At 39.0% G+C, this 72,089-nt stretch overlaps 2 long non-coding RNA genes across 2 annotated transcripts; both read left to right on the forward strand.

Annotated features, from left to right (window-relative positions):
- Window positions 1-14,569: 14,569 nt before the first annotated feature.
- On the forward strand, window positions 14,570-33,941 carry LOC110211250 (uncharacterized). Its single transcript, XR_013487281.1, has 3 exons — window positions 14,570-15,038; window positions 30,431-30,615; window positions 33,821-33,941. It is a non-coding gene; the product is annotated as an uncharacterized LOC110211250 (long non-coding RNA).
- Window positions 33,942-41,460: 7,519 nt separating this feature from the next.
- Window positions 41,461-60,573, forward strand: LOC110211249 (uncharacterized). Its single transcript, XR_002325322.2, has 4 exons — window positions 41,461-41,824; window positions 44,999-45,139; window positions 50,758-50,834; window positions 60,427-60,573. It is a non-coding gene; the product is annotated as an uncharacterized LOC110211249 (long non-coding RNA).
- Window positions 60,574-72,089: the final 11,516 nt, after the last annotated feature.

The following is a 72,089-nucleotide window of genomic DNA, read 5'->3' on the forward strand; positions in this document are numbered from 1 at the left end:
ACATTGTAGTGTGGTGGGCAAAGGGCTGGTCCCAGAGTTAGGAAGACCTGTGTTTAAGTCCTATTTCTGATACATGCAAACTTTGTGATGGGTCATGTCACTTAAATTCTCAATGCCGCGGGCAACTATCTGACACTATAAATTACAAAGCAGAGACTTATTTACATTGGCAGAGGGAGTTTCCTAAATGGAAGCTTTCTGAGAGTTTTCCTGTTAGTGAAATCACAGGTCTGTCTCCCCTAACTTTCTCTCCAGCAACTTTTCTTCAATATGTTATACATTTTAGGAAATTACATGATTGTGAATAACTTCAGACTAAATGAGCTGGAGAAGGAAATGGCAAACCACTCCAGTATCTTTGACAAGAAAACCCCAAATGGTGTCACAAACAGTTAGATGTGACTGAAATGACTGAACAATAACAAAGTTTATAAACTAATAAAATTTGAGTGATTTTTTTAATGTTTCTATATTGACTACTGCCTACCACTTCTCTCTCTCATGTAAGCAAAAACAATTTTATGTATATGCAATGCAGTTATGAGTGTGGATAAATAGAAATTCATTGGCACCCATTAGGATAGCTTCTCCCAAGGTGGACAGAGAAAGGGAGGGCAGGTAGATATCATTAAACTATTTTCCCCCTTGTAGGAATCCCTGTGCTCAATGGCCTCATCTTGATAGTCTGTGATCTGGACCCCTGTCTCCTGGGGCACTGCTCTAGTCCACAATGACTCAACCCCTTCTTCTCCCTACCCCTAGGTCTTCCCTGGGTTTTATTCTGGAGTCTTCCCACAAGATTCTTTGATCTTAGTGGTAGAGGCAGGGGCAGAATTTGGGAATCTAGGGAGCCTCCTGTCTCACAGATCAGGTGCCCTCCTAAAGTCTCTTTGCCTCCTGTGGGCATGACAGGCTACAGGGTTTTATAATAAAGGTGACATTTATATATCACTTTACTTACATTATCTCATTTGATCCTCACGAAAACCCAGTGGAGTAATTCTTATAGTTATTGTTATTCTCATCTTATAGATCTGAAGATTGAGGCTCAAAGACATTATATCACCTGCCGGTGGGACAACTAGAAAATGTAGGAAGTGGTCTTAGAACCCCGATTCTTTCTTCATCTCAGTACCTGCTCTTATTTCACTACAATGCCACATTTCATCCTGTTTCCATTGCCTGTTGCGTTCAAGGTGGTAACGAGGCTGCTTGATTTAAAAAATCGATCAACAGAAAGACCATTCCCTTGTCCCCAGACCTGGGCTGCTGTCCCTAATATCCCAGTGCTGGTGCCCCACTCCTGGTACCTAACATCTTCCACCATCATACCCACAGTGAATTCTCAGACTGAGGATCCTAAGCACTTCTCTGGGGCACTTAGTGGGCCAGAGTATATGATGGTTTGCTCTTCTTGTTTGTGGAATGGCCAATTTTCTTCTGATAAGTATTCCAATTGGGTCCATTTTCCTCAACTGTTTCCCCAAGCTCTTCCTGGAAGTTAGTGTCCTTTTGCATACAACTGCATTCTTGACTTAGAGCACATGGGCAGTGGGTGCCAGCTCTTTCCTGCTTCCCTGATTCAAGTTGGAAGACAAAATATCACCTCCCCCTATTAGTGAGGTGGAAATTTCAATAGCCAACCACAGCTGTCAGGTCCCAGGTTTATCTAGTGCTCAAGTTATCCACAGATACTCGAAATATCAAAACTGGAAGCAGAAATGAAAAAGACCAGCAGAAAAGTTCACTAATGCGAAAACCAAGAGCTGTTGAGGACTTCCCCAAGTCTAGGTAATAGGAGAGAGCTGGGGATGCCCCAGGGAAGCGAGAAAGTCTGCTGCTCCCACTATATGCTTCAGTGGGGCTTTGCTTTAAGGGCCAGCCAGATTGCAACGGCCACAGCCCCTCCTGCTTTCCAAGGAGATTTACTTACTGGTCAGAAGATGCAAGTTGAACAGACTGGAAGAGAGTGGCTGAAGTTAATGTGGATAAATTCAATTTTGCTGTTTCCAAGAATGGTCTTGATAAAATAAAGGCAGGAAATTTGATTGCCTGAAGGTTTAAGTAAGTGCTTATTAATTTTTTTAGTACCTAGTTTAAAAGGTCAATAGCAATACAGAGTAAAGGAAATTGCTTGGTGTCTGGAAAAGGCGATTTAACTTTTTAATTGGGTCCTTTGGTATCGTGACCTTGCCTTTACCAAAAGGTACGTTACTGACTGTACATTCAAGATATTTTTCTATTATAAACCTTCATTAGATGGGAATTCTAAAGCCATTCTCATGGGAAGGAAGCATGAGCAATAAGACAGTGGCTCTTTCATGTTTGTCTTTATATCTCCAGTGCCTGGAAAACAGTAGGTGCTTAATAAATGCTTGTTGATTGTTATACCTAAGCATATGTGGAACAGGTGGAATAAGCTATCTTGAAACAGGTGTCAATTGTCATCGATCTGAAGATATATCTGTTATCTGAGTTCTGCTAAGTGAGCTGGGGACCTAAAGACCCCCAAAGAAGAACTTTTTGAAAAGTCTCTTGGGGATCAAGTTTGAATAATAATAACACTAATAGCTAACACTCATATCGAACTTTAAAATTTGCAAAGCACTTTACATAAATGGTCTCATTTGATCCCCACAACAACCCTCTGAGGTAAATGCTATTATTATGTGACCATTTTACAGATGAGGAAATGGGCTGAGAGATGGAATGAGTTGCCCAGATTCACATAGTGAGTGTCTGAAGTAAGATATGAAGCTGAATCTCTGCTAATTCCAAATCCGCTCTACCACCTAGCTGCCCAGGGTTGGAGAAGAACCAAAAAATGAATTGGTCTGGGAAAGTTGTCCTGGTAACATGTAAGTAGTAGAGTCATGATCTGAACCTAAGGCCTCTTGTTCCAAATCTAGGGCACTGTACCATGCTGGGTACAATGGAGAAGCCAGCTCCACCACAAAGGGCAGAACCAGATGTAATATTCACTAGTGACTTTGTTTAGAAAAAAACATCCAGGAGGGATGAGGGAAGGGCAAGAGAGAAAGAATGATTCTAGGTCAGGATCCATTGAATCCTCTAGGATGATGGAGCAAGATGGTGCTAGGTCAGTGTCAGAGTCATGAATACTGGGAAAGAATCTCTGGATGTGAGATAGGAAAGGGTTTGGTGTTTGGGTTTTTTTTTTCTTTTTTTGACATCCAATGGGTAAGGATGGAAACTTACTAGGACCATAATCATTGGGATCAAAATTGATCTTAAGCCCTGGAGCTGACTTTGGGAGAGGGGAACAGAGAAGGAAGTGTTTGATATAAACCTGAAGCTCTTGCATCTGGAGTTGAGGCTTAGGAACCAGAATCAAGAAGGCAGCATACAGTTTTTGTCAAATCATAATTTTTTGTCAGATAATTTTTTGTACATATTTTTTGTACAGATTTTGTCAAATCAAACCTAAGCCAGAAGCCAAAGGTTTGATCTATCATCCAGCCTAGCAGATCCATAACTAGGGTAAGGCAACTAAGAATTTGTCCCAAAGCATGACACCAATGGGTACATTCCCTCCCTGAACTATATGAGTTTTTCCTGACACCATGCCACCACTACCTTCACATCCTCATCTAGCCCCTGGCTGCCATCTTGTATCTCATTGCTTGTGTCTCTTTCTTTGGTACCTTCTTTTTCTCATCCTTTCTTCCTTTCAGTTTTTCTTCTTTCATTTTTTTCCCTCTCTCATTGGCCCTCCATTTCCTCTTGGAATTGGGGGATGTTGAAAACCATTATCTATGCAACTAAGATGTGGATCAGATTGTCTGGGGAATGATTTCCTGCTCTGATGGCCCAATTAAATTTGGGCAAAACATCACCCTGCATCCAATTGAATTTTCCCTGGGAACAAGAATTCCTTTTTTTCCCCCCTTCCCTTTTTAGGCAGTTGGGGTTGAGTGACTTGCCCAGGGTCACACAGCTAGTAAGTATCAAGTGTTTGGTCTGAGGCTAGATTTGAACTCATGTCCTCCTGACTTCAGGGCTGGTGCTCTATCCACTGTGCCACCTAACTGCCCCTTGGAACAAGAATTCCTAGTTAAGGTTCTACAATTCAGATGGGCTTGGGCCCACTGACTTTTGAAGACTAAATATAAAAGAAGGGGTTCACTTAGGAAATCAAGAAACTATGACCAGATATTAAGGCCTAGATTAAGACTTCTCTAAACATGCACATTTTTCCTTTTCTTATTTTAAGCCAATAACAAAAACACTCACCAGGAAGGATTTTGTACTCTCCCTAGGGAGCTAGAGTAAGGGAGAAAGGAAAAGTTTGTTTTCTTTCTGGCAAGTGAAGCCAATTTGCAAAGACCCAAGCCAGGAGGTGAGGTGGTGACATTTGGATGTCAGGAAGCCAAACCTTGGGTTTGGCTGGGTGGGGGTTAGGGAGCAGTGGGAACACAGACCATAGGTCTCTCCTTTCACATGAAAGAATATTTAAATGTGATTTTTTTTTGTCTTATTCTGATTCACTAAAAAATTAAAGCATTATGAATCTGCAAATATACAATGACTTTTCTTTAGTAATAGGGGATTCCACAGCTACTTTAATTTAGAACAAGTAGATTTATTTTGTGTTTTAGATATTTTACTATTATAATGTAAAATTCTTAGGTTTTAGGAAATGGGAATTTTAAAATGATACATCCTTCAAGATGAAGACTAGTTTGGCTATATTCATTAATAATAATATTAGTGTTTCATTTATCTTTTTTTCTTGTATTTTATGTTTTGATGCATTTTGTTACATTTTTCCTGCAGAAGTTCTTTTTCAGGAAGCAGAAACTTCTCTCTGACTTTCCCCCAGGCCATAGTCACTCTTTCTATGTTCTTTCTGATGCTGATATTGAAATTGTCTGCTTCTTGGCCCAACTAGCTAAAAAATATAGATATACAACATAGAATACATCATCATAAAATCATAGACTTAAAACTAAAACTTCCGCGGCCACCTAATTCAACACTTTCATTTTATAAGTGAGGGTGTTTTTGAGTGTACAAAGGATTGATTTTTTGACTTTTTTTCCCCATGGAGTTGGCTGTGTGGACATGGCCTCAGGCTCCCAAAATATGTAACATACTACTTTTCTACACCATTTGATAGCTTCCTGCAGAAGTCTGGAGTTAGTGCCTTTAATTGATTCCATTTTCTAGGTTAATTTTCTTTCTTCCACATCATGGCTAGAAAAATAAAAAATGCATTGAAATATTAATTACTCTGTAATTTTTATGAATATACTTTTAATACTTGTATTGATTTTTGCATTATAATGTGAAGATGAAATTTGATATCTAGATTCTAAGAATTTATTTTTGCTAATCTGATTGTTCAGACCTGCCTGGGGTGCTGTTTTAATTAGGTTGCCATTATTTATATCTTTCCTCCCATCCCCTCCCTGCTTCTCCCTACTCATCTTTTCTGAGCATCTTCTTCAAAGACTTCAGAAAACTCTCAGATACTGCATTTGCCATGTTTGTCATTTCCCCTTGCTATGGCTTTTTTTTTCTCTTCATTTTCATCTTATGGCAGATGGTATCAGAGGGAGAACCCCACCCTGTTCAGACACCTAGACTGACGTGCTTGTTCATCTCGGAACTCTTGCTAAGACCATCTTCAATGTTATCTTCAAGTTCCTGGCAGTGTCCACTGGGATTCATCCTCACAGGTGCATGTCCCACAATGAGTAGGCTGCTAAGTGTGAGATTCTTGATAAATACCTTGATAAACACTGCACCTCATGTGCATTTAGCCAGTGGACACCCCTATCAGCTCCCCAGAACCAGTAGCCTCCCCACTTATATTGCTCTCAGGTGTCAACTGAATGATACCTGCAAGGGAGTACCATCACAGCTATGAAAGTTATTTTAACCAGTGTTCTCCTGGGGGAGGGGAAGGGAGGGGATTCTCTGTTCTGACCTTGGCTCACTCTTTTAGACAGACTTACCTCTTTTGGTATTTTTTATTCTTAGTAATGTACTGTTTATGTTTTGAGTGAGGACATTCAGTAGAATGGCAGACAGGGAGATAGGAATACTCAGTCATGACTCACCGTGAATCCCAATTTAGTGACTCAACCTGTTAAATTGTCCTCTGTACAGCTAGAATCAAGTATCAAATTGTGTCGGGGGGGGTTCTTCATAATTAAAATTTAAGCTGAAGAATAAGGGGGTAAAAATTAGCTCAAGAGAGAATTAGGCATGCAGATAAAGGGCTGTGTACTTTAGCCCAGGAGAATCACTGCCAGCTACAGATTCAGCCTCATGTCATACCACTCTTTCCTCTACTCCTGGATCTCTTTTCCTGGTTTTCGTCCATGACAGAGCTGTTAGAATATAAACTAAAGAAAAACTAAGAGGAATATATTTTTTCACTGGCTATATTGCTCCTTTATATTGTGGATTTATGTTGTAAGGCTATATAGCCTATTTGTGTACTTGTATCAATAGGCAATGTGACACAGTGGATAGGGAGCTGGTCTTGAAGATAGGAAGTTCTGGGTTCAAATCTTGCCTCCTGACACATATTGGCTATGTGACCCTGGGTGAATCATTTAACCTCTCAACATTCCAGGAAACCCTCTAAGATTATAAGTTGCAGAGTAACTATGTAGATTGAGGAAGTTTCCTCACTGGGAATTCCCTATTGCTATGAAATCACAGATTAGTCTAGAAAATAATTGTAAGGCTAAACTGCATCATGGATGATAATGTCCATATTAATTTGAGTCCTTTGAAAATGAGTAAATCAGTTCCATACATATTTGTTTAATATGACAATGATATTTTTGGTCATTTTCCCATTTTTGATAACTAAAAACCATTTCTGGTCACATACTGGTCTCCATCCAAATTGGTCTGCTTACTATTCCTCATACACCACATTTTATCTCTTGCTGCTGTGTTTTTCCACATGTCTGGGATGCTCTCCCTCCTCCCCTCCCGCTTTCAGAACTCTTAGCTCTACTCTGGGATCAGCTTAAGTGGCACCTCTTTCAAAAGGCCTTCCCTGAGCCTTCTAGTCATTAGTCTTCCCACCCCCACCCCATATATTTATTTTGCATTAATTTGTCATGAACATGTGTATTAATCATCCATCTTCCCCAAACTCCTCCGATATTGACCACCCTCATCTTTCATGTTACCTTTGCCACTTTGCTCAGTGTAAAGTGAAACATGAGAGCTGTTTTGATTCATATTTCTCTTATTATTAGTGACCTGAAGCATTCTTCTTATGGTTATTCATAGTTTGTGATTTTCTTTGGAAGGCTATTTTGCTTATGTTCTTTGACCTGCTCTTTGGTCAGCTATGTGACCATGAGCAGGTTAGCTGCTCAGAGTCTCAGTTCCTCTTCTGTAAAATGCAGATAATCATATTTTCACTGTCTACTTCACAGAGTTGAGGATCAGCTGAGATATATACATATAACACTTGGTATATGCACATCTATCTATCTATCTATCTATCTATCTATCTATCTATCTATCTATCTATCATCTATCTATCTGTGGACAGACAGATAAATATAAAATGCTATGTAATACAAATTACTATTTTTTTTGTGTGTCCACAGGACTTAGCTTCTTAGTACAATGTTTGACACATAGTAGGATAATAGGTATTTAGTAAATGCCTGTCGACTTGACATTATCATGATCTAACTGGGAGGCAAGGCTTTACATTGTATTTTGTTTTGCCACGGCCACTCTAGGCACTGACTTTACCTGATTGCTTCCACCACCCTTCAGCTGAGGCCGTGTATATAACCAAAGCACTTGGCAGTTATAAAGAGCTATATAAAGACAAGCTATTATTATCAGTGTTTAAGTGGAAAGTAAGATTACAAACTGTGCTTAATTGGGGACAGAACCACTGAGGGACCTGGTCTCTCTGATTGCCCCTGTAACGTTCCTGGGGGTTCTTACCCTGAGGTCTGTCAATATTTTTAATCATTTTGATACGTGTATTTGAACATAATTGGCTTCTTTTGTAATCTTGTGTATCTTATGTTGCACATGTAAAACCGTTATTCTCAGAAGGGAGTCATAGGCTTCACCAGTCTGCCAGAGGGGTCGTGACACATGCAAAAAAGGCTAAGAACCCTCGTCCTAGGGAGACATATCTACATTCTCAGCAAGATACAAATTGTGCCAGCTCTTTAGGCCTTCATTCCCACCTTCTCACCCCCATCTCCACTGTGAAAAACTCTATAGTTGTTCTTAGCTTCCCCATGGGGCAAAAAGATATGACTCATCAGCAGTCAATGTAGCAGAGAACCCTCCCTAGTGAAAATATCTGTACATTTGCTTTCTTCATTAATCCATTGAGTCCTATCTCTATGAGATGTGAATCCTGACACCCACCTCCCCTTCACTCCTGCAAAATTTCTCACCTAAGAAATCATCTTGACCTTGCCAAACTTTAGTAAACATGATCATTTCCATATACTAAGAAGAACAGAAAAGGAGAAGTATGTATATGATGTTACAAACTTCTGTTACGTATATGACTTGTTATTTTAAAAAAAAGGTTTATTTCAAATTAACACTGTTTAGCTGTCCTATATGTCTGCCTCCCTCAGAACTGCTCCTTTCTGTGCATTTTAATGCTATTTTTGAAGAAACACTTACATTTTTTGACACTGATGTTGCTATTTCTCCCCAACCTCTTGCCCCCCCCCCGCAAAGCCCTCCCTTGTAACAAAAAAGCTTAGTCAAGCAAAACAAATCCATATACTTGCCATGTTTGAAATGTATGCCCCACCCCTGAGTTTTTCTTGGAGAGATTTGGTGGATCATATATTTTCTTTTCAACTCAATTCAAGACATATTTTGTGGAAAATATAAACCTTATTCTTCCCCTTCTTTGTGTAATCACTTCTCATACCAGCATGCCTGTGGTAGGTCCCAAATCTCTCAAATCATGGGATGTGATACATAAGAAAAAGGAGACAGCTGTATAGGACTGTGGCTCTAGAACTAGAAGGGACCCTCAGACACCATGTATTCCAACTCCTTCATTTTACAAATGAGAATATTGATAGCTGTTGCTATTATCAATCAATCAATCAACAAGCGTTTGTTAAGTGCCTACCATTTGCCAGGTACTATACTAGGTGCTTAGGATACGAGTATGAAGAATGAAATGATCTTGACTCATGAGGAGGTTACTTTCTACTGGGGAGGACAAGAATATATATAAGTATATAGAGAATAAATACAAAATAGTTGAATACAAATGACTTGTCCAAGATTTCAAAGATGGGAAAGGTCAAATAAGATAGGATGCCAAAGGTGGTATTTGAACCCAGCCTCTCTGAATCCTCTGAATTTTATACTATTTTAGGTGGCTTTCAGCACATTCATTAACCAGAAATCCACTGCCTGAGGGTATAGGTGTCTTAGATGGAGCTGAGGTGTGTCTTTCCTCTGTGTAATACTTCTACAGGGTTGGGCAGTTCTGCTTGCTCCAGCATCTCTGTAGGTTGAGGTGAGCCTGGGGCTATGAGTTCTTCGGTGAGATCAGCATCGAGCGACTCTGATACACCCCACTGGAGTGAGTCAGGGCGTCAGCTAGGCACAAGCTTTTGCACGTGGCTGGCTTGTCATGGTCTTATGTTTCTCTTGCCCCGTGATATTATTATTGAAAAAGGAGTAATCAAAGCGAGACTTTGCAGTGTGCTGCATTACTTCTGAGTCCCTTAGATTTTAATGTCCCATGTGCACCCACAGGCAGGGAGATCGGCCTAGGAGAAGAGTTCCATATCCCCGGGTCAGGGCTGTGATGGGGTAAAACAGCCTTGTTTTTTCTTCTCAGATTTTTCCACTTCCCCAACAGCAGTGAATATTGCCTGGGCCGAGCACCTGGCACATAGGAAGATCTTATTAATGCTTGTTGGCTGACTGACTGATTGCCACTACCCACTGCTGCTGACTCTCCCCTCCCACTGCTCTTCCTAGTCACTTAGTAGACTGTCCTTATCGTCCTGGGCTTCTTTATCTGTAAACCCAGGCCCTGTAAATACAGAGAAGTATTTATAAAGGGTGTTTTACTCATCAGGACTAGGGGCCCTGAGTATAAGTGCCTATTGTTTTCTCATTATTACTTTGATATTTCAGAAGGGGTGGCAGGGTACAATGGGGAAAAGTGCTGAATTTGGAGTGAGAGAATCCGGGTTCAAATCCCAGGTCTGCCATTTATTGCCTATATTACTTTGGCCCAGTCACTTAGTCTCTCTTGGTCTCAGTTTCCTCAACTGTAAAAAAAAAAAAAGGTGGGGGGGATCGGATTAGATGTCTTCTAAAGCTCTTTCCAGATCTAAATCCAGGGTCCTAAGGTAAGATTGGGGTCCTCAGTTAATAATTACAAAGATTTAAATCTAAGAATAGTCAATCTTGATGAAGTTTTTAATGTGTGAACAAGGTGATGATCTCTTTATAGGTATGAATTCCTCTCAAACAAGCTAACAACACCTCTGAGGTCTTTAAATAGGATAAATTTCAGCAGCTGATTCAGTTCAGCAATGAAGCAGTCAAACTGTGATAGATTCCAGACATAGGATCACCTTGAGGTGGTAGACCCTTGTGATTGTTCCAATCAGCAATGTCAATGAGAGTGACCCCGTCTACCAGAGAAGAATGTTAGGACTTTGTGTTTTCAGGAAGATAATTTAGAAAGAATGTTTTATATCAACTATTCTTGATGGCTAAGTGGTGGTATGGATAGAGTACTGAGCATGGAGTCAGGAAGACTTGAGTTCAAATCTAGCCTCAAACACCAGCTGTGTGACTAGCTACTTACTAATGTGACCCTGGACTAGTCACTTAACCTCTCTTTGCCTCAGTTTCCTCAATTGTAAAATGGGGTTAATAACAGTACTAACTTATAGAGTGATTGTGAGAGTCAAATAAGATATTATTTGTAAATTGCTAGCATAGTGCCTGGCACTATATAAATGTTTATTCCCTTCCCTTCTCCTTTCCCTGTCCCCGTGCTATCTGAGTAAATACCTTTGCTAAAAGCTAGTTAAGCCTACTGGCTGATTGTTAATGGGAAGCACAATGGGGGCTCATTAACTCTATAGAATTCCCAGTAGGGTAGTAGTTAATCTTCTTCTGGTGACTCAACCTTCACTGTGAGTATGAGCCGGTGAAGTGACCATGGAGGGGGGTGATAGATCCACTTTGATCACTGATTTTATCAATGCTAATAATCCCTTCACTAATACAGAGCATACCCTGCTGCCTTAAGAGATAGAGCTGAATAGTAGATATACACTAGTCTTGGAGCAGGAAGAACTAAACTGACATCTTGCTTTAGATGCCTAGCTATGTGACCTTGTCAATCCATTTAACCTTATTGATCCTCATTTTTCTCAACTGTAAAATGGGGATAATAATAACGCTTACCTCACAGAGTTGCTGTGAGGATCAGAAGAGATAGAGCTCTATAAATGTGAGCTGATAGTAACAGTAATAATAGTAGATGTAGTCCTAATTATTCAATAAATAGATGATGCCCTGGCCTTTGGTTTGACAAATTGTTTCTCGGAACCAAAAGTAATTGATTCCTCCTGAATCAGCCTAAAGTTGGAGCTTTAGGAGGTTACACCTCTGTAATACTGGGTCAGTTGCTAAAAGGGATCCTGGAAGTCATGTAATACAACTGTCTCAGAGTGGTCAAAGGACTTGATCAAGGTCACATATAGAGCCAGGAGTCAAACTCATATCCTTTGACAGTGTTTATGCCACAATACTGTGAATCCTCTGTAACTGCCATTAAAACACACACACACACAGAGTGTTTATCTCAGCTTTTACTAGGTTCACACAGAATTTTATTAAACTGTTGACATCTAAATTCCTATGATTTCCAAAGATGAAATTCTACCCCTACAAGCATTTCCGTATTAAGCATTCCACACTGGGTTTGGGGATGGGTGGGTGGAGTGAGGGGGATGAAGGGGGGGAGAATTCCCATTCATAGCCTTCTAAGAGATTCTAGAGCTCTGGAGACTTCTCACGACCTCAGGCAAACCAGGCCTCCAGGGAAAGAATGTAAGTGCTTGGACCGCAGTGTGTAAGGGAAAGGGCTTCCAGCCCCATCACCACAGCAGCCCACAGAGTTCACAACACTTCCTGCCCTGGGTCTGAGCTTCAAACTGCATCAGGAAACCGAGTGTCTTAGATGAAATGTTTCTGGCTCAGCCGAGCCTTCCTTTAAAATAGTCACATTATCTGTCACATTGGTGACAACAACAAATGAAAGAAATTGGACATTAATTTGCTCCCTGAAAAGCATTGGGAAGAATACAGGGTGAACAGATGTTTCCTTTCTGAGGCATGTGGGGGCCTGAGAATGAAAGGCAAAGGAAGCAAGCAGAAAGATGAAGATGGTTCCCCTAACTGGCACTTTGGATTTCGAAATCCTACAATCCTAGATGACTGCAAGGGAGCTATTGAATCCAATCTCCACTGCTGTAAAGATGAGGAAATGGAGAATGAGAGAGGGTAAGGGACTTGACCAGGGTCACATAGCTAGTAAGTGTTTCAGGCAGAATTTAAACTCAGGCCTTCCGGATTCAAGTCCAGTATGTTGCCACCTAGATGTTCTGGTTGTCCCTGCTGATTTGGGGGTGAAAAGAGGTAAGTGAAAGCAATTATGACTTTTGTCCTTATTTTATTTCATCTTATTAGATTTGGCCTAATGCTAGCCAGTTGAAATTTTTTTTTTGGAACCTTTATTCTGTTATCCACCATGTTGAACATCCCTCTCAAATTTGTGTCTTTTACAAATTCGATGAGTGTTTCATTTGTACCTTCACCCAAATCACTGATAAAAATGTTAAACACAGGGCCAAGTATAGTTACCTAGAAGGCTCTGCTAGAGATGTCAATTATAGCCTTGTTTCACTTACGATTTTGTTGCAGTTATTGACTTATTTAGCATAAAATGCTCATGTTCATGTAGGGTAAGTTGGGAATCAGCTCTCAGCTGGGTTTCCCTTGAATTCCTTACTGTGGACAATCTCTGTGACCATGCAGTGCCTTTCATCAAACACATATGTTAGGCTAAAGTTCTATGTTAGACTGGCTGATTGATTTTTTTGGAGCCAGTGTTCTTAACTATTCTTGGTAGTATTTTAATGGTTAACTGTCACTTTCTTACCTTCTAACCACATGGAATGGGGGTCAAAGAACTTGCCCTTCCCTCCCATTAAAAGCAAAATAGGAGATCTTGGAGAAGTGAGCAACAATGAATGTGCAAAAGAGTTTGGAAAAAGTTCAGCTGTGTACCCAAGGCTCTGAGGACTCACAGTGACTCAGGTTGAAGTATTAGTGTCAGGGGGCAAGGGAAAGAACATTTATGAAGTACTTGCCATGTACTAGGCACTGTGCTAAGCATTTTTCTAATATCATCTCATTTGATCCTCGTAAGTGTCCTGGGAGGTAGGTGTTATTATTAATCCCCATTTTACAGTTTAAGAAACTGAAGCAGACAGTCCGGGGTCACATAGCTAGCAAGTGTCTGAGGCTGGATTTGAACTTAGGTCTTCCTGATTCCAGGTCCAGCATACCACCTAGATGCTTCTGTATATAGATATAGCAGGAGAAATAATTGATGCTGGTATTAGGAAGGTCAGGTGACAGAGCTGAGCTTCCAGATATATGAGTCTCCAAGGTGAGAGATTATTCTGTAAGACAGAGTTGACGTGGAGAAAAGGATAGAGTGGAAGAGAGAGTAGTAATAGTAGTAATTATAGTAGTAGTGGTAGTAGTGGTGGTGGTGGTGATGGTGGTAGTAGTAGTAGTAGTAATAGCAGCCTTTTGTGAGGAAGTAAGTGACCAGAAACTCAGGAGCCCATGAAGTTAAATATGGATTACGAGTTGAGTAGGAGGAAGAAAGAGTAAGGATGTTGTAAGTCATATCCCTGGATTAAGGAGAGGGGTTTCTGTGAGGATCTTCACTTTTTGAAACCGATCTGTCTCTTTACAGTATTCTTCTTTCTCCCCTCACCCCAACACCCCTAGGGAAACTGAGGAGGAGGCTATACTGGCAGCTTGGTACTGATAGATTGCCAGACCTGGAGTGAAGAAGACCTGGGCAAGTTCCCTAACTTTTCTTATTCTCAATTTCTTCATCTATGAAATGAGAAAGGCTCAAAGGCCCTTTAAAGTCCCTTCTACCTCTAAGTCTATAATCTTATAGCTACAATCTCTCTCTCTCTCTCTCTCTCTCTCTCTCTCTCTCTCTCTCTCTCTCTCTGATTTGAAATTGGGAAATTTGAAATGGTCTTATGTCAAGGTCCAGCTGTGCCCATAGAATATATCCTAACTGCAGGCTTATTATGTCTTCAAGGTAACTTTTAAACTTTTTATTCTCAGTTTATGAAAGCCATTTTTGATGGGTTTGTATTTTTAACTGATTGAGATATTTTCCTCAAAGTCTATCTGCTTTCAAGCCCCTTTATTAAATGTCTCTGCTGAAAACAATTTCTTAATCAATGAAGTTCAGCATCCCTAGAGCATCCTATCATCCATGGTCTACAGAGCTGAGGCTCCTAGCTGAGAGGCAGATGGGGTCAGTTGTAACTGCGAATTCCTTCTCTGTGGGCTATGATGGCCATTTCGTGACTAACAGCTGTGTTTATCTTTTAGAAGTCACAGAAATATTTATTAGCAAAATTGTTGTCATAAGGAAGTATATAAAAAGTAGTTTAATATTAGGAGGTCATTTTTAAATTTTAATAGTTTATTGGCACATTTGTCTTTTCCCTACGCATGCTACTTAACTGACCCATATTCTTTCCGAAAATGGATCTCTCTGATTATATGCCCCTTTATGCCACTTTTCCTCTGCAATTCATCAATGGTAATATGTTGTAGCTTCCTCGTGTACACAGCTCTGTTGTCATTTGGGTGATCCCGTGATTCCATTCCATGGAGATGTCAAGAGATCTGGAAGAAGGCCATGCTGAATGGACCTCCGAAAGGATTAATACAAGGTAAAAAGGTACAGAGGTTAAGTGACTTACCCAAGGTCACTCAGCTAGTAAGGATCAGAAGTGGGATTAGAACCCACTTCTTCCTCACTCAAAGTCAGTCAGTCAATAAACATTTATTAAGTACTTACTATGTGCCTGAAGCTGTACTATAAGTTGGAGATACAAAAAGAGGCAAAAGATAATCCATGCTCTCAAGGAGCTGACAATCTGATGGGGGAGAACACAAACCAACAGATATGTGCAAATAAGATGTGCAGGACAAACAGGGAATAAATAAGAGAGGGATGTAGAATTAGGAGGAGTTCTTCCTGTAGAAAATAGGATTTTAGTTGGGACTTAAAGGAAGCCAGGGAGGCAGAGATGAGGGAGAACATCGAGGGATGGGGACAGTCAGAGAAAAGACTCAGAACTGAAATATGGAGTGTCTTATTTGAGGAATAGCAAAGCGGCCCGTGTCACTGGACTGAAGAATGCATAGCAGAGAGTAGGGAATAAAAAGACTGGAAAGGTGGTGTGGTGGTGGCGGTGGCGGTGGTGGTGGCGGTGGTGGCGGCAGCTGCGGCGGTGGCGGTGGTGGTGGTAGGGAATAGGTTATGGAGGGTTTTGAATGCCAAACAATGGGTTTTGTGTTTGATCCTGGAGGCAATAGGGAGCCTGGGGTTTAGTGAGTAGGAGAGTGACATGGTTAGTCTGATGCTTTAGGAAAATCAAAGGGCAGCTCTCTATCCATCCCAATATATTGTCTTACTAGGGCAGAAGTGGTGAACCTGAGGCTCGAGGCACATGTGGCCTCAGTCAAAGGGCTGCACTTGAGGACCTAGAAGGCCACATGTGGCCTCGAGGTCCCAGGTTCCCTGCCCCTGTACTAGGTGAAGAATAGATGTTCTAGAGGGATAGATAATTGGTAGAAGAATGATTGGAAACAGGAGAAGGGGAGGGGAACAGGAACAAATTCGGGAAAAAATATGGCAGGAATAAAAAGTGGCAAAGAAGGGAAACTCTTAAAATTATTGGAGCTTAATATCAGTTGAGGGGCAGCTAGGTGCCACGGTGGATAGAATGCTGGGCCTGGAGTCAGGAAGACTCAGTTTCCTGAGTTCAAATCCAGCCTCAGACACTTACTAGCTGTGTGATCCTGGGCAAGTCACTTAACCCTGTTTGCCTCAGTTTCCTCATCTGTAAAATGAGCCACAGAAGGAAATGGCAAACCAATCTAGCATCTCTGCCAAGAAAACCCCAAATGGGGTCACAAAGAGGTAGACAAGACTAGCATGATTGGACAACAACATAAAGATACATGAAAGTAATTAAATACAAGTTAGTTTGGGAGGGAGGGCACTGGCAGGTGTGGGATCAAGAAAGGCTTCATAGAGATGGTGTTTGAGTTGCATCTTAAAGGAAGAGAGGACTCTATAGGCAGAGGTAAGGAGGAAGTGCATTCCATGCCTGTGGGATGGCCAGTGGAAAGACTCAGAGATGGGGCAGTTGTTCCTGTTGGGCAGATCAGGCAACAGCCACACAACAGTCAGGCTATCTTAGACGTTACAAGTCAGATACACTGAGGTCTCACTCTTACGTTCCTCGGGTTCATTTGCATTCTGAAGTTCATGTTTTCAGCCTTCTGGGGGAAATTAACTTATCAATATGCTCCTTTGGGTGTGTCACTAGTAAGTAGGCTGCCTTAGATGGGATCCAAAATGGCTTTTGACAAATTCATTTCTATAAGCAAACAAACAAACAAACAAACAAACAAAAAACAGCTGCAAATGTATACAGTAGTTTCAGAATGCAAAGAAAAAAATAAAAGAAATAAAAAAGAAAAATGGGCATTTCATTTTTAAGGATTATTTCAAAATTCCAAGGATGGATTGTTAACTCCTTGAAGGAGGGATCTGTTTTTTGCTTCTTTTTGTAAACCTAGCGTTTAGCGCAGTGCCTGACACATAGTAGACACGCAGCATCCATTAATTTAATGATATAGTTCGATTTAAATCATAGGAAAATTTAAGGAGTGTTATATGTGTGTGTATATGTATGTGTGTTCACACACATAACCACCCTGAAAGTTTCTCCTGGTATTTAGTAAGTAAAAATTGACTGATTGAAGTAGAGAGTTATGATAATTAGGACAATTCTTACCCAATTCTTATCTTTGAGGGGCAAAGATGAGTTTTTTTTTCTGAATTACCTAAAGCAAAATTCACAAAACAACAAGAGTATCTTTCTATTAAATCATATGATTATAAAGATGTGATCTACTATGGAATATCACCTTTGGAATTCTGTCTGTTTTCTTCTCATCTTCAAGGATGACTTTGATATTGGTCAAGTATTCTCATGAAGATTTTATAGAAATGGGAAAGGAAGTATATGACCAAATAGTTACTGATATTTCCTCAGATATCTTTTTTGAGTGGTTGAGTGCAGTAATATAAGTCCTTCCTTCTCCTCCAAAAGTATTTGGTTTCCTATCCTCTTCAGATAGCTTCAGTGCCCTCAAAACTGTGCTTCCTCCAGAACAGATCATCTTTGTGTATTCTTGATATGGTCCAGTTACTCTTTGCATCTTTGTTTTATTTCTTGCCCTTTCTACTTCCTCATGTAGTACACCAGGGACCTTAAAGTTAGAGTCTAAGTGTGGTGCTTCCACTAACATTGATGGACAAGAGTTTATCACAGAAATCTTTGCAGTTCTTTCTTTTGCCAAATTTTCTGTAAGCTGGTTTTCCTTTTATTTATTTTCACACGTATAATCTTCTACAATCTACTTCTGTAAGATTTTACAAATGATTTCATATTCTAAATCAGTGTTGCCTTGGCTTTTTCTATATCTCTTTACTTGACCAGAAGCCAAGTGTTTGTTGATTAGGGCACTTTTTAGGTTCTCTTGGTCTTGTTATGGCAAATGGTTTATATATTAAACTTTGATTGAAAATTATGATAATTTTTTTTGGTTGATGTCTTCTCTTCCACACATTTCTCATTTTTGAGTCATCAATAACATGTTTAAGTTGGTCAAGTAGGAGTTGTTTTAGTTGTATTAATTATCTTTTTCTCATTGTTATTCTTTCTAGCTTATATTCATTTGCATCTTTATCCAAGATGTCTGAGTCCTGACTACACACAGACAGCTGACTCAGGAGTGCCTTCCACTTCAGTAATGAGTCATTTCCTGCTGGTTCATTTTTTTTTTATGATGCTATGTAGTGCTCACCATGTCCAGGATCTTCTAATTCTTTTCTTGGGATGGTATTCTTGATGCAAAGGCATGAGACTTCTCTGTAGTTTGTAAGTCTTTGGCCTCTCCCATTTCCTGCTTGTTGAACCATATTGCAACATGATTTTGTTTTGCTATCTTCTCCTTTGTTCCCTTTGACCTTTTCACTGAAGTCTCAAAGCATACGTCAATTAAATTTGGAGGGTCTCACCAAAGTCTTCATAGATTTTCCTTTACCTCAACTTTAGATTTTGTTGAATAAGTCATGGTTATTTTCGTAGTAGTCTTGTTTGCAAACACTTGTCACAAGAACTGCATTTATTAGATGGCCAAATGGTCTGTGAAAGGGTGTTCTTTGTAGTCTTTGGATACATAATGAAACCAAGTCAGTCTTTGCATTTGTGTATTTACATCTCCAAGGAGAACTTGTGAGCCATCCTTCAATTTAGTTGTGATTTCCTTTAGTCTTTTTGTTTATTTATAGTAAGAATGTCAAGATTTATGCGCTCATAATATGTCCTCTCACTGATTATAGAACAAAGATCTCACATTTATAGTACTGACAGCTATTAATATTTATAGATGGTCTAAAATGGATTCTTAGCACACTCTGTTCCTTTTTATTTTTTGGCCATTGTGCCATCATCACACAAAAGCCCTAGAAGTATGAATAAGACTAAAGAACACTTTCGATTTTTCTTTCATGAGTTGCCATGCCCAAAGAATTAATCATCCAATGACCAGCTTACTGGTGGTGAGCCTCTGTACTTAGCTAGGTTGGTCCTTTGAAAGCAGAATTAAATCTATTTCTGTAGCTATACTTTTGCACAAATAAAGCCAGTGGAGCTAGAATTAGAATAAAATATATGGAACTGGGGGAAAGCCTTTGCATAAAATCACCGATAATAGTCGATGTCCAAATTGATAGGGAATTGATACAGACAAACAGTATTAACAACCATTCCTCAATAAATAATTACTTGAATAATTTAAATAATTTTAAAAAGAAGAAATACAATCAACACTTGAAATGCTTTTAAATCACTAATAACAAGAGAAATTGCAAATAAAAACAATACTAGGGTGTCTATCTTGTGCTCCTCAAGGTGGTAAATATGCTCTAAGGTGGGAAATCTCATTGGAAGAACTATAGGAAGACAGATGCCCTACTCACTATTGGTGGAGAACTAGTTTAACTATTAAAGTCACTAAACTGTTCATGTACTCCAACCTAGTAGCATTACTAGGCATATATCCCAAGCATATTGACAGCAAGAAAAGATACATAATTTAGGAAAAATGATCATAGCAGTGAACTTATTTGTAGTTAAGGACTTGCCTTTCCTGATGAATTCCCAGAAGGCTTTTTTTGGTATTAGTTTTTTTTTAAAAATATTGAACTAATTCTCTCTCTCTCTCTCTCTCTCTGTCTCTCTCTCTCTCTCTCTCTCTCTCTCTCTCTCCTTTTCCCTCTCTGTCCTTTCTGTCCTGCCCAGGCTGGAAGTGCAGGGGCTACTCAGGTACTCTTTTTGCTTCTCCTTAGGTCACCTAGTGTCCCTTGATCCCTGGTATAATTTTTACCTGGTCATTATTTCAATAAATTTTTTGCATTACAATTCATATTTATCAATTTTAATCTGATTTATCTCTTACTGGTTTAGGTATCAATACCATATTTGGTATATAGTGTTCACCATGTCCAGGATCTTCTAATTGCTTCTTTTGCCATTTTTATATATAATTAATGTAATATTAATATTAATTGTTCTTTGAATGTTTGATAAAATTTACTTGTAAATATATCTGGTCTTTTTTCATTTTGGAAATTCATTAATGGCTCAGTCAATTTCTTTTCCTGAGCCTGGATTAATTAAATTCTCTATTTTTCCCTACTGTCAGTCTGGGTTTTTTGTATTTTGTAGATATTTATTCATTTAATTTAAATAATCACTTTTTGGGGAATATAGTTTGGCAAAAATAATTTCTAACAATTTTTTATTTCTTCTTTATTGTGATTTCTCCTTTTTCATTTTTATAACAACAATGTTTTTCCTATTGCTTTTTAAAAATCAGACTAATGATTTCTCTATTTTCTTTGTTAAAAAAAGTTGTTAGTTTTATCTATCAATTCAGTGTTTTGGATTGTCACATTGTTGTTACTTCCTTTGATGAAATTTTCTATTGTTTCTATGATTTGTTCTTTAGGATTAAATTACTTAGTGTCTAATTGACTTTAATGCCTTTTAATGAACTTGACTTTATACATTATGGTTAGTAAAGATATGTTTAGTATTTCTGCTTTTTTACATTAGTTTGTGAAGTTTTTATGCCTTAGTACATGTTAAATTTTGGTGAAGATGCCATGAACAAGTCTTTGCTATTCATATGTATATTCTTTTTTATTCCCATTCAATAATCACCAGTGATCTATCATATCCATTTTCTCAATCAGTTTTCTCAAGTTCTATTCAGGTCCTTATTTATCTTTTGGTTATATTTGTTCAAGTCTGAGAGAGGGTATATTGTTATTGTTGTTCAGTCATTTTTCTATTGTGTCTGACTCTTTGTGACCCATTTGGGATTTTCTTGTCAAAGAGAATGAAATAGTTTGCCATTTCCTTCTTCAGCTCATTTACAGATGAGGAAACTGAGGCAAATAGGATTAAGTGACTTGCCCAGGGTTACACAGCTAGTAAATGTCTCAGGCTAGATTTGAACTCAGGAAGATGAGTCTTCCTGATTCTAGGCCCAGCACTCTATCCACTGTGCCACCTAGATTTACTGTCTATTTCTTCTTATAAATCCTGTAAGCATTTACATGTTATGCCATTTGATGTCTATATATTAAGCATATTAATGTTAATTATCTATAATTCCTTAAGCACCATTTAGTTTCCTTGTTCATCTCTTTTAATTAAGTCTGTTTTCACTATTACCTTGTTTGAGGTTGATTAGTACCCTCTGCTTTTTTATCTAATGCATATGTTCCCTCCCAAGTCCTTATTTTAACATTTCCTAAATCTCTCAAGTATATTTCTTTAAATTATATATTGTTGGATTTTGCTTTCTGATTTCATTTTGCTACCCTCTTCCATTTTATGGGTGAGTTCATCTTATTAATGTTCACTTGTATTCACTAATTGTGTATTTCTTCTCTTATACTTTTATACATTTTGCCCTTGTTGACCCCTACCATACTCTTTGCAAAGAAGCAGAGTATATTTAATGAAGAGTTTGCTCAACACTGGAGATCTATTTTTGGTACAATTACAATTCAATTCAATTTTTTCTTCTTCTTTTTTCCCTCACCCAAACGCCAGTCACAAATTCTTACCCTTTATTTATTTCTTTTTGTTCATCAGGTTATACCTTCTTCCGTCTTCTGTAACGGATAGCATATTTTATCACTGGTCTTCTGGAATTATAAATGGTTATTGTATTGATCATGAATTTTACATCTTTTAAAGTGGTTTATTTTTACTGTGTTATTATTTTATAAATTGTTCTCTTGGGTTTTCCCATTTTATTCTTCATTAATTTATTAAAGTCCTCAAAATTGTTCAATTTTTAAAAATAATATTAATGTTTATAATATAAATTGTTTTTCTACTCAGTTCACTCTGTATCAATTTATATCTTTCCCTACATTTTTGAAATCATCTATTTATTTCTTGTAGCACAAAAGTATTCAATCATATTCAGCTTATTCAGCCATTCCTCAATTGTCAGGCATCCTTTTAGAGGATATTTACTCATTTTCCAAGTCTTACTTCCTGACTTGGGACTTTCCATCAGGGCCAGGATCTGTGTACCACTGGAAAGAATGGTAGGGCATTCTTTGGTTCTGATTTTTATTATATGGGGTCTGGATCCTAACTTCTGTATGCTTCAAGGATCTTAAAAGCATTTCCAACCAGAATGCAGCTCTGAAACAGAGACTGCACTGGGGCAATCTGATCCCAGAAAAGCCTTAATCTTTGGCCTCCTGGTCCAAGCATCACACACTCCAGAACCTTGGTTCTGGGTCAGAATTACGTGTTTATACATTCTAGACATTCTTGGCTTGACCCTGTTTGGGGTTTCTATTTTTTTGTACCCAGTGTATAGCTTCAGCCTCTAGACTTCACTGGCTTTCCCTTGGTTCCCAAAGTGTAAGGCTTACTTGAGCTATATTTCTGGGCCAAGCTTTTCTAATTAAACCCCTTCTGAGCTGGCAAGATGAACTTACTGTAGTTTCTCCTTGTATTTCTTTATATTGCTTGATCTGGTGCCATTTTTGTCCTTGCTGGAGTGGTTGCTAGAGATCTGAGGTTTTTTACTTCTCCCTCTACCATCTTGAAGATTAATTATTTTTGTTTCCTTATTTGAAAAATAGAGATAGTAAATATAAAATGGAGATAATAATAATGGGTCCTTGTTGGCCGCATATACATAATCAAAGGCAATGAGACAGCCACGACTGTAGCTAGGCAGAGGGAAAACAATGATGTTGCTTTTGGTTTTCTGTTCCTTTCCTCTCTCCCATGGGAGATGAGAAGATCTCAGGGTTAAAAAATTGGAGAGCCCAAATCCAGAAAATCCTTGGCAATTTGATGGCAGGGTACCCTCAAAAGGGATGTTGATTCTGTACAATTTAGCAATCACAAATTAAACAGGGAGCCATGAGGATTTTTTAAACCTATATCACTGAGACTTCTTATGTAGACCCTGAGCTTAGGAAACAGGAAGTATAGATTGAAAAATAGACTTCAGCTGCAAGGTATTATAGTTATTTCCAACTGCTTTATGTTAAAAAACAAAAAACAAAAAACTGTGCTTAGGTAGAACAATCTCCTTTTGGAAAGGTAACATCTATATCAGAGAACAGATAGATCCTTCATATGGGAAGAAAAATTTCTTAGGGTTGTTTTCCACACTGATGACTGACCGTTTTTGGTTTTTGTCTTTCTAAAAGAGCTAATCAAGTCAAGTAAAAAAGTTTCTAGTAAGTCCCTACTGTGTGCCAGGTACTGTGGTAAGTGCTGAGGATACAAAGGCAAAAACATTCTCTGCACTGTCCTAAGGATTTCACACTGGACTCATGAGCTTACAATCTAATGAGACTGTAGCAAAAGGTGTCTGTTTTAAACTAAAATAGGTTTCCTCCTATGAAGAAAAAGTAACACCTCAGCTGGATACTTCAGATCTGGGCCCCACAACCTGGTGCACTGGAAGCAAGGGAGGACTTGAGTTCATAATTCCATTTTGGCCGGTTACTACCTGTGTAACCTGGACAAGTCACTTAACTTCTTGGAGGTCCTCAGTTTCTTTATCTGTATAAATGAGATGGTTGGACTAAATGACCTCTAAAGGCTCCTTCCAGCTCTGAATTTACAATCCTGTAAACTTCATGCCTAAAGGAGTTGTACTGGTCAGTAACGACCAATGCTTAACAGGTCATTGGAGCAAAGTTGATCAGAGGCTATGGGAGAACAGCAGAGAAGGATGCCTGGTAGGGATCAATTGTATGCCCACATGCAAGAAGAGATAATAGTCCTATGAAACCAACAGGGAATAAGCCTAGCAGAGTTGTTTAGTCATTTCAGTTGTGTCTGACTCTTCATGACTGCCTTAGGGGTTTTCTTGGGAGAGACACTGGAGTGGTTTGCCATTTCCTTCTCCAGTTCACTTTACAGATGAGGAAACTGAGGCAAATAGGGTTAAGTGACTTGTCCAGGGTCACACAGCTAGTAAGTGTCTGAGGCTGGATTTGAAGTCATGAGGATGAGTCTTCTTGACTCCAGGCTTGGCATTCTATCCCCGTGCCACCTAGGTGTCCCAAGATGATATTAATTGAAGGTATTGGAGGCTCTGTAGTGTCACAGGTGTGAATTATTCCTCTGTGTGTGTGTGTGTGTGTGTGTGTGTGTGTGTGTGTGTCCTGGCCATAGACACTCTCTATGTGTGCGATCTTCCACAATATGTGCCCTAGTTCCCTGTATGTATATCTCTCTACAAGTGTTCATCATGTGTAAAATGGTATTAGGTATTTGTGGGAGAGTATACCGTAGGCTTAGGGGAAATGTTTGTTGATACTTTTCTTACTATGCTATTTCATTAAATGACTTTGTTTACTAATTGTATCCTTTGGCTCACGAGTAAAAGCAAATACACTGGTAGGGGCCTGTGAACTATAACTCTGAGTAACTCTAAAATCACAGAATACTTTGAATACAGGAGAATCTTCTGGGTGTGTGTGGTGTGTGTGTGTGTGTGTGTGTGTGTGTGTGTGTGTGTGTGTGTGTATGTGTGTGTGTGATATTTAAGTTGAGTGTTTCCTTTGGGTGCTATGCTTCTAGTACCTGCCTCAATACAGTTGTGAGGATCTAGTGGGATAATATACATAAAAGCTTAACAAATATTAAAGTGCTATATAAATGTAAGCTGTAATTATTAAATCTTAAAAAGAGTTTTTAACTTGGGTTTTATATTTTGATACCTGTATTGTAATATAATTAGTTTCCATCTTAACCTATGTATTATTTTTTATGCATTTAAAAACATTATTCTGAGAAGGGGTCTTGGGCTTAACTAGAAACCCATAGGGGTCAATGTCATACAAAAAATTAAGAATCCCTATATAAGAGGAAAGAAAAATCTATTTTTCTAGAGTTCGTTGGAATATTTGAATGAACTTTAGGATATTGTTAATCCATTTCCGCTGGAGTTCCTGCTAATCTCTAGTGTTTGCAACACTTCCTTTTTTTTTTTTAACTTACCTTTTGAATCATTTGTAGTTCCACACTTTTAGTAATAATATTTGATAAAAACAGGCTTCATTCTGTGACCCCAGCAACATCTATTCATGCAGGCCCTTTCCTGGCCCCAAATACTGACTCAGGCCTTATTAATCTTTCAACTGTTTCTTGTGAAGCAGTTTTCTATCTATATATGGTAATGGTGCTGAAACTCAAGCCAATTGCTTAGCCAGTAAAACCAGAGTATAGATATACTAACAGAAGTTTTATAACTGTAGGTCCCTTTGTGTTACATCCGTGAAAGCCAGTTATCAAGAGCAGTTAAATCTTCATCTAGAAATTTTATTTCTTCCCCAGTTGGACCAATGATTATTGCAGACAACTGGCACTCTCTCCTTGCCAGTGAACTTTAACCCTCATACTGCCTTGATGTTGTTGGGATTGGTGTTACAGAAGGTCAGTTCAGGGGTAGTGCAGATGAGATTAAATCTTTTTTTTTTTTTTTGCCGGTAGTGCCGTCAAGCTTTATTGCCTTATTTTTAAATGCTTCATTGCTGCCTTTTGTTTTTGCATCAAAGTTATTTCCAGATACACCTCTCCTCCCCCAGCTACCTGCCAAATGAGTCCTCTCATGTAACAAAGAAAAATAGTTAAGCAAAACTCACCAACCTTGTGACCTTTTCTGACAACAAATACATTCTTCACCTGTAACTGCCTACTTCTCCAGCATGAAGTGGAACCACCTCTAAAATAATATAGAAATAGAAAAGGACACAGAGATCTTCTAAACCAGGAGTTCTTAATTTTTGTGTGTGTCTGTGATACAATATGTGGAAACATTATTGTAAATACACATTTGTCCAGTGAAATTGAAAGCCCAGAGTTTTCAGAGAATAAAGAGTTGGCAGAAAAAAGGCTTTTTGGATATAGTGTCATCATCTTTCTTGAGGTAGCTATAGCTAGCTCTCAGTTTAGTTCAAGTAAGAAATGCAGACACTTTATTAGAGAAATTATGGCTAGATTTCCATAGCACTTTTGCAGATTTGAATGAATGTATGATTAAAGCATTTGTTAAGCACTTAACTATGCGCAAAATACTTTTTTTAAAAAAAGGCAATTGGGGTTAAGAGACCTGCCCAGGGTCACACAGCTAATATGTGTCAAGTGTTTGATCTAAGGCCGGATTTGAACTCATGTCCTCCTGACATCAGGGCCAGTGCTCTATCCACTGCACCATCTAGCTGACCCCTGCAAAGTACTTTATTAAGCTCTGCAGATAGACTGTTCACAAGGAGCACATATTCTGACTGAGCACATGTAGTCCTCTGCCTCAGGGAGTAGTGAAGTGAACGCTAGATTTAGAGTCAGAGGACTTGGCTTCAAATCCTCCCTTTGACTTTTATTTCCTATACCAGGCAAGACCTTTCAACTCTCTGGGCCTGTTTTTGGTAATCTGAAGGATTTGAATTTGATTACTTTTAAGGTCTCTTCCAGCTCTAAATCTCCAATGTGATGTCCAACGGCTTTCTTTTGGCTTATCATCAGTCTCAAGGTCACCACCTTGAAGATCTTTAGATGTATCTTTTTGGTGGTTGGGGGACATCAGGAATTTCAATTACTTCTTAATTGGGCTTATAAAATGAAGAAGTTTAAGCCCAGCTTTGCTATGTTGTGCGTGTGCTAAAAATGTGTAAATAGTTGCTTTGATACTTACTAAACTGGGCTGCCAACAAAGTAGTAATTGACTGCCATCTAGTGTTCGTTACTGGAACTATGTCAGTCCGGCTCTAGCTGAAAGTTATTTGGGTAAACGCTAGACATCTCTCAATGGGGCCTGGGAGATTGTTTTATTAAATCCTACCCCATAAGCCATTTGGTAGTATTTCAAGCTACCTGGTCCCACATGCAAGAGAAAGAACAACACTTGAAAACTTAATGCCAAAGGGAAAACAGAGGTGATGCCAACACGGCAAGAGTCAAGTGAAACACCCTATAAAAGCCATCCCAGCAAATAAAGAGAAATGGCCTAAAGTTTTTGCCATCTGTAATTCAACAAATATATTTTAAATTCATATTAATTTAGGGGAGCTGGTGTCTGAACTCAGAGATTAGAATTCCAAAATATAAACTCCTTTTTGTCTTTGTAATCCCAGTTACTTAGAACAGTCGGTGCCTTCCTTATGCATAGCAGAAACTTAAATATAATAAGACCCATTTGTTGAATTATTATGTGGGATGCTATTATGAAATTACTGAATTAAATTAGTATTCTTTCCTTGATGTCTTGCTGTCCCTCCCTTCTCTCCCCTAACCTCCTACCCTTGCTTCATATGCAGCTGGGTTAAAATTTAGCGTGAGGTGGCACATTGTTTTTACAAGGAAAATAACAGCCTGCCAGGGTCATGTTGCAAGTGAAGGGAGAGCACTCTTTTTTACTTTCAAGCAAACAGTTCCCTATCACCAAGCAGCGGACAGTAAACACAACACATCTGCATGGTTATTTCAGTTTTTTTTTGAGGGGTGGTTATGCCACCCTTGAAACCCACACCTACTTGTCCCTCTCGAAAAACCACAAACTGGTGCTCTGGAAGTTGTTATGACATTCTGAAACTCACAGTCCTAGTTCATTTAGTCACTGAAATCACTGTGGCTTTGACTGATTTCTGACCTTTCTCTCCCGTTGAGAGGCACCCTACGGCTCCTGGGCACACTCTGTAATGGGTGATTTAGAAAAAGACAGATTTATCTTAAAACAGAGTTGTCAGAAAATTACAGGGACTGGAGAAAGGATTTGGAGTAGTTTTCCATTTGATTCTGTGACTGTGTGTGTGTGTGTGTTTTTGTTTTTCTTTTCTTTCTAAACAATGTGGAGTACTAGAGTCAGAAAATGCTTGGATTTTTAGGGTTGAGATTGCTTCATTTTTCAAAGCAGTTCTGCGTTTGATCCAGGCATGAAATCAGTTTAATTCGCTTATAATATTAGAATGAGTGCTGCCCTTCATTCCGGAAAGATTTGGCCTCAAATCCCATCTCTTCTACAGTTCCATGGTCAAGGTATTTAGCCTCAATTTCATCACCTATAAAATGGGATTAATAATGCCTATAATATATTTATGTTACAGAGTAGTTGTGAGGCTCAAAGTAATATTTATAAAATGCTTGGCAAACTACAAAATGCTATACAAATATAAATCATTATTGCTTTTAACATCATTGCCCCACTACTCCTTTGTGTTGTGTTCTTTGGTTAGAATGTTAGCTCCTTGAGGGTAGAGATTTCTTTCTTTCTTTTTTTTTTTTTTTGCTTATATTCGTATCTCCAGTGCTAGGGACATAGTAAGTGCTTAATGAACTCTCTAGTTATCTATCTATCATCATCATCGTCATTAACCAATAATAATTTTTTAAGCACCTTCTGTATGGCCAGGCACTGTGCTAGGTATTGGGAATGCAAATTTAAGTGAAATAATATCAGGTGTATGGAGTTTACATCCTAATGGAAGATGTAAGGAGGGAGTGCATTTCAGGCAGGTGGATGGCTAGCGAAAGGCACAGATGGGAGATGGAGAACTGTGGATGGTGGTGTTTGGGAAGGGGAGTAATGTCTAATGAGGCTCGAAAGTCAAGTTGGGGCCTATTAAAATTTTTTTAATAAATCAATTTAAATCAGCCTCTTTTAGCTATTATTCAGTTAGCACTTATAATTTGTAATAAATCCATAGGCTTCTATAAGACCATAACAAATGTCTATATTATTTAGAAGTAGTAGGAGTTTATACTTTAATGCTAGATTTGATTGAATTGGGCAGTCACATGGTCAGAAAAATTACTTTGGTAGCATTGTATAGGATGAATTGAGTGGGGAGAGACTTGATACAGAGGAGACCAATTAGGAGGCTGTTGTAGTAATCTAGGCAGGAGGTGATAAGGGCCTAAGTAAGGTGGTAGCTGCGGGAGTGGAGAGCGGGAGATGAATTTGAGAATGTAAATCCTAATTAAATTAGATCACTCCAAGATCTCTATATCCATCCCCATCTTTAGTTCTCATATCATCAGTTGGCAATTTCAAATGGCTGTCTTGGATTTACACTCTACCTGTCCAAAACTAAACTCATTATATTTCCCCCTAAACTTTCAATTTTTTTTTAAAATTTCTGTCAAAGGTGCCACTATCCTTTCAGTCTGTAGGTTCCTAACTTTGGCATTATCCTCAACTCCTCACCCTCTTGCTTACATATCCAAGGAGTTGCCAAATCTGGCCTTTCTGCCTTGACAACATCTTTTGATCCGACTTCTTCTCTCCACTCCCACAGCCACCACCTTAGTTTAGGCCCCTCTAAGAAGTAATTGGCATCTGTGATAAGACTGTGGCATGGTGGAAAAAGAACTAGCTGGGGAGTCAGAGCACCTAAGTTCCAATTTTGACTCTAGCCTGCTTGCCACTGGATCAACTTGTTTAACCTTGTTGAAGAAACCTCAGTTTCTTCATTCATCTGTCAAATGATGGATTTGGAGTAGATGATTTCTGAGTTCTATTTTTGCCCTACGTGACTATGACCTAAATACCAGGCAAACTGGTCGGAAACAACAGGCTGGTTGGTAACCATAGCGAAGACTACTGATTTGCATCTTTGTATCTTCTCCACCTAACACAGTGTCCTCTGCCTGCAACTAAGCAGCAGAGAAGGCGAAAGTGTAGGTACTGGCCCTTTTAGAATTCTAGCTGTCTACATAGAGGCAAGTCATGGTCTTAGAGAAGCCTATGGATTTATTGCAATTACAAGTGCTAATTGCATGAAAACGAATAAAGGCTGGTTTAAACTGACTTTTTAAAGAAAATTTAAATACCTATTTAAAGCAAGTGACTTTAACACAAATGCATTTCAAATGTAATACAATCATTAAGAACCCTGAAAGTGCCCTACAAATGCTAATCATTTCTATCTTTATTTTATGTTCAAGACTATTAAAGTGTTGAAGGCAGGTTTCTACTGAAGCAAAAATAAAAAGCCCGATAATATATTATCAGGAAATTTAAAAATCAGACTGGGAACTGACCTTGGAGCTTTCAAGATCATATTATACAATATTCCAAAGACTCAGGAGGTATTCGATATTATTAACACCAAGGACTGTCGTACTGTCTGGTCGTCAAGTTGCTATTGCATTAGGATATAATAGAATTTTGGAAAAATGACATTGACAACTTCAGATTTTGAATATATTTTAATAAAATGTTTCTAGTGTAATTGGAAGCCTGCAATAGCATTTCACTGTGGGAACTGTGTTACTTTTTAGATAGGTTTTTACACTCACTGCCGTGGAAGAATCCTTCAAAAACAAAGGACGTTAACATTTTAAAATAATTTTTATTAATGGTGTGAATGACATGGCAGTTAACAAAAAATTAATGAATTTTCTTATCATTTCCCCCACAGCCTTGAGTGTCTCTGGAGACAGTGAAGAAATGTATCTTAAACATTTGTAATCCTGATGCTGTCATGAGCAAACTGGCTGTGCCTGAGAAAGCCTTGTATCACAAGGAATTGAGATTATTAACTAATAATTGAGAAAACTGACTTCTCAGAATAAAATTTGCGGATGGGACTCCTAGGATGTGTGGGTAAGGATCACATTGGAGACTGTTGAATATTCCTTTGGTCCCTTTTAGATGTATCAGAATTATCTTCCTCAAGCAGGACCTATATAATGAAAGGAGGGAGAAGGGAAGGGAATAAACATCTATAAAGCACTTCCTATGTACGAGGCACATTTGATCCTCACAACAACCCTGGGAAGTAAGTACTATTATTACCCCCATTTTCCAGTTGAGGAAACTGAAGTTAAGTGACTTGCCCAAAGCCACACAGCTAATAAATATCCCAGGCTGGATTTGAACTCAGGGCCTCTATACTCCAGGGATCTGCCCAGTGTACCACCAGATATCTCAAAGAGCATTGGATTTAGAGCCCCAGGCAAGAGATCTGTAAGACCCTCAGAGGTCATTTAACTGAGTCCCCTCCAAGAAAAGGAAACTGAGACCCATAAAAACAAAGTGACTTATCCATTGTCACCTAAGTAGCAAGGAACAGAGCTAGTATCTGATCAAAGCTTTCGACTCAAAGTTTGCTTTTATTGTGAATTTTGCCATTATCCACAATCCTGAACATTTTGGTAGTCAGAGAAGGACAAAAAATGTTGTATATGAAACTGTGGATTTCATTATGTACAGATTAAAAAAAGTATATATTAGTTGTAACGTGGCAGTTACAACATTGGGTCTATTTCCTTCTGAATTTCATTTTTTAGTTGCTTTTAAAATATCCTCCCTCCCTCTCTCCCTTCTCTTCGTCTGTCTCTCTCTTCATCCATCTCTCTCTTTCCCTTCCTTCTTTTCCTTCCTTCCTCCCTCATTCCCCCTCCCTCTCCCCCCTTTTCCTTTCCTTTCCTTTCCTTTCCTTTCCTTTCCTTTCCTTTCCTTTCCTTTCCTTTCCTTTCCTTTCCTTTCCTTTCCTTTCCTTTCCTTTCCTTTCCTTTCCTTTCCTTTCCTTTCCTTTCCTTTCCTTTCCTTTCCTTTCCTTTCCTTTCCTTTCCTTCTTACCTCCCTCACTCCCCCCATCCTAATAATAGTCAAGCAAATCAATTCAACATAAGTAGCTCTGTGGTATACTAGTTAGAGTAATGGAACTAGGGTCAGAAAGACCTCAATTCAAATCTACCCTCAGACACTTACTACCTGTATGACACTGGGCAAATCACTTAATCTCTATTTGCCTCAATTTTGACATTCATAAAATGGGGATAATAAAAGCACCTACTTGCTAGGCATGTTGTATCGAATGAGATAATACATATATATATATATGTATATAAGTGTTCTAACAGCAAAACACTATATAAATGCTATTATTATCATCTTCATCATCACATTGACCATGTATGTCTTATTCTGTCCCTCTAGTCCATCACCTTTTGGCCAAGAGGTGGGTGACATGCTTTACCATCAGTTTTCTGAAGGCAGGATTGGTCATTTCATTGATCAGAGTTCTGTAGTCTTACGGAATTGTTTTCCTTTGTTTTGGTCATTGTATATGTTTTCCTGGTTCTGCTTGTTTCATTCTGCATAGGTTTATACAAGTCTTCTCATATTTATATGAATTCATCATAGTCATCATTTTGGTACAAAAATATTCACTCAAATTTGTATGTACACAGTTTGTTCAGTTATTTCTCAATGGATGGACACACATTTTGTCAGTGCTTTACCCATTATAGCATGCTTACCAGTGGTGTGACCTTCAGCATATTAAATTAATGACTCTGTGATCCAATTCTCTTACTTGTAAAATGGGACTAAGACATGGCATCACAAGGTTGTTACAAAGATCCAATGAAATAATGTCTATAAAGTGTTTTGAAATTGTAAATATCAAAATAGATGTCAGCTATTATTAATTAATGGTACTGAACAATGGTACTGTAGCACATAACATAATTGTGTTATATGAATGTAAGAGAATACTATTGTAGCACTAATAAGCCCAAATGCAAGACATATCTTTTTCATTTTAAGTGACAGACAGTCTGATAAATTATGTTACTCACCCTTGTGATATATGGAACTTCAAATCCACTGAAGGGAGAAATTCCTGTTAAGTCTATAAGATTAAGTTGACAATGGAAAATACTATATTGACTTTCTACGCACAGGACCCTAGCTTCTGATTTCCTGAGAGTGCCTTACAAGGTTATTGCCCATTGGAAATGAAAACTTGATTGATGAGAACAGTGACACTCCTTTTTAAAAATTGAATTGTTAGGGCTTAATGGTTCACATTGGGCTCTCAGCATGGTTTCCTCAAGACATATCTCAAGAGAGTAGCTGCCCTGCCAATCCCAGCTACGGATTCTTTTCTCATGCTGGGGAATGGAATATTATAGAGACCTAATATCGGAGCCTTGATGAGACTGTCCTTCAAGCCTGGGCCCAGGCTATCTTCTAAGACTTGCTTTTGTCATTAGCAGAGGACAAGCTCCCCCTCTTCAAGTAATGATGCCCTGTAGGGAGGATGCTTTCAGGAGTTGACAGTAAAAAATAAATAAGTAAATAAATAATAAAATATAAATAAAAAGATAAAAAGATAATAAAATATAATAAAAATTAAAAAAAATTGTGCTCCACGTGGCAAGAGGCGATGAGTTACAACTTGGCAGGACATGATAGGATAATCCCTTCCAGGTATTATGCTAAACATACTGTACTAGAGAATTTGCATCTTGTCTTAACAACAACAGCTTCAAGATGATAAAGATTAGTTTCCTAGTAACTGACAAGCATCAACATCAGATGCCCCAGGAAATGGTGCTCTGTTCACCACTCCCTGAATGAACCCACTCAGGCCTTGTTCCAAGCACTGGATTTAGAATACAGGACACCTGGGTTTGAGACCTGGTCTTGCCGTTTTTTGGCTTAAGAACTTTGGATAAAACACTTCATGCCTCTCAGCTCCTGTTTCTCATCTATAAAATTCAGAGATTGAACGAGATAATATCAAAGACACATTCTTAATGCCAATGTTTCATGATTTAGCATCCCGAGTCTAGAAGAAGCCTCTTCCTGGATTATCCCTGCTCCAAATGGTGAGGTTGACTCAGATCCCCACTCCAGTGGCCTGAGGTCTAACTAGCAGGACACTAAACTTTGGATCAGACTGGGCATTATGGAACACCACTAGAAAGGGGATTGACTCAAAGGGCTAACATCAACACACACCAACCTTTAATGGGAGGAGGGAATAAGTATTTATTAAGTGCTTACTCTGTTCCAGGCCCTGTGCTAAGTGCTTTGCCAATGGCATCTCATTCAATCCTCACAACAACCCCATGAGGTAGGTGCTATTATTATCCCCATTTTATAGAGGAAGCTGAAGGTGGCAGAGGTAAAGTGATTTGCCCGGGGTCATAACTAACAAGTGTTTGAGGTTAGATTTGAATTCAGGTCTCCTAGATTCCGGGTCCAATCCTCTATCCATTGGACTTCCTAGTTGCCTCTAATGGAGTTTAGTAGAGAATGATATTCCATAGCTGATAGTTATTTAATGGGTAAGTCATACTCTGAGTCTCAGTTTCCTCATCTGTAAGATGAAGAACTTGGACAAGTAATATAAGGTATGTATAAGACCTATAATGTCTTTTCCACCTCTAAACCTGTGGTCCTATTATTCTCAGTTGCTCTAAGTAATAAATCCATTGGACACCTCTTGGTCAGCACTGCCCTGGCAGCAAGGCCAGGTGGTTTAAAGTTCCCTGAGGCATTTTCTTCACTAAGAGACTCCCTTTGTTTTTAAGGGACATTAAAAGTTCAATAGTCCTTGCCTTTTAGGCCTTTTTCTTCATTTCTAAGAGAGCCATGAGCAATGTCCCCTTGCCATGGTGTTTTTTTATTCTTCTTCTTCTTCAAAAAAATCGCCCTTCTTTCTTTGTTTTTCCTGAACCCCCCAAAACAACACATTCCTTATAACCCCAGAAATAGCTCCTCACCAAGCTTATAAACAGCATTCCATGAATCTCCAGAAAGACAGGAAAGCCTTCTATCTCTTGGACTCTGGACTAGAGCACTCCTGCAGCTCTGTCAGGTTTATTTTGAACAAGTTTTTTTACATAAGGGCTTGGCACTGGAGAGCAAACAAAGAAGCTTTAGAGCCACGCTGCCCCCTTCAGATCAGATAAGTTGCCTCTCCCATTCTGAACGGATATTTATTTTGGCAGAATAACAGATGTTTTCTTTCTTTTCTTTCTTCCTTTTTTTAATCATCCATCTTAGAAGATCTCCAAGGTATTTCAAAATAGAACAAAGCAGCCGTTGGGGCTTTCCACTCAAGGAAATGAAGGTGAAAGAGTCCTCATTTAGGCCCTTTATAGGGAGGTTAGAAAGGAACATGAATTAAAATGTTCTTACTGTGATAATTTTTGGCCTAGTGACTAGTATATTGGACTTAAAACTAGGAACACCCGAGTTGCAATCCCATCTGAGTCACTTACTAGGTATATGACTAGGGGCAAATTTACTTAACTGTTTTAAGCCTCAGTTTCATCATCTGTAAAAAAGATATTTTACATATACCTCACTGTGAGTTGCTTTAAGGATCAATTAAGATAATGAATATAAAGCACTATACAAACCATGGCACTGAATGTAAAGGTCAGTTATCACAATAATAACTTTAAAATCTCAACAGGAGGAAAGAAAAGGGGATTTCTCTGAAAGTTATTATATATCATAATCTATTTTTCTTGTGGTATCTCTAATTTAAAAAATGCACCAAACTGATACCAATTGTAACTTGTAAGAAAATGCGGCCCTGTTGAGGGAATATTGGAAATACAGAGATTTCCATCGTACTGAACTGTAGACTTGTGGGGGTAATTTGATCTCCTCAGCTTACCACACAATAGTCCCCGGTTATTATCAACTAAGTTTTTTTCTTTCTCTCCTTAGCTTAATTAAATACTGTGGCCAGCCTTTACCCCGAACCAGAGAATAGTAAAACCTGACTACCATATCGTGAAAGGATTTCAAATCCCTGATTCTTACCCTTACGCCTAGTTCAGGAAGTCTTGCATTTGTCATTAGGGGTCCAAGTTTCTGAATGTGAATGGAAGCCAGATCTAGTTAAATACCACATTTCACAAAGCACTGATGAAAGCCACATGTTTTGACCTCATTACAACAGAAAGTGGACACTCCAAAGAAAGGCTCTCCAACTCCTCTTTATCTCTTTTCCTTTTACTTCCCTCGCTTCAATAGTGAGAAGAATAGTTATTAACAGAATGTCTTCAGGAGTTTCTGCAAACTACCTTCAGACTCATCTCCAGGGAGGATCCAAGGTCCAGAGACATCCCTTGCAGAAGTGTGGGACCCAAGATAAATTGGTGTCTTATTCACATACACTTTTCAAAAATTCAGGTGAAATCATTTTCAAATGAATGACAAAGATAAGTTTAAAGGGGGAAAAGAATTCAAAAGAAATACAATGTGAAGCCTTGGGTTGAGTGGGTGGTCAAGGGAGAAAGGACAACAGCTCTAATTTTATTGTGATGATGGGGAAGGGGCAAGGGATGATGGGAAGGATGCTATGGGCTGATTATATACAGTGTCCCAAAAGTCTTAGTATGGTGTCAAGCTGTTAAATTGCACTAAAACTTTTTGGACCTCTTGCATTTAGATGAGGGTACAATTTTGTAATTTCAGACTAAGGACAATAGTAGAAAGAACATTAAATTAGGAGTCAGGAGACTAGTCAATAGTCAAGCAACATTTATTAAGTACCTATAATATGTCAGGCACTGAGCTAAGTACTGGGATACAAAAAGAGGCAAAAAATAGTCCCCACCTTCAAGGAGCTTACAATCTAAAGAAACTAGTAGACCTGGGTTCTGGTCTTGGTTCATACCTGTGATAGGCGCACCATCTGTCAGGATTCCTCTATCATGTGGATTGGTCTTTTTTCCCCTCTGATATCTGTCCCTGGGACTTGACCAGAGGGGCTAAATACACTGTACTCAGTTTTTTGGTGGCCTTTGTATGTATTGATGTTACTTCCAGCTCACCTTATGCACATAAAAAAAGCTCTGAGTTGAAGTCTTTGAAATTGCTCCTCTGTTGACCAGACACATTTCCAGTATCCTCGTTGAGTGTCTGGGTAAATGTTTAACAATTGGTTCTCCAAAAATGTGCACAAAACACATTTTTTGTTTAATTTGCATTATTAAAATTTTTCTATTGCTTTCTTAAGTCTAGACAATCAAGAACAGAACAATAAATCAAGCCATAACTTGTAATGTTTGCCAGTTTCCAAGGGGTAAATGCTCACACTAACAATCCAACAATTGACTTTCATAAACCCAGTGGGAGCTGGCTCCAGCACACTATTGCTTTAGAGGTTATCAAGTCCAACCCCTTCTTTTGTAAAGAAGAGGAAAATGATAGCTCTTAGAGAAGTTAAGTGACTTGTCCAAGGTCACACAGGTGCAACCTGGCCAAAGACTTACCTGCCTTGGGCTTTGGCTTCTTCAAAATGGATTACATGGTTCCTAAGGTCCTTTATGTTTCCTGATGCTAGCAATGGCCCAACTACATTTTTGAGCTAAGGAAAGTGTGACTGTGAGGGGCTGAAAATCAAATGGGGGGGCGAGAATCTGTTTGCTTCTGGGACAACTTGTGACACATCTTATGGGATGTAAAGGGGGGAGTAGCCACAGTGAGTTGGGTCATGTCCCTGATTATGTAACAGTGTAGTAGCTTGGCACATAAGAGATTTTCTTGGCCAATCCTGTGGAGGTATAGTTCATCTCCAGTGAAAATCTGAGACACGACACACACAAAGAATTAATCAGTTTTATATCACAGGAAATCCTTTGCTGCTGGTCACAGACCTGCAGTTCCCAAAACAAAGGATAAAGACTCAGAAGTAATATAAACTCTCACACTGTGGGAGGAAGAGCTAGTGGGAATAGTCACTTTTCTCTACCTCTGCCTCTCCCCGCCGAGATCAGTAAAATTAGAGCTATAGATTTTTAGGTACTTTTGTATTGGGAGAGAAAAAATGTGTGAGCCAGTTAATATTCCAGAGAATGCATAATGCAAGTGAGGGTTCATAGGACCGTAGGACCATAGGTTTTGATCTAGAAAAAGGACCTAGGAGGTCACTTAGTCTAACCCTCTATTTTAGTGCAGAGAAAACTGAGGTCCACAGAGATTGTCAGAACGTGTCTGAAGCAACTTTTGAACTCAGACCTTCCTGACTCCAAGTTCATCGCCTATCCACTACATTATGTCTTTTCCAAGGTATACCTGATTCAGTGTTTTCCAGGGCAAGACAGCAGTAGACTTTTTCAGCCCAGAAAGAATATCCTTTATAGCGCCGGTAGGTGGCGCAGTGGATAGAGCACCGGCCCTGGATTCAGGAGGACCTGAGTTCAAATGCACACACTTACTAGTTGTGTGACCCTAGGCAAGTCACTTAACCCCCATTGCCCAACCAACCAACCAAACAAAATAAGAATATTATTGCTACATTTCAATTAGATCAACACATATATTAAGCGCATACGAAATGTCCAGCTGAGCTGGAAGGGCCATCATTGATCTATACTTCTGGACACTGCAGTAGAGGCAGAGACTTCAGGACTGGGACTGACCTGTCTTTGAGGGGTTTTCTGGATCTTGACTGTCAGTATAATACTTTGTGAGACGCCTGAGAGAGTCCCCAGCACAGATTTTAGAGATTCAGGTTGGGGATGTAAAAGTCTGTCCCTGTGCTGCCTTACGCTCTGTATATGTGTGTATGTACACATGTGTATGTACATATGCACACACACATATATGTAAGCAGACATGTATATATACACATATATACACACCAATGTATAAAATAAAATGATGTGGCTTCAGTTTTATTTTTTTAGTCAAGTGAATTGCCATTAAAACATTCTTCTCCATGTACCTAGCTTCAGAAAACTGTTTTGGTTGTCAAATATTAGCATAATAGCTGGCCCATAGAAAATACTTCATAAATGTTCTATCTATCTATAGAGGCAACTAGGTGGTATAGTAAGTAAAGTACTGGGACCAGAGTCAGGGAGACTTGAGTTAATTTTTCTAAATTATGTTTTTATTTGTTTAGTTAAATATTTCCCAATTGCATTTAAAAAAAAATTAATGTTCATTTAAAAAAATTTGAGTTCCAAATTCTCCCCCTCCCTCCTGCTCCTCCTCCACCCATTACGGAGGAAAGCAACATGATTTCATTTGTAACATGTGAAATAATGCAAAACATAATTTCATATGAGCCAAGTTACAAAAAACAAAAACAAACCCACAAAAAGCAAAAAAAAAAAAAAGGAAAGTGAAAAAAGTATGCTTCAATCTGTACTGTGAGTTTATCAGTTTTCTCTCTGGAGGTAGATAACATTTTCCATCATGGGTCCTTTGGAATTGTCTTGGATCATTGTTTTTTTAATAATCAGAGAAGCTAAGTCTTTCACAGTTAATCATCATTACAATATTGTTGTTACTATGTACCATGTTATCCTGGTTCTATTCACTTCATTTTGCATCAGTTCATATAAGTCTTCCCATGATTTTCTGGTACAATTTTGCTTGTCATTTCTTATCACCCAATAGTATTCCATCACAATTATATATAGCTTGTCCAGCCTTTCCCCAATTGATGGGCATTTAATTTCTTTTCTCCATTTCAAGTCTTTGCTACCACAAAAAGAGCTGCTATACACATTTTCATTCAAATAGGTCCTCCTCCCTTTTTTTTCCTGTCTTTTTGGGATACAGATTTAGTGGGATTGCTGGGTCAAAGGGCATGCACAATTTTATAGCCCTTCGGGCATAGTTCCAAATTGTTCTCCAAAATGGTTGGACTATTTCAAGGATGGGGAACCTGTCAGGCCACTTGGCCTTGAGGCAGCAGGTTCCCCACCCCTGGACTAGTTTATAACTCCACCAATAGTGCATCAATTTGCCTGTTTTTCTACAAGGGAGACCTAAATTCAAACCTGGTCTCAGACCCTTAGCCCTAGACAAGTCACTTAACCTGTCTACTTCAGTTTCCTCATTTGTAAAATGCAGCTAGTAACAGCACCTTTCTCCCATGTGTTGTTCTGAGGATAAAATAAAGTAATATTTATGAAGCACTTTGCAAATCTTAAAAGGCTGTATAAATGCCAACTATCTTCCATCTATCTTTTTGAGCCCCCACCAATACATTTCTATTTTAGGTCATACTGAATGATACATGACCTCAAAAGCAAAAAGCATTTAATTAAAACAGAATAGCAATGTAAATAACAAGGAATGAACTCAGATGGATATGTTCCCTACACCTATAACCACAAAGCTGGTCTGTCTCCTTTCTCCACAGAAATATTTAACAACCCATTCAATTATTCTGCATCTCTAATGTAGTAGAAGAGGGATACCATCAGATTAAATTCAAGCCATTGCATGTGTTGAGGCTTAGCACCCATGAGATCATAAATTTAGAGGCCATCAAGTCCAATCCTTTCATTTTATAGATGAGTAAATAGAGACCTAGAGAACCTTAGCGCCTTGCCTCAGGTAGCAAGTGACTGGTATTTGAACTACAAATCTAGTATTTCTAGTGAAAAATATTTGAAGCCCTTCTTCCTGAATAACTTTTCCTCCAGTCTCAAGATAGATAGCACTGATGTCTTAAGGCAAGATGACTCCTAAAATCTTTTGTTATAGCTTTTGCAGACATCATCATGGTCTGGATGATATGTTGGAGCTCACAGGGTCATAATCACTTTTGTGCCACTCGACTCCTCTCTACAAAGGTGTCCTTTCTTCTTGCCTCTGCCATTCTCTGCAGGCTATTCCCCCTCTTGTTAAATCTCCTGCATTACAGAATCTGCTCACCTACTCAGAAGGTAGGTGAAATCACTGTCCTATAAGCTCACACATAGCTTCTTGGGAAAATGCAATATAGAAATTTCCCCCCAAAGACTGAGGCTTTCTCCTTCCAAGCACTGAGTGAAATAAGTGTCCATGATCATATTTTTTAACTTTTTAACTTTTTCTAACTGTCCTCTAGTTCTGACTCATGTCTACTGTTGTTCAAAGTGGACATTCTTTCTGTGTTGTTCTGATTTGGCTTTGCATGGGGTAAAGGGACTGGCTTTCCACCCAGGATGTCTGAACTTTGAGTTTTTTTCTCTCTAGTCTCCTGGATTTTGCATCACAAGCATTTATGTTATTGACCTTTGGATTGTATTACTGGTTGCTTTTCTGAGCTCTGGAATGGAGGATTGGGCCACACCCTCCTTGCACAGGACAATCTTGTTTCTTGCTCAAAACAAACGTATACACATTCTACTTGACCTTGTCTGAACCTTGCTCTGTGGGCCACCCAGCAGGAGACCGATGGTGCTATGAGCTTTGAACTTAGAGCTCCAGAACTGTTGGAAAGTAGTCCAACTTCAATGCAGTGGATTATTTATCTCAGTGAAATTCTTATCCATTCTCTCAGGTCCCCACCCAGTATTGTTCAGGCCATTTCCCAGTTTGTACCAGCTGTTGGCCTAGTTGGAAAAGCAGCAGTCTGTGAGGGAAAGAGTAGAATTCCTAGGGCCCAAAATAGGCTGATGGCCTACACAAATGAACCCATGTCACGTAGAGAATGTGTTACAGTGGGACGCCTCCCTCCCTAAAGTGAAAGATTGAGTGGTAACTAGTTTATGAGGTATTACTATTCTTTTGTTTTTGGGTTTTCAGCTCTAACAGTGTCTCTCCCTGACCTGTTCAATGACCCCAAAGCATCCCATTGCATTCCAGAAGAAGGCACATTTAGTGAACTCAAGTGTGTGTGTGTGTGTGTGTGTGTGTGTGTGTGTGTGTGTGTGTGTGTGTGTGTGTGTGTGTTTAACCTATTTGGACTCTCATCAATTATTCATAATGGAGACTAATGTATCCAGTGTTACAGTAAGAGCTATCATTTTATAGGTCACACTGCAAGTGACCTATACCAATGTTATACATGGTAGCTTTGCTGCACACTTCATATCAAAAGAAAATATTACTAGATGAGAGGAGCTACTTGAGGTCAGAGCCATTTTCAATAAATACAGATGCTATCGTCATTGAGTGTATGAATATGAAGCACCTTTAACTGGCCCATCTGCTGAACCAAGGTTAGGTCAGCTAGCTGTTCTCTTCTTTTCAGAAGGTGGCTCAGTGGATAGAGCACTGGACTTGGAGTGAAGAAGACTTGAATTCAAATCTAGCTCTGTGACCCAGCGTAAGTCACTTAGCTTCTGTCTGCCTTCTCATTAATAAAATAGAGATGATAATAGCACCTATCTCCTGGGATTGTTGTGAGGATAAAAGGAGATGATATTTGTTAAATACTTTGCATTTTCTAGCTCTTATATAATAGAGGTAATTTATCCTCCCCTACATCCCAGGTACCACAACTAGCAGATGGATACACTTTAATGGACACCCTAAATCCAGTGAATTAGCTTAATAGGTGTTCCCAAAGATCATAAGCTTTGCAACTATTTAGCCTCAGCCAGACCTACAGGATCTGACCTGCCAGCCAGCAGGCACAGAACACCTAAATCCAGTCCCAGTTGTGCTTGGAGGACGTATGTGCTCCAAGCTCCCAGCTGGCATGTACCTTGCATCCAAAGGCACTCTCTGTTGACAGGCTTTTGTGCCTGGAAGTCCTTCCTAGAGAGGCCTTGTGGGCAGTGTTCCATCTCTGTCGGGACAACCCAGCTGCTGGCTATATGCGGCCTATTTAAAACCTTACATGTGGTCACTTGAAAATGTTGGTGGCCATATCTACAAATAAAACAGCTGCTAGTATTTTATTATACCTTAGTCTTTGAGGTACATGCCCAGGCCATGGACCCTGTGGGGGAAGTTAGCAGGCTTGTTTCAATACCTGCCAAATTCTCTTTACCTCCAGGTGGTGGTGATGCTGAAATTCATCATGGACCACCTGCCATCCCAGGTGTATGATGCTAAAGTGGTGATCAAAAGTTCTGGCACCTCTGATGTAGCACCTGATAGTCAGAGAAACATGAAGCAGCCCACAGGGTAACCACGTGGTGAATTGATTCCCCAATATGTGCAGCCCAAGAAAGGATGGGGAGAACTGGTTCCATTACCTGAGATAGGCTTGCTCATGCTTACTCTAGGGGAAAGGTGTCAAACACAGTCCCCTCCCCAGTGTAGAAGGAACCAGGTTAAAATGCAATTGGCAAACATTTAACAGAAATAAATAAAAACACAGTAGAACATAGATAATGTTTATATGTAGTTTTCTAAGTCAATATGTGTCTTATATTGTAGCCAATGTGCATCCTTCTGGACTGTTTAGTGGACCAAGTTTCTCTTTGAGTTGTATGCCATTGCTCTAGGGCACTTGTATGGACTTCTAAGAATGGGAGACTTTTAGGAAACAGAAGAATCTCTTCTTTAGATCAGACATTCTTAACCTAGGATCCACCAGGTTGTTTTTAAAAATACTTTGATAACTGTATTTAATTATTTTAGACATTTAAAAACATTATTCTGAGGAGTCCATAGGCTTCCCCAGAATGCCCAAGGGGTCCATGACATTTATATAAAAAAAAAAGAATAAGAACCCCTGAACTAGATTCATATTCTTGAAAAATCCAGTACCCAAAAACATAAAATCCAGCTAACCCCAACTCCAGCAGCTGGCTCCCAACTGTTCCCAAGCTCTCGGAAAGTTCCACACCAATGATAATGCCGTTTTGCCTCCTCTAAAGACTTTTCCTTTTCAGCCAGGTCATAATCAAAGGCAATGGTAAAAGCAGGAGACCTTCTGAAGTCTTGTGAATGGCAAACCCATTTCCTTGGGAGCAGGCTCATAAAAATGAATACTTAGACTAATGTCAGTGACATCTCACCTATGTAGAGAGCTTTATGGTTTACAGATCATTTTTCTCCCACCAGTTGTGTGAGATGGGTTGTATGTCTCATCACCCCTATTTTATAAATTAGGAAACTGAGACTTAGAAAAGAGGAAATGACTTGCTCATGGTCACAGAGTAATGTGTCGGAGCCTAGATTTGATCTAACATCTCAAAGCGAAAACACTTCAATTTGACATTATCTCTAATGTTAACAAATCTTTAAAAATTAAGGAAAGGTGAGAGGGAGCAAAGCTATTTAAGGAAACTTAAAGGAAACCCACCTTCAAAATGTTCTCTAGAAAGCAAATGCTAAGTCAGTCAGTGTTTTCAGAAGACACTTCAAGGATTGGAGCTTATTTATAAAAGGCTAAACCCTGTTGGGAAATGTGAGGGGTAGGGGATTGTGGGGTCAGAATGTTATATACATACTCTAATATTTTTTTTGCTTAGCAATTTCTGATTGTTACAAAGAAGAGTTCCATTTTGTGTGTATGTTATTGTGGTGGGGTAATATCTAGAAATGACTGTGTTATAAAAACAAAGGCATCAGGGAAACCTAGTTTAGAAAAAAAGTGTTGTGGTTGCACCATTTCACCCTTAAGAAGTGTGAATGCCCAAAGAAAAGCAGCAGTCACAAATTTCCAAGGCCAACATAGTCATGATTTAATTTTATCCTCACTGGCTCTTGGAAAATAATTCAACAATGATGGCTCTTTCCCCTAAGGAATAAAATTGAGTTCAGATGGGTTCTGATGAAATAAAATTCTCTGCAAATTATGCACTGGGGAAATGCAAACTTTCAGAGAAACACAGGAAAAAGAGGAGGAGAAAACAGTCCAACACTGAAGCTTTGTATGACAGAGATCAGCAAATGCTCCATTCCACGGGGGAACGTCCTAATGCAATGAGCTGATGTCTACTGATTTTTACATGGCGCTGAAGTCTACCCTTCTATCCCAACAAATGAGCCTGAATTTCCATCTAACCTAAGTCAATACAGACAGCTACAGTTCAAAATGAATTTTTTTCCATTAGCATAATGGACTGCAATAAAAACCACTGGCCAAGTCTTGGCCTCATCACCGTGGCATTTATAGCACTGATTTTAGTAACTGAGAGGGTGATGTTATTTCACCTATCCCCATTTTAACTTTCCATACTCTTCATTTTTCACAACCTCTATTTTGCTTATATGTGTTTTGTTTACACATCTATACATACTTTGCCAGACCGATGGGCAAACGAGGCTTCTGGCTTTGCTTACCATCACCCTTCACTGTTTCAAGGGAAACTGTCCTAAATGACAATGTTGTGGAATCTCCCCTCCCCTCCCCTCGCTGTTAAAAATAGGCCTTGTTCTGCTGCTTTGAATCTTAAAGGAAAAGAGATGAGATCATTTTATGCTTGGAGAGTGAATTCAGGCGGTGAGTGATTGACATTAGTGAATTCAATTGCACAGGAAACAGGTGTTAAAATGACTTTTTCTATCCTATTAAGTATCCTCTTCATACACTGATTCACAGACATGTTTCCATTCTGATGAGTGAGGAGCCAAGCCTGTAATTTGTCCGCCATACCCATCCTTCACACACCACCCCTGGCAGCAAGTTCTTCTTCAGTTACTGCAAAAATTGTCTATTGTTCTTCATAAGCTTCTGCCCAAGGTGAGTGATAGAAGGATGAACCTGTGAAATTAAACATCGAGAAGCAGCAAGCATGTAATTTAACAGGACTAGCACGCAATGACGTCTGTCCAGCTAGACCTTCATCTGAATTTTGAGAGTTGGGCCCCTCCTCCCAGTTTTGATTCACTTTCTCACAGAAGTTTAAACTTCCCAAACCTTCAGTCTTCAAAATATGACCTCCATCTTTATCTCTTTTTTCCAAATCTCTGTTTCGATCTCTGTCACTCTATCTCTGTCTCTTCTCTCTCTTTCCTCTCTCTGTCTCTTCTTCCTCTCTACCTCTTTTATCTCTCTATATGTTTATATATCTCTCTCACATATTGAAGCCCATGTTTATCTGATAACCACTAACCATGTCCTCCATGTGATAGCCTAGATGCTCTCAAACACTCTGTTTCAATGTAACAAGACAATTTTAACTTAAACTCCAAAGTTTACAGGCTGTGGACAAAGGCTTCTATCATGAAAAAAGGCTGTACTTTTTTTTCAGGGGTCCTGGGAACTAGTCTTCTATTGACTAGCTAGCTGTATGACCTTAGACATGTCATATCAGTTTAATAGACCTCAATCTTCTCGTCTATAAAAAGAAGGCATTGGGCTTGTTAACCTCTAAGGTGCCTTCCAGCTCACACATTCTGTAATTCTCCTAGGGCACATGTCATTTTTCAGCCCACAGGCCGCATCATATGGTAAAACAATTCCATAGTTGTTGTACAGAGCAGCTAAATAGAATTTAGCATCAGTGGAAAATGGCAACAGCTTGTGTAAGTGATCCCTTGCCAGTTTGTCTCAAAATTTCGTATTTTGCTGGCTTTGATTGTGTGTATGTGTGTGTGCATGTGCTCTTGTGTAAAGGGCATTAAAATGTACCTTTTTCAACTTAAATGCAAAGAGGCATAAAACTAAAACCACAGTATTTGGAAAACTAATAGCTAAGAGGACCAGCCTTAGGGTAACACAAATCCCCCTCCCCATCTTTTTTTTTTTTAAATTTTCCCCAAATATACCATGTCTTTAATGTTCTGGGGAGCTGCTCCTTCCAATCTCTGGTACTTACTTATTCTGTTACTGGCCTCTGACTCCAAGGCTTTCCTTCTGCCTTTTACAATCACCTTGGCCTTTCCAGGGAATATTAAGAATGGTAAAAAATGAAAAATGGAAAGTGTACCAGGCTGGAAAACAAAGTGACCTGGAACCAAGACAGCTAATGATGACACTGAAAAGTGACATGGAACAGCTTTGAATTCACAGGCTGATAGACTTGATGTAACCTTCACAGATTACCCTGAAGGCAAGAGAAACTCTGATGCTGCTTTCTCATTTGAAACCTTGGAAATATTTTTGGTTTCTGGGATCCAGAGTTTATAGGGCATATACTGGCTTTTTACAGTAGATGGTTTTAAAGTTTCATTTTTTTTAGTAAAACACTTTATATGCATATATATATATATATATATATACATATACATCGCACATATACAGGTATGTATAGATATATGTACACATCCATTGTAATACTAGACAGCTTAGTAGCAGGGGTGGGGAACCCATGACCTGGAGGCCAAATGTGGCCCTCTAGGTCCTCAAGTGTGGCCCTTTGATGGAATTCAAACTTCACTGAAGTTCACTAATTAGAATTCAACATCAGAAACCAACTTCACTGAAGTTTGGATTCAGTCAAAGGCTGCACTTGAGGACCTAGAGGTCCACCTGTGGCCTTCAGGCCATAGGTTCCCCATCCCTGGGTCTCAGTGGATAGAGTGCTGAACTTGGAGTCAAGAAGAACTGAGTTCAAATCCTCCCCCAGATACTGCACGACCCTGGTCAAGTCATATAACTCATTTTCCCCATCTGTAAAATGGGTTTAATAATAGCACCTACTTCAAAGGGTGGTTGTAAGGATCAAATGAAATACCAGTGTAAAGTGCTTTGTAAACCTTAAAGTTCTATACAGATGCTAGCTATAATATAATGATAACACTGTGTATATATATGTGTATGCATATATTCATATGTAAAGTACTTTGCAAACCTTAAAGTTCTATATAAATGTGTATATATATATATACATACATACATAATATTATTATTATATTATAGCTAGAATTTATGTAGAACTTTAAGGTTTACAAAGCACTTTACATATATTTCACACGCATATTTTATATACATATATACACACATACATATATATTACATCCATCTTTCCATACATCCAATACATACATTTAACAAACTTACCTTTATCCTGAATTGGAAAACGAACAAATAAAGTTTTTATTTTTTCTTATGCTACATTTTTTTGACTGCTAAGAAAGCTAACATAATCTTAGGTGGCATTTACCTTGCAACCTTGTGTTAACATTAATGGATGGTGCCTTGAGCAAAGGAGGTGCTAATCCCACCGTCTTTTGCCCTGGTTGGACCACATCTGGAATTATATCACACTGAGTTTTCTGGGCTGCATTTCAAGAGAGCCATTGACAGGTTGGATTGAGTCCAGAGGAGGAAGACTGAGATGTTAAGGGAACTTGAAACCACGGGATTAGCTAAAAGGAGGTGGGCATGTATAATTTAGAAAAAGACTTGTCAGGGGACATGATAGCTATCTTCAAATGGCAGGTATCTTCAAATGGCTGACGTGCTACCATGTGCCAGAGCGATTAGATTTATTTTACATGATTACAGGGAACAGAACTGGGATCAGTGAATGGAAGTTTACAAAAAGGTAGGTTTGGGTTCAATGTAAGAAAGAATCATATATATATTTTATTGTTGTCTTGAACTTAACATAAAATGAGCATTTCCACATACACCACAGAGCAGGAGAGGATTGTGTGTGGAATTGAACATTTCTTTTGTCTAGAGCTTGCTTTTCTTTTAAAGTATATAATAAATTCAACATATAATTTTTAAAACTGTCTTGATTGTCTGTGATTCTTTCCACCCTTCTTTCAATTTTTCTAAGGAAGAACTTAACAATTAGAGCTGATCTAAGATGAGAACAGGCTGCTTCAGGATAGCAAACTCCCTGTCAATGGTGGTGTTTAAGTGGAAGGAGTTGTGACTATTTGTTGGGGAAGGCATAGGAGTTTTTTCCTTCAAGAAATAAATTAGGCCAGATTAGAAATCAGCAAGCTTTTAAGAGAGAAGAGGGTTTTTTTTTAAGTCTTAGAATATTAGTCTTGTAATCTATTAAAGGACCTATGTATGTGCATGTACATATATGCACATCTGCTTATATACACATGTATATAACATACATGTATATATGTGTATGAATACACAATATACATGTGTATTATACAATAAACATGTATATGTTTATATACATACATACATACACACAAGCACAAAATGTCACAAAAACTATAATAACTTAAAATTACACTGACTCAGTGCACCCTGTACAATCTCACACATATATTCAATTGATGCAATACTGATTTTGTAAAAACCTCATCTATGCTAATTCATATATTTTATTGTTTCATTTAAATTATTGTCTATTGTATTATTGTAACATACAAGGTGGTGCAATAGATAAGAGTGCCAGGTCTGAAGTCAGGAAGATTCATCTTTCCTGAGGTTAAATCTGGCCTCAGACATTTACTAGCTGTGTGACCCTGGGCAAGTTACTTAACCCTGTTTGCCTCAGTTTCTTCATTTGTAAAATGATCTGGAGAAGGAAATGGCAAACCACTCCATTATTTCTGCCAAGAAAACCTCAAATGGGGTCATGAAGAATCAGACATGACTGAAATTACTGAACAACAAAAACTTGCATAAATTAAATGCAGATAAAACTTTCAGAGTGTCAACATGTTTAATTTTTACACTAGACTAGAGTGACCAAATAATAATTTGTTGTCTTCAGAAGGACCTGTGGGTGCCTGGTACCTGGAGAGGTAACCCTAAGAATGTCCTCCTATACCCTTCTCCCCTTAACATAAGACAAGAATGCATTTATCAGATTAGTTTATTGTCACCTTCCAGCAGAGGAAGAGTCTGGTCCTGAGGGGATGATGTATATAGAACAGGAAGCAGCAGATGGGGCAGCAGTGAGCCCTAGGGGAGGGAGGGAATGTGACAGTTCTAGGCTGGAGCTCTCTACACTTTCAGGGCTAGGAGTTTCCAAAGAGCTTCTGGGTTATTAATGAGATGAGTCAACACCCAGGTATGGGCTCATAGGTTTATTTTGGCTAAAGGAGCTTAAAGTCTGTATTTATAGAGCCACTCCTTTCCTGGCCTCTGGACTAGGTTATCCTTAGATTTTCTGGGATTTCTTTTTCACTAAAAGGAATAAATGATTAGTAAACAATCTCATAACAGCTTGACAATAACAGGAAACACTTCTAGAGTATATCATAGGGTCACTTTAGTTCGGTCGGCTCTTCATATATACATTATAAATTTTAGATTTGTAATTCCTTATCAAGTTCAGAATCTAGTAGGGGGACTATTAACTATTAGCCAGATATTTGGTTATCTATAATGTTCCTAGCACTGTGCTGGGTTCAGTGGGTGATTCCAAAAAGAAGTATAAAATAATAGCTAGCATTTACATTATGCGTTGAAGTTTGCAAAGGGTTTTACACATATTATCTCATTTGGTCCTCACAACAACCCTGGGAGGTAGGTGATATTATTATCTCCATTTTACAGCTGAGGAAACTGAGGCAGGCAGCGGTTAAGTGACTTGCCCGGCGTCACACGGCCAGTGAGTGTCTGAGGCCATATTTGATCTTCCTAACTTCAAGTTCAGCACTTTATCCACCATACTGTCTAGCTGCCTCAAAATACTTATAATTTTTTTTGGGGGGGGAAGGTGATGTCACATAAATAGAAGAGAGTCATAAAACAACATATGATTAAGTGCAATAGTATTTTGGAAAAGGGAGAAACAAGTATGGGGTAGGCTTTGTTGGAAAGGTGGTACTTGATATGGTTGGGTAGGATTTGAACAGGCACAGAGAAGGGAGCAGGATATTCAGGTGGAATGGATTGATTGCATGAGCAAAGACATGGAAGTGGGAATGAATATAGTTTGTTCAGAAGAAAACTTGCCTGACTGCAACAGAGTACAGCTAAACGAGAGAAATGAAAATATGAGAAAGGTAAGGAGCCGTATTATGGATGGTCTAAAAGACTAGAAAAGGAGTTCATATTTAATGCAGTAGGTGGTAGGGATTCATTGAAGATTCTTTGAATAGGAGGCATTTAGAATAGGGCATGTTTGGAAGGTTTTTCTGGCAATAATTCTAAAAGAAAGTGCCAAGCATCACAGAGTTTTTAGATTACATGTAAGCATAATTTAATTGTTAATACCCTAAACATGTGATCTTTGTCCAATCATCAATGAACTGATACAACGATAGAGGAAATGAACCTTTGTAATGCTGATGTTCTCCTTATGGATGAAACCAAAAGACAAAGAGAAATAATAGCTAAATCAAACAACAAGACTTTATTAAGCATCTATTATGTTCCAGGCACCATGTAAGGTGACAGAGATGCAAAACCCCAAATGAAATAATTATTGCCTTCAAGGAATTTACATTTTATTAAGGAAAATGTTTTTTGCTTTTTTTTGATAGGGAGGACACAAGCAGTTATTAAGCTCCTACTTTGTACCATTGGTTTTGCAAATCAATCGTCATGATAACCCTGGAAGGTAGGTGCTGTTATGATGTCTTTGGAAGTTAAATATCTTTCCCAGGGTTGTACAGCTAGTAAGTGTCTGAGGCCAGATTTGGACTTAGCTCTTCCTGACTCTAGGCCCAGCAATCTATCTACCATACCACCTAGCTGCCTCTGGTAAGGAGCGGGACAGGAGCAGGTACTAGCTTGGAGGCTAAAGAAAGGCTTCATGTAGAAGGCCTGAACTTTGAAGAAGGCTTAAGGCTTCAAAGAGGCCGAGGTGGATATAATATATTCCAGGCATTGGGGGAGAACTTCAGCAAAAGTGAGATGACAGTGAAAGACAGAGTTAGGTTTGCTATGCTTCTAAAAGCAATAAGAAATTCATATCATTAGTCACTTTGGCCTGCAGTACTAATGGTGAGCATGGGCAAAAGATTGCCATGAAGATAATATTCATCACATTTGTTACAAAGGACAAAGATGTGGTGAAAGTCTACAAAGAACTTGGCCAGACCCAAAATTAAATACTCAAGGACTTCAACAAAAACGTGGGCACAGGAGAAAAAAGCAAAAAGTATGTATGCTAGAAAATACGATTTGAAATTAAGAAATGTAAAGGACCATTGTTGTTCAGTCATGTCCGATTCTCTGTGACCCCATTTGGTGTTTTCTTGGCAAAGATATGAGAGAGGTTTGCCATTTCCTTCTCCAGCTCGTTTTACAGATAAGGAACTGAGGCTAACAGGGTTAAGTGACTTGCCCAGGGTCACACAGCAAGTAAATGTCTCAGGTCAGATTTGAGCTCAGGTCTTCCTGACTCCAGGCCTGGCACTCTATCCACTGTGCCACATAGTAGCCTCATCTTCAAACATATTATGTTCAAGAGAAGAGACAGAAGTCATTGAATATGGTAAGCACTGAACATCATTATGAAAATAAAAATATCTCTTCATAGGCTGAAAATGCCAGATTACAGGAAGTTATTTCAGAATCAATTGTGTGTAAATCATTGACTAGTTAAAGAAAAGGTAAAAATCAGTGCCAATTAGAAGGAAGAATGGAGATGAGAAGGCTCCACTGGAGGAAATTACAACCATTACAACCTAACCCATTCAAACAAGCTGTTGAAATAACAAAAACAAAAAGGAACTTAATAAAGATGAAGACATTGACTTTTGTTAATATTTTTTCACTTAGAAGTTTAATTAATCAAAATGTATCACCCCAACAGGAAGGCCAAAAGAGCTCAGTAAGGTCCTCAGGCAACAAATAGCTAACCTCACCTAGCCCACAGGCATGGCAGCCTTGAAGCAATACCAGTCTGAAGTACAAGCTCATTTGCCATACATTAAGCAGGATGATGCTGGCAGATTATGAACAGTATTGCATCATAAAGCATCAAAAAACAGTGGAAGGAAAGACAAAACTGAAGAAAGTATGGCATGAAACCAAACTAATACAGGTCATCCCAAGATCTGTCTCATAGACAAAACTGGAAGAAGGACAATAAAGACACAAAATGGCACAGATCTATTATGATAGTTGATGATGGCAGAACCACTGTGTGTGGATTCCAATACCTGAGTACCTGGAGTACTACATGAAAAAGTAGAGAAGGCACTTGGAGAAAATCAAGATAAGTTGAATGTTTGGAGCCTGACCAAGCACACATAGAAGGGTTGCATGATGAAGGTAGCATTAAGTTTGAAGATTCTCAGGGACAGATTTTCAAAATATTGCAAATTGGAAAAGATTCCAAAGAAGTGGTAAAGATCATGGACAGTATTATTTATATACACACACACACACACACACACACACACACACACACACACACATATATATATATGTATGTATGTATATATACACACACATATATACACATATACACATATATATATATATATATGCATATATATATGTATATTTTAAAAGCCACTGAGAAGGCATTAGCAGCTGTCAACTCAATTGCCTACATTCTCAGCTCTGTAAAATCTTTACAAGAACAATCTATACATGTAATGAGGATTCCCTTGAAAATATGAGAAGAGTTTTTTTAGATGAGTTTTTATAGCAGGCCATATCTTCAATCAACGAAAAGGTGCAGAGGATTTAAGATCCCTCTGTGTTTATTGGTTGCTGGTGATTGCCATAGCCCATGCACGTACACAGACTCCCAAATGACTAGGTAGAGAAAAATGCAACTTAATGATTCTAAAGAATATTTCCCATGTGTGTATTAAGATTGTGCAAGATTTGTTCATGTCCTCTGTTTTTAAATAACAAATGAGTGAAAAACAAAACAAAATCCAGAAAAGTTAAATTCTGGGGGAGGCAGAGACTAGGTAAGAGATGATCTCTGTTCTCATGAAGTTTATAGTCCAGCAGAGAAGTTCACAAAGGTCTGTGGAACTATGTTCTTTAAATGCTTTCTAAACCATCAAAGAAGCAAATATGTTCCATATTGCTATGGTCTCCTCTCAGGATATGGTTTAGCTCCCCTGCCCTTATGGACATAAAATCCATTAGGTAAGGAAGAATACAGTGTCAATTAAAAGTGCAAGTCAGAGATCAGGAATTCCAAGCTTCATTGCAATGGAATTATTAGAAGATTAGAAAACAAAATAAAGCAGTAGTTAGCTATGTGTCCAGTAAGATGATACATACTGCTGTTGTAAAACCCTCTGGGCTCTTTGTCTCTTTATTAATGTCACTCTGGCCAGTCTCAAGACTGTGGTCAAGGCAGGAACCCACTGTGGACAGAAACTGGGTCCCCTCTCAACTGGTCCAGGAAACAGAATAGGAAGATGAAACAGAAACTTCATTTGCATCTAGTCTGTACATAGAGACTATAGAAAGAAGATTGTTTTACCTTAGGGGGCATAGCCATTTTATGGTAGTGTCATAATCTGAAAATTGTAATACATGTTTGGTATACATGGTGACTCTCCATTAGCCAGAATATTAAATGAATTAGAAAGCCTTGTCTTCTCCTCTCCCCTCCTCTGTCTTTCTCTCCTGTCCTTCCCTCCCTTCTTTTCTTCCTCTTCTCTTTCCCATTCTTCCTTCCTTTCCTCCCTTCTCTGTTCCGTACTTTAACTATGTGCTATCATATGTATATCCTGGCTAAAAACCAAATGCAGTTAAATGTTAACAACAGTCATTTTAAAAAATCTACCCATATATTGATGGTGTCAGATTATTTTCTTGAAGTTTTACAAATGCTTAACCTCAAAAACTCAAAAATACTTTAAATCAAGGTGAGCCAAGCAGTGAACTTGGTGACCTTTAATGTGTTATTGGGCACCTTGAACAGTTATTATTGGCTTGAATAATGGGGAGACAGGGACAGTATCCTAGGAGTCACTAATAAGCTAAAAATCCAGAGGCTATAGGGGATAGGAGAGTGTGCAAAATCAAGTCTTTTAAAGTTTCCAGGTAGTCAGCCACAGCCTATTGCTTTTTTTTCTCCTTTTTTAATACTTGAACATCTTACTGGTCCTTTTGATAAATTACACATAGAATATGCTAGCAAAGCCTTTGTGTTATGACATAAGAATGCTGCCCAGTGATTTTGAAAGGCAGCTGAAGAAGGGGGGAAATTGCTCCATGTCTGGGCTGCGGCCCTCTGATGCGGATGAGTTTGATTGATTTCCCAGGTGCTAAAACTGCTTTCCCTTCCATAAGACTGGATGCACAACATAGATAGAAGCTAACAGAATAAGGATGATGGAGTTGTTTTTTTTTTTTTTGAATTATGGTCCAAATAAAAGTCTCAAAAATATTTCAAGAATTTATAAACACAGTATCCTCTAGATGAATTTTATATTACTTGATATAGATTTTTAACATTGTGTAAAACATAATATAGATTTAATGTGGACTTGTGACATTAGAGGATGGTTAATGTCTTGCCCCTGTGGGACACATGAAAATATTTCTTTGTCAGGCTTTATGGACAGTCAGCTTCCTCAGCACTAATGGTTTCACAAACTGTTTTGAAAATCTTGTTACCATCCATGGCATGATTTCTTTCTTTCCTCTTGCTTAATTCAAAATAAAATGGTGCATTTAGTTAAAAAAAAAGAGTCAGATTTCATGGAATTAGAAAGTATTTAAAATTGATGTGTCACTTTTGTGATGTCTTTAAGGTTTTCTCACACATACATGAATACGTATTTTGATTTGGCCCTGTGATTTTGCTGATGTAAGGGTGTTCCAAATTTGGAACTTTTTTCAGATTGTACAGACTAGCAACTGGTCTAAAATTTACAATCTTAAAGAGTTGGCTAGGCCAATGAGAGGCTCAGTGTCTTGTCCAAGGTCACTGAGCAATTGTGGGTCAAAGACTATACTTGAATCAAGGTCTTAATTCAAAGGCTGCTCCTTTACCCATATTTATGCTTATGACAACAAAACTTAATGTATTTTCACACCCAACCTACCTAATTTTGTTTCTAGCCCTTAGAAAATTATGTATGATTTAAAAATACACCTCACTGAATGTAAGGAAACAGTACTTTTACCTGTCACATAGTGTCAAATTCAATCTTCTCGTAGACTTCTTCAGTTATTTCAACCATTATTTCCAAATTCTTTTAAGTTAAATGACTATACTTGTCTAAAAGCTCAGCTTCTGTTCACATAAAGGAGAAATATTTTCAGCTGTATCAGTTAAGATACCACAACAACATGAACAGTTATATCCAAAGCACAATTACACTCATGAGATCCAAAGTTGTAGCAATGGAGTTGGAAAACCAAAGAGAGTAACTGGGTGAGTTGAACAATGGCTGTTGAAGTAAGTGCCATCAGTTATCTTAGAGGCAACAATGATATACTGCTCCGGAAACTTTTCCCATGGCATCATGAACGTTTACTCAACCTGACGAAGAGCAAGATTTTGCCATTATTTGGTGAACTGGGTCAAGCCACTTACTCTTTCCTTTGATTTATCCATGTGTGAAATAGAATTAGCAGTACATTTTCTAGTCTTCTGTCACCCAGGAAATACTATGGGTAAATATGTCAGAATCGATACATCCAGAGAAACACCATGCCATACATTTTGTCACACCATTCCCCTGAATGATGCCCTAGAGGTTGGAAGTGGTTTTGCATATATTACCTCATTCCATGCATTATCCTATATAGCTTCGAATGATGATGAGGAAGAGGAAACTTGGTGCATTGGAAAGAGGAACTATGTTTACTTCCTTGCTTTGTCACTGCCTCTATGACTTTGACCATGTCCAACAATATATATATCTCATTCTGTGCCCAGAGTCTATCACCTCTCTGTTAGGAGGTGGGTAGCATGCTTTATTAGTAGCCTTCTGGCATTATTGTTAAACATTGCATCAATCAAAATTCTTGTCTTTCAAAGTTGTATGTCTTTACAATATTGTTGATATAATATAAATGGCTCTCTTGACTCTGTTCACTTTACTTTACATCAATTCATACAAGTCTTCCCAGATTTCTCTGAAACTTTTCATCCCTTTCCGGGCACAATAGTATATTCCTTTACATTCATATACCAGAATTTGCTCAGCCCCCTTACTTTCCAGTTCTCTGCTACTACAAAAAAGTTGCTGTGAATATTTTTGCACACATGGGTACATTTATTCTTCCTTTGATCTCTTTGTGATATATCTATATATGCCATGTGTATATGTGCAGGTATTTATAATGTCACCCTATTTGGGGTTTATTGGCAAAGATACTGGAGTGTTTTGCCATTTCCTTCTCTGGCTCATTTTACAGATGAGGAAACTGAGGCAAACAGGGTTAAGTGATTTGCTCAGGATCACACAGCTAGTGTCTGAGGTATGATTCGAACTCAGGTGTTCCTGACTCCAAGCCTGGCATGGCATTTTATCCACTGCTCCACCTAGCTGTCCCCTATTAAGGGTGAGCAGCATTTAATCTACTCTTATGACCTCTATGATGCCTAACACAGTGCTAGGCACTGTGTTGAATCAATCTGAATTCAAGTCTCAGGATCCCATGGAACTCCTTGCATAAGTGATGGAAGCACCCCCTTCACAGAAGGTTTTGAGGTTGAAAATATGAATGGATACTGTGCTTACCAAGTTAGGACCAAATATTGTACATTGACTCTATTCCCGAAAATGATCTGGAGGTCAGCGACAACATAAGGGTCACTCCCAGAAACGATAAAGAGTTTTAGGTTTTATTGGGAAAGAGGGCTATTTATAAGGCCTCTGGAGGAGGGGGTGGTGGGGCTAGTGCTTATGAGGGTACAGGCATTAGCCTTATTCACATCAGAAGCAGCAAGGGAAAGCCCTCTCAATTTACCCAGAGGAATCTATCGCAGAAGTCTGAAGTCAGTGTATAGCTCCTATCTTATTTATCAAGAGATATTACAATTTACTCCCATTTTCCTTGTCACCAATAATAATCCTGGTGTTTCTGTTCATCCTTTTCAGGTGTTTTGAAATATTTTGGTTCAGTTAGGCTATGCTTTTATTAATGGTCGTTCATCCCGCGCCTCTCTTGATGAGTTGGCCCGAGCACAAAATTAAACGTCCCGATTTGATTTCTCTAAAACACATCCACCAAACACAATTGCCCTTTCTGTCAAGTAAGCCCTTAACAGTTTGTAAGTCTGAAGTGATTTTTTTCCTCTCCCTCTCATTAGAGTTGTTCTAAGACTCTTGACATTCTCTAAATCATCTTTCGCTGAGTATAAGTGGTCTTTGAGGAAGTCGATCGATGGCAGGCTTCAGCTCTCTTGAATTTTAATGCAAATGTCTGTGGTTCCCTTAATCAAACAAAGGTTAAAAAAGGAAATCAGATTAGTTTATGACAAAAAAGGCAGCAAAACCAACCAAACAAGAAAAACGTTTTCTGCATGAGGGGACGTTAGTCAATATCCTCAACAAGACCGCCACTGGAGATCAAGCTTCACGTGTGTGGTCAGTCCTAATTTCTAAATCAATATGGCCTTTTAAATAAATTTTTTTTTTGTCTACAGCAGCCTAATAGCACTGCTACCAATATTATTTTCCTCCTTTATATAAACACATTTTAAAAACCCTATAAAAGAAGCTGCCCAAATGGAATATTATATAGTAAGAAAGTTAGGATTTTGTAGTGCATAAGGTGCTGACCTTGGAGTCAGGAAGACCTGAGTTCAAGTTCTGCCTTTGAGCCATTCCAATTGTGTGACCGTGGGCAAATCATTTAATGCCTCAGTGGCCAAGTTTGAGATGAGTTGCTGATCTTTATTGATGGTGAAAGTTTCCATGCTGGGAGTTTCCAACAGTGATGAAACCACAGGTCTAGACTCTCTCCCACCCATAAGAAAACAAGACAAAAAAAAAACCCAACAAAATCCCAAAATTACAAAAGTATTAAAAAACCTCCCTCTAAATTCCCCTCTAAATCAGTGTGTTTTAAATATCATGTGGTTTCTCATAATGTGATTTAGCTGTAGCAAGGTAAAATGGTGAGAGGCAAAGGAATTAGAAGATTGAAATCTTTGCTTGTCCAGGGTAAGAAAAGATATTTGACAAAATTAAATCATCTGTGATAAAAGTGATGAATCCTAAAACTCAGGATGTTCTCACCCTAGTGTACCCAAATAGAGCCAGCAACAGATGGCTTTTACAGTAGGAAAGCCTTGCTCCAGGAATTCAGGACTATCATTATTATCAACGAATATTTATGGAGCATCTATGGGGTATATAGTAACTATACATCCAACAAGCTTCTGTTGACAAGTGAACTACATTGCTAAGGATACACTCAAATGGCCATGATGGATATATAATGGAACATAATTTCAAATAGAATTTAGACCTTTCAAAAGTCTAGTGTCACTCATTGAAGGTTTGAAGATACTCACCCGCAGCATTGTTAGAGACAGATTTTATTCCATTCCTACATGTTATTATTCATGCTTACTGGTATTTTCCCCGCTCCCCCTTCTCTTTGGTTATTGTTTCAACCAGATGAGGAAGTGGACAAATGAGCTCTCTCTGTGGTTCCTTTAATCAAATAAAGGTTAAAGAAGGAAATCAAATTAGTTAATTATAGAATCCCATACAACAGAAACATCCAAAGTGAGTAAAGTCATCTTGAATGAATGAAGGAATTAAAATAAAAACTACATTTATCAGGCACTTATGATGTGTCAAGCACTGTGCTAAGTGCTAAGGATACTAATAGAAAAATGGGGATAGTTCTTCATCTCAAGGAGCTCCCATTATAACACATATACCAGGTGTTAGCTGAAAGTCAGATGGAAACATCCCATGGAATTTAGGGTGCAGTAACTGATAAAATCACACCGATTTCTGATGTTGAACCATGTCATAATGCCAAGGATTTTGGTGGCAAAAACTTCTAAGGAACTTATCATTTGTAAAGTTTTCCTAAACACTAAACCATGAGAAAATACATTTTTTTGGATAAAGGATGTCAGATAAGATTGCCTTTCTAAAACCATAGTTTTTCATCAAAGCAATTTTTCCTTTAAAGCAATTTTATAGAGACAATTCCTTGGAAGACCTCAAGAAAATCAAGTGTTATTTCCTCTGTCAAGCATGGGGTAAAATGACCAAGGAAGGATACATAATTTCCTTTTCCCTAGGCATCTTCTAAAACAGGATATTCATATGTGAATTGAATGATTTAGGTGTGCCTGAAAGCAGGGTTCTGAATCAGATGACCTATGAAGATCCTTTCTGACTCCATGGCTGTTAGCGGCAGCCAGATGGTGCAGTAGATAGAATGGTTGACCTAGAGTCAGAAAGATATGAGTTCAAATTTGGCACCAGATACTTACTAGCTATATGACTCTCAGTAAGTCACTTACCCTCTGTTTGTTTCTTTTTCCTCATCTGTCAAATAGGGATAATAATAGTGTCTACCTCCCAGGGTTGTTGTGAGGATCATAATAAATAATATTTATAAAGCATTTTTCAAACCTTAAAGTGCTATACAAATGCTAACAGCTACTGCTGTTGCTACTACTATGATGATGACTACAACAATAACAATAGCTACTACTACTACTGCTACTATTATTTACTACTGCTACTACTACTATTACTACTTCTACATGTATTATATTAATACATAAGCCAATAAAACTTAAAGTAAATTTGTACATTGAAATGAAGTCTCAGTGTTGAGTTGCAGCCTAAGGAAACCTCTTCCTGGCTCTGAGTTCGCATCTCTATCCATTCCACCATACTGCCTCATGTGTGTACTTACTTATTTATAAATAATATATGTGTACTAGTGTACCAATATGTACACTACTATAATAGCACATACATTATAAAAGATGAAAAAGACATTAAAAAAGATTAAATAAAGGTGAGATATTGTTTGATATTAGAGTCAGTGGGGAGCCAATGCGGTTTATTGAGCAAGAGAGTGACATGTATTCTGCAGAAAACCCACTTTGGTACCTGGGTGGACAATGGATTGCAGTGGTGAGACCAGTGAAACAGAAGACTGGTTGCAATATTCCAGGCAAAAGGTGACAAGGGTCTGAACTGGGCTGGTGACTCTGTGAGTTGAGAGAAAGGGACAGACATGAGCAATAAAGAGGCAGAGCTGACGAGATTTGTCTTGTCTCATTCTAGATGCTGTATATACCTGACTAAGCCAAGACTTCAAGATGGCATCTTTGGGAAATTGGTGATTAAAATGTTTGAACTTGATTAGATTCTGGAAAACTAGGTCCCCAAAGAATGAATTACTGTGTTCTAATAAAATACACTGCATTAGAATGTTCTTAATACAACTTCTTTATATTCTACATGAAAAGGCTGTTGGTAGAGTAGAATGAATATTGGACAAGGAGTCCGAAGACATGGATTCTAACTAATCCTAGCTCTGCGTCTTACTGGCTGTGTTACTTAAATTGTTATTTTTGGCTTGTACTGGACTTACGACAATTAATAAGGAGCTCTCAATGAGGAAACTCCTTCTACCAATGTAGATAGGCACCTTCTCTGCAACTTATAGTTTTGGGCAGTTGCTTAGGACACTTAGAGATTAAATGACTCACATAGCCAATATGTGCAGGAAGCAAGACTTGAATCAGGATCTTTTCAATGTTGAAGGCAGTTCTTTACCCTCTATTCCTTGATGCCTCAGTACTTGAAAAAATATGTATCTTAATTATCGACTTTTTATTCTATTGTTCCCGAGACTTCTCCTTACCAAAAGCCTTCCCTTATAATAAAAAAATGATAATTAAATAGAACAAGCCAGCACAGTTGCCGTGCCTGACAGTGTACTGCCTATTCCCCATTTATGTTCCACCATTTCTCTGCTGTTTCATTGCCAGTCTTCTGAAGTCAAGCAGCAGAGAGAGGACGGTAGAGTAGGAACAACATGGTATTTGGAGTCTGAGCATTGGGGTTTGAATCTTGGCTCTGCCTTCTTTTACCTTTTTATCTTTGACCAAGTTACTTGAACACTCTGAATCTGCTCCCTCATCTGTGACATGAGGTGGTTAGACTAGATGAGCATCTCCAAACTCTGGCAACTCCCTCATATCAGTAAAAAATGTTTGAGCATGCCCTGGAGTGAGTGTGGAGCCCACCTTCTGATGAGTGCTTGCTACAGCCCCACAGGGGTCTAGGGATAGGTGGTGGTTAGCTCAGGTTATAACTTTCCTGAGGAGGATGCAGAAAGGGGGAGGTTTAGAGCTTGCACAGAAGAGGGAGGGAGACAAGGGAGATGTGATCGTGCTAGAAACAAACTCCATCGTTGGTTATTGCTTGATCATTAGGGTGGGATGTGACCTAGCTTACCACCCTCCTTTTGTTGGATCACATGTCCCTTGGGGTCATCTCAGGTCTCAAAGGCTACTTCAGTTTCAGGCTCAGTTTCTTTATCTGTCAAAACAGATGATAACCGAAGTCAGCCTTGCTGACTTCATTGGGTTGTTGTGAAGATCTAAAGAGATAATGAATAGGAAGGTGTTTGGAAATCCATGTACACAAGGTTAATACATTGGGCCATACAGATACAGGAAGAAAATTCATTTTAATCGTTGTTTAATCTTTTAATCTCAGACTGTTGTGCCTGAATGACCAGAACATTTGGAAGATAAAGTTGGAAATAACGAGTTCGATCGTACTGTAATATTTCTCCTTTGTTGGCAGCGACATATTTTAACTCTCATCTAGGTGGCTTTGAGGCTAGGTCACCAGTGACTGGAGTTCAAAGAACCAATCCCTGAGCTTTGATGTATGCACATATTTTCTATTTTTGCCTCAAGACAGTGGGAACCAGGATTGAAAATAGAAAAACTGGAGTCATCCAAGAGAGAGCAGCATGTGCTGAGGCAACATGTGTGTAATTATACTCCTTGGGCTGACTGCACTTCCAGATGTCTTGTAAATTTAACATGCTTCCTCATAATGAAGGGTGACCCATTGTGGCTTGTGGATTAGATAATCGGTAATTAGATTTGTTCATATGCCTGCCTGGAAGTGCATCGTAAGTTAGATAGCCCGGACTCATCTGGGCTTATTACAGCGTCCATTTGGGCTTCCCTCTTTGCTGAACTCCATTCCTGCCTGCGCTGTATGTATTCAGATCCTCCCCTTGAGAATGCAGCAGCCTTCCAGAAGGGGCATGCTTTTCCCCTTTACGACCACACCTTGATAGCTAGTTGGTGCAGTGGATAGAACTGTGGGCTTAAAGTCAGGAAGATCTGAGTTTGAATCCTAGTTCATACATTTCGAAGCTGTGTGACTTGAGCAATTCAATTTAATTCAATTCAGTAAACATTTATTGAGCACTTATTGTGTGCCAGGCACTGGTAAGCACTGGGGATATAAAAAGAGGCAAAAAGAGTCCCTGACCTCAAGGAACTTACAATCTAATGAGAGGAGGGACAACATACAAACAAATATATGCAAAACATGTCACTTAATCTCTCTGGGACTCAGTTTCCTTACCTATAAAATGAGGGAGGAGGACTCAGTGGTCCCCAAGGTCTCTTCCAGTTTTAAATCTATGATCCTCTAACCATTTGGAGGGAATCAGGATGAAAGTCCCTCTCTTTGAGAAATATCAGGAGGGATCTCTTCCTGTTAATAGTTTTATTTCAGAAAAGTAAGCCCCTCTGGCACCAGGGATAACTACCATCAGGAGCACTGAGGGAGGAGGAAGGGAATGAGATGATTGCCCTTTATTGGTTCAAGCCTTCTCAGACACATGACTTATGGTTGTCATCAAAGAGTTCTTCCCCTTTTCCCAGTTCATGTGATTAGGGGCCCCTCAGCAGCTAAGAGGACTTCAAGCATCCAAAAAGATCAATAAATATTTATTGATTATCTGTTGGGGCCCAAGGATAATGTATCCTTCAGGGAATGTGAAGAATTGAAAGAAAGAATCCCTGCCCTCTTGGAGATTACAAATCATACAAGAGCCTTTTTTTTTTTTTGGTGGGGGGTGGAGGGCAGGAGTTGTCTGGCCCTGTGAGTTCCTTGGGTTAGGGCAATGTTATCAAACTCTGATAGAAATGGGAGACACTACACCAGGATCCCTTCAGACTGTATATTGATTGATTCAGAAAACCACATATTAACATTATGTTCTATTGTATTTTTATTTATTTTGTTAAATATGTCTCAATTATATTTTTGTTTGGACTTCACTCAGGAGTGTTGAAGGTCATACAGCTGAAGGTCCCTGTCTGACACCTTTGGTGTAGGGAACTAACTCTGTAATAAAAATTCCCTTTACCAATTCAGAACTTACCTACAACCTAGAGACTTATCTAATTGTGGAAAGGAGTTGCTGGTGGTTACACAGCTAGTATATATTGGAGGCAATATCCAGGTCTTCTTGCTTTCAGGATCAAGCTTACATCCACTGTCCTGTGCTTAATCTGAAGATACACAGAAAAGATAAGGCACCTGTCAAATGAATGATACAGAAGGGTGAAGGATAACTGTGCCCATATGGAATGTAAAACAGTATTGTAGGAACCTTGGAGGCCATTGAGTCTAACCCACTCATTCTATAAATGAGGAAACCAAGGCCCATGAAACCCAAGAGAGGTTAAGTGATTTTCATAAGGCTCTATGATTATACATATATAACCTATGTCAAATTGCTTACCATCTTAGGCAGGTGGGAGGGGAGGGAAGGAGAAATTTGGAACTCAAAATTTTATAAAAAGTAAATATCAGAAATTATCTTTACATGTAATTGGAAAAATGAAATGCTATCAAAAAACAAAAACAAAAGATCACATTGCTGCTACATGTAACTGTGTGAGGCAGGATTTGAACTCTGGTTTTCCTCAATTAACACCCATCTCTTTAACCATTTTATGCCATCTGTCATGATGGCTAGTCAGGATTAGGTAGACTGGAAGTGAGGGGGTAGAATAAAGATGGGAATGTAGCACACTTGATAAGGAAGGCACAACTTGTCTGGTCTGACTAAAGAAGAGGTTTGTCCAGGAGAGGAACAGGAGAGAAGGGTGAAAAACTTGGTTGGAACCAAATGGCAGACTCTTGAGTGTCAAGAGTCCTAAAGGTAGCAGGGAGCCAATTTCTAAGTGGAAGAGGCTTGATATAAGTGTTGTTTTAGGAAATTAGTCTGTTGGGTTGCCTGGTAGATTAGGGGTGGGAGAGAGAGAAACTGGAGTTTGGCTAAGAGGCCATTGTAATAGTCAAGTTATAAGCTATGACCTGTGGGCAAAGTGGTGTAATGCACAGAATACTGGGTTTGGAGTGGGGAGACCTGGGCTTAAGTACCAGAGCTTCACTTAACCCCAATTGCTTAAAAAATACTAGAGTGGCAGATGAGAGAGAAAGAGAGACAGAGAGACAAGAGACAGAGACAGAGAGAAACAGAGAGACAGAGACAGAGGCAGAGACAGAGAGATGTCACTCAAGGAGAAATTCCATGAAGATCGAGGTCCAGCTCCTCCTCTACATGCTGGCTTCTTCCCAGAGTCTTTCTCTCCCTTTAGGGATCTCCCTGGAGAGATCGTCTGTCTTCTTTCTCAGAGCTAGAAGCCAGAAGACCACATCTTTCTTCTCCCAACTCTGTCCTCATACCAGAGAGGGACATTGAATAATCAATTTCCATCAATTATACAAATGGACTTTGAGCCACCTACAACTTTCTGTCTACTTACTCAAGCAGTTTTCCATACTTTTGGGTGGATATCCCCACTTCCTACCTCACCTCAAGACACCCGCCACAGACCTATAAAGTGACAACTAAGTAACATAGTGGAGAGTGCTCTAGACTTGGAGTCAGGAAGATCTGAGTTCAAATCCTGTCCTAGGCACTTACTAGTTGTGTGATCCTAATCACTTAACCTCCCCTAGCTCTGGTTTGCTCATTTATAAAATGGGGATAATTATAACACCTACCTCACAGGGTTGTTATGAAGGGCGAATAAGGTAACAAATAAAAGAGCATGTTGCAAACCTTAAACGCTAGCTTTAATGTTATTTTTATTATTAATTAATAATGATTAATAACAGGTTAAGCTATTATCTCTGCCACAAGTAGTCAAATTTTAATGGTATGCTCTTGGAAACATAAAGTTGGAACTCAAAGGAATAAATCTCTAGTTGTAGAATTTCAGGCATTGTCAGAGTGTGGGTGGACACCACTGAATCACATGAGGTCAATCATACCCTTCAGCCAGGGTACTCTGAGTTGTAAAGAGGCAACTTTGATTAGATTACCAGATCAAGAAGTTAAGCATACCACTAACTCTACCCTCTCACACATTTAGAGGAGCAAAGCATAATGGAGAGTTTCCACAAATACCAATCGCAATCCATAATTAAGCATTTCTATAACACAATAAACAAAAAAGCAATAGGAAAAAGAGAAAACAAGTCTGATTATTTCCCCTTCAAGCTTTCTGTAGGTCCTCAGAACTCATCCAAATCTCTCTCAGTTGTAGGCATGCCTACACATCGCTAGCATGGCTGATATTGTGTGTATATCTGTTACTTGAGTAACTAAAGTCTTGCTGAAGGGGTTCCAAAGAAGGACCAGACTGATAGTGAATTCTGTGCTATAGCAAATGGTCTGATGGTGTGGTTCCAGTCTGCTCTTTTGCCTGTTTTTAAGATTAGGAAAGAAAGGCAAAGACAGATTAAATAGTTTAACAGAAGTCTTGCATCAAGCTAGTGGCAAAGCTTGCGGCCTCCTAAATTTAAGGGTGTTTTTAATGTAACAGCAAAACATCCAGGCATCTTCAAATATTTCCAAATATTTCCAAATGTTTCTTTACTATCTGGGAACATCTGGATGTTGGGTGATTTTTTTTTTTTTTAACATTTCACTGCTTTGTTTTGGCACTGGATAGACATAGCCTTAGTCTCTTGCTTGGTCTGTTGAGACTAACGCAAAGTCATGCTGTTTGTAAAAGTGTATTACTGAGCTGCTTTTTCACAACTAATTATTAAAGTCAAAGCACAAGGGAGAATTTGTTCAAGCCAGATGCTAATGGATTTAGCATGCTGGCAAGTAGCACTGGCTCTTCTTACCAGTGGTGTATTTGCAAAAACTCCGGAGAGTATGGTGCTTTTTACGTGGGCATCACACATGGATTATCTGCCAAAATGCCAGTGTATTCTTTATTTAGCATTTTTACAAATAAGCTGCTTGATCTCTGTAGAGAAAAGAAAAAGCATTACCCTTATCCTTGGACTTTTGGCCAAGAGTCATTTTTCCTTTGCTAAGATAGAAAGAGTGCTTAGAGTTCATAGCATGATGAGTCACCTGACTTGGATGGAAGCACTAGTTCAGGAAGGTTAATAAGAAACAAAGCCATTGCCCCTTGGAAGAGCCAATACTTTTCAAAATTACATTCTTTCATCATAGTTCACATATAGAACAAGACAAGAAATGTCAAATTTCTAGTCAAGTTCATAGGATTTTAGAGCTAGAGTAGCCCTTTGAGATCTGGATCAAGTCATTTTACAGAGGGTGGCAGTTCAGTGACTTGTCCAAGGTCTCCCAGGTATTAAGTAATGAAGCTGGAATTCTAACCCAAATCTGTTGATTCCAAAATCTAGGGCTCTGTCAGCTCCAACCAGCCATAAGAAAATGGGAGGGGAGAGTTACAAGAGTAGTTTACCCTTACCCTATCTCTACAGATAATGTTTTCTGCAAACATTAAAGAAAAACTCATTTCCTTTCATGTGGGTTCACGTGCTTTTATCTCACAGAAATTAGCTCCCTATAAGTAAAACACTTAGGCATTTTGGTGTCTAGAGGCTATTGGCCAATCTTCCCCAATTTTCTCAATTCTAGATGACCTCAGAAGAAGGAAATAGTGAGAAACATAGTGTAGAATGATGGCTAATCCCTACCTTTTTCCACCAGTCTGAGTGTGGGACTAGGTCTGATGGTCCCAGTGCCAGATGTCAAGAACCTTCTCTTTGCTGTCATTTGGTGGCTTCTGTATGTTGCTGTCACCAGCGCTAGCCTTACAAGTAGGTAGATTAGGCATGTAGTGTGATCTGAGGGATACTGCCCAAAATATTTCCCCACTGTGACCTGTCACAGTGTCTGAAACTTCACAATTTTTAAAAAGATTAGTGGAAAGAGCATAGAATTTGGAATCAGGAGACCTGGGCTCCATATTATATTCTGGCTTTAATACTCACTTAGCTGTGTGACTATGGGAAAGGCACTTAATTTTCCTGAGCCTCAGTTTCTTCATCTGCTAAAGGGGGGGGGAGGGCAATAATACTTATACTATCTACCTCAGAGGGCTTTCTTGTTTGTTTGTTTTTGGAGGAAAGTGGTTTGTAAACTCCAGAGAGCTATATAAGTATGAGTTATGATGATGAGTCATCTGTTAGAAGGAGTGCTGGATTTGCAACCAAAGGACCAGAGTTAAAATCCTGACTCCATCACTTACTGTATCTGTGACTTTGGCCAAGTTAACTTCTCTGGACCTCAGTTTTGTCATCAGTAAAATAAGAAGTTTGGACTAGATGACCTCTAAGTTCCTTCTAGCTCAGATATGCTGGAAGTTCTAAATTCAATTTGACACACATTTATAAGCCCCTACTGTGTGCCAAGACTTAAGATCCTATGTCCCTAAAATACAACATTTTATTAGAGGTAATGCCTTAAGCCACCAAAGAAGTCAGTTTGTCAACATATTTTGCAGTTATGTCATCTATCTATGAGTAAGGCCTTGTGGTAATGGGACACAGGACAGCATTTGGGTGTATTGGGGAGGCAGCCTCAGAATTGGAGGAAGAAGTCCTGAGAGAGGATGTGATAGCATACTAAAAATAAACTTAGTCTACTCTGAAAAGTTTCCAAAGGGTAAACCTGGCCTTCGTTTCCACCTAGGAGCAAGTAAGGTTTTCTATACTGCAATCTAGAGTAGATACTGTGGTGGTGGCTGCAGCCATAGAACCTTACCATCCCAGTTCCAGCTCCATGGATGGGTCTGTCAACAAGGATAGTTGGGGATCATGGTGTTAGGATTCTTCTCACCACCCAATGGCCCTGACTCCTTGGTCAGATGTGATAGACCTACTGTACTCTGTCCTTAGAACTCATTGGGAGTATTGATTTTAGTTTTGGGCACTGCAGTTTAAGATGGAAATCGATTAACTGGAGAGTGTCAAAAAGATTGCAACTGGGATGGCAAAAGGTCTTGGATCCATGAAGGATCAATTGGGCATATTAAGCATGGAGAAGAGAAGACTTGGGAAGAACATGATACCTGAGTTCGAATATTTTAAGGGCTTTACATGGAGGAAAATTATCCTTGTTCTGTTTGACCCCAGAGAGCAAAACCAGGAGGATTGGGTGGAAATTGCAAAAATGGCTCCCAAGGTCCCTTCCGATTCATAAATTCTATAATTCTAGTTGCTGCTCTCCAGGGCACCACGCATGGCTCCATTCCTCACCTCCTATGTGGATCGTCAAAGGCTGCGTCTTAGGCTGCTGAACTCATATATTTTCTTCTTGACTTTTCTGCCTTGGCATGAGCCAACACAGTTGGTATTTGACTCTACTAATAACAACCCAGACATTTTTATGATTGGGAAATATAAATGGTGGCACCACTTACCCCAGAAGAGTGAAATAAATAAATAAAACTTGTTAAAAATAAAAAATATATTTTCAGTGAACAAGCCACACACTCTATACCCCGACCATAAAACATCACATATTGTTAAGGAATTACAAATAGCGTGTGGAATCAATTTGTAGCACTGCTGTCTTAAACAGGCTCTTTAAACTCTCATAATGATTTAATATAAAAACATTTTCTGTGCACCTGCCTCGGTGCAATACAATTATTTTCCCTGGTGAGTGTTGTGCCATTTCTTTCCCTTGTTTAAACCAGGCTTGTGTTTTCTCTTTTCCTCCAGGATACTGGATACTGAGCCCACCCTTTTTTCCCAGTAGCTTATGTTTATCTTTTGAATTAGATACGCCTTGGAGTGATTTTATCCTCTGCTTATTCTGCTGGCGTGGCATCTGGAAATGTGATTAGGCAAAGGGTGAGCTGCTTCACAGAGGTGCCCTTCTTTCCAGTAGAGCTAAGGGGTTGGGAGATCCCCTGGGCTCTCAATACGGCTAGGTACAGAGCTGGTGTTTCTATTGAAAGAAATTAGGACTGTTTTTATAATGATGAAATACTTTGTATATGAGAAACAAACATTGCCCTGTGTCTCTGTTCTCTGGTTTTATTTTTTATTTTTATTTCTTATTACCTTTTTTTTTTTTGGTGAGGGCAATTGGGGTTAAGTGACTTGCCCAAGGTCACACAGCTAGTGAGTTATGTGTCTGAGGCCGCATTTGAACTCAGGGCCTCCTGACTCCAAGGCTGGTGCTCTATCCACTGTGCCACGTAGCTCCCTTATTTTATTTTTAAAAGGCAAAACAACATCAATCATTTCTTTTATTCAGACGTCCAAAGAACCCATTTCATGAAATTGTTCTGAGGGTGCTGGAGGGATGGAGAAATATAAATGGAATACATTGTTAAAAAAGAGAGTTTGTAGTCTTTCAGTTAGTCACCAATTTAGAATCACGAATAAGGCACTGAATAGAACATGGGATAGGAAGTCAGAAGACCCAGGTTTGAATTCTAGTTCTGCCACTGATTGTCTATGATTCTGTCCTGAACTAGTTACTCAAACTGTCTCATCCAGGGTTTCCTCATCTAGCCTCCTAATTGGTTTCCTTGCTTCCATTTCCTGCCTCTTCTAAAGTGTATACCCCACTAGCTGCCAAACAGATCTGGCCAGGCTTCATCTTGCTTACCCAGGACAGCTGGGACTACCCAACATGGGCATCTTGACATCTGCCCTACCTCTGCCCATTTCTCTACTGGGAACAGCAATCCTTCAGATCTTCAGAGACTCTGTTCCTAGACCCTGGAGGAATTCATCTACTCCTAATTTGGGGGCTTCTCCTGGAGTTGGTGGAGCTCCCCAGACTGGAGGGTCAGTGGGTCACTCCTTACCTCATTTCTCTAACTATCTGGCCCTAGACCTGAGACCATGCTTCATTCCATTTAACCATCTACCAAGAAGGATAGAGGACCTAGCTATCTGCCCTGCCTTAAGTCCTCACACCCCTTTTCATGTTTTGATCAAATCAACATTACCGTTGTTGCTATAAAGAGAGTGACCACTCACTTCTCTAAAGCTCTGACAACCATCACTTACACTGCCTAAACTAAAGATCCTGAGAGAAATGATTATTAATAACCAATTAATTTTGAGAAGATCCAGGGTTTTTTTCCCTTTCTATTTCCTCATTAAAAGCCCAGTCTTTGTGAAGAACATTGCTGATAGATGAGATTGCTCAAATCCTCTGGGTATGCACTTCTTGCCCCATCCAACTAAAAGACCTTACAGAATGTAATCTAGGTGGAATTCTTACCCCACCATCATCATTGTTCATTGACTGAGTAGAGAATAGATCCTTTTGTATAGATTACCCTAGTTGGGAGTGGTCTGGTTTGAGATGAGTCTCCCTTTGTCCAAGAGTGACATGATCAAAGCCACATCCCCAACCACACATCCCCAACCCCTGGTTAGACCTCTCATTATAATATTCTTCCTCTCAATAATTGTTGACCAATCATAGTTGATTTCTGCCTGTCGAGAACACACCCACTCTACCAAGGGTATATAAGCATTGAGCTGCATCCATGATTCATTCATCTTTTGTTTATGAAGGCCAATGACCATTTTATCAATTATCTCCTAGCCATAATTAATAAAATTGGTTATTAATTACCTAAAATTATGTCTCTCGGACTTTTCACATGTCACAATTCCTTTCTTGGACACCACTCCCAGATATGTACAGAAGAATATAAGTTCCTCGAGGGCAGGGGCTGTTTCATTTTTATATTTGTACTCTTAGCATAGTACAGTGCCTGGCATATAGTAGGTTGCTTGTTGAGCAATTGTAATCATACCACTCCTCTATCCAAAAAATCTCAGGCATTTAAAGCCCTCTGCAACATGGCTCTCACATACCTTTCCAGTTTTACTTGAGATAGGTTGAGTCCCCAGTTAACTCAAAGGAAAATTCCCCAAAGAGGCAGACTGCAAATCAGGGACATGTCTGCACTGCATTAGCTATCTTATATGGTGCTTTTTAAGGAAAATACTTGGAAGACTGTAAAGCACTAGGTAAATGAGCTATTACCAATTTGATTCAATTCACTTTTATTAATTGCTTACTGTGTGTCAGCTACTATGCTGGGAGGTATGGACATAAAGAAAAAATCCATCCCTGCCTTCCAGGAGTTTGCATTCTATTTAAGGGGAGGGACCTCAGAGCATATACACAGATGAGCAGATACAAAATTTCAAGTAAACGCAAACAGATTTTGTGGGGTAGACCACTAGGGAATGGGGAAGGGCCCAGAGAAGGAAGTAGCCCTTCAGCCAAGAGGATTGCAAAGATGGCCTTTGTAGGTCATGGGTGAAGAATCAGAAAATACTATGGTCCTGTTTGACCAACATGGAGAGTGTTTGAGAGAGAGTTGTAGGAAATCAGTCTTTATAGATTATTTGAATGGCAGACTGTGAATAGCTTTAAATGCTCAAAGGAGGAATTTGTATTTTATCCTATAAGGAATAGAGAGCTATCATAGCTTCTTGAGCATTGCTCCAAGGGATAAGTCACATGGGAATTTCATGTACCATGAGAGGACCAGTTGGGGCACTGTATTTGGGAAGGGGTTTTTTAATGTTCCACAAACCTCACTACATAATGTGATTGATTATTCTGCCTGAACCCA

The sequence above is a fragment of the Phascolarctos cinereus genome, unplaced genomic scaffold (assembly GCF_003287225.1).
Source record: "Phascolarctos cinereus isolate Bilbo 61053 unplaced genomic scaffold, phaCin_HiC Scaffold_1;HRSCAF=81, whole genome shotgun sequence".
Taxonomy (NCBI): Eukaryota; Metazoa; Chordata; class Mammalia; order Diprotodontia; family Phascolarctidae; genus Phascolarctos; species Phascolarctos cinereus.